Below are 72,089 nucleotides of genomic sequence, written 5' to 3' on the forward strand. Positions count from 1 at the left end.
TTGGTGGGTTGGCTTCGAGTGAACGGCCGAGAGGCTCTTACGTAACCCCCTTCATCCGTAATGCATGAGGCTCATCAAAATTCAATGGCAGCCACTGGGGTATTTCTGGTGCCTCGCCTCAAAGTTCTCCAGGGGCCTGTCTACTTCCATTTCAGCATTTCAAGTCCATTTGGAAGAGATCTAGTCGCTCACCCTCTGATGCTTGCTGCTGAGTGAGTTCCGGTTCTTAGAGGTCTTCAATTGCAATCTTTTTTTTTTTTAAATGTGTGCAGGCCTCCACTGCAGTGCAGCCCCAAGTCCAAGCTTTCCCAAACTCGTGGCTGAGTGTGCATTTTCTGATCAGACTGCTATAGTATAGGTGAGACAAACAGCTTCCCCTATGGTTAAGAGTGCTCAACATTTCCCATTATTTAACCTTGTTTTCAGTTGCTTGACAATATTGCCAAACTTAAAACCCATTTAGGCTGACGTTTCCCACGCCGGCTGTCTGCCTCAGCATGAATTCTTCTGAGAAGTTTCAGCTAAAACAGTTCAGCTGTTTCCCAAGAACAAAGTTAGAGGAAAATATGTTTTGCCCAAGTTAAAAAAACAAAAAACCTCTTACCAGTTTACTGAGAACCTCTAACATCTCCATGCTTTAAAACAGGGACGTGGAATTTGGCAGGGGGGCACCCTGGGATCCGCCTTTATTGTCCCCATGAAAATTTACACAAGTGTGGCCACACGATCAGCCTCTGAAAACAAAACAACAACAAAAAAACCCCTCTCAGTTCGCACATGCTCAGTAGAGAATTGTTGGCGTTTGGCTGCTAAATTCACTGAAGATGCCAGCTGCACTGAGCATGCTTCAGCATCTCTCAGCTCCTAGGTGTGACTAGGCGGCACCTGAGCATGCTCCAGCCCAGGGATACAGGAGATCAGTGGGAATTTCCCTGCACTTGCTGCTCCCAGACCTAGGGGACAACTGTGGGACCAGGCACAGGGAGACTGACTGGTGCTCTCAGTGCTCTGCAGTGGGTGCAAAGGCAGAAGGGCAGGGAAGGAGCCAGAGATGGGGGTGGGAGGGAGGCGAGGATGAAATGGGGATCCTGGCAGGAGCAGGAGCACAAGTGTTCAGATGTTAGGAGATACCAGAAATTAAGCTGGCTCTGAGAAACACTCCCAGGTTGCATATAGAATCATAGAATATTAGGATTGGAAGAGACCTCAGGAGGTCATCTAGTCCAATCCCCTGCTCAAAGCAGGACCAGCACCAACTAAATCATCCCAGCCAGGGCTTTGTCAAGCCGGGCCTTAAAAACCTCTAAGGATGGAGATTCTACCACCTGCTTAGGTAACCCATTCCAGTGCTTCACCACCCTCCTAGTGAAATAGTTTTTCCTAATATCCAACCTAGTCCTCCTTCACTGTAACTTGAGACCATTGCTCCTTGTTCTGTCATCTGCCACCACTGAGAACAGCCGAGCTCCATCCTCTTTGGAACCCCCCTTCAGGTAATTGAAGGCTGCAATCAAATCCCACCTCACTCTTCTCTTCTGCAGACTAAATAACCCCAGTTCCCTCAGCCTCTCCTGATAAATCATGTGCCCCAGCCTCCTAATCATTTTCGTTGCCCTCCGCTGGACTCTCTCCTCTTTGTCCACATCCCTTCTATAATGGGGGGACCAAAACTGGACCCAATACTCCAGGTGTGGCCTCACCGGTGCCGAATAGAGGGGAACAATCACTTCCCTCCATCTGCTGGCAATGCTCCAACTAATACAGCCCAATATGCCATTGGCCTTCTTGGCTAAATCTACACTGCAATTAGACACAGCGCTCAGCTGTGGGGCTGTTTCACTGCGGTGTAGACTTCTGGGCTTGGGCTGGATGTCAGACTGTAGGACCCTATGAGGCGAGAGTCCTAGAGCTCGGGCCACAGCCAGGGAAGGGAAGTCTACGCTGCAATGAAACAGCCTCGCAGCCCGGGGCAGCTAGCAGGGGGCAGCTGCAGGTTTTTATTTGCAGTGTAGACATATCCTAAGTGTGTAGCAGGTTCATACCATGGCTTGCTGCGAACCGTTTGGATAGACCAAACTGTGTCGTCAGACGTTCAGCTGTGTGCATGTGTTCTCTCTGTTTGCTGCACTGGCTCTGACCAGATAGATTGAAGCCTGCTGTACGGGCTAACTGCCCAGCGAGCACAAGCCTTGGTTTAATAGCGAAAGTGCCCGGCCAGGTTTACTGCCGACGAAGCACAGTCCTAGCTCCCCGGATCAATGTCTACAGTTACACTAGTACATGTATGTCCGTGACAATGGATGCAGCTCAGTCAGTGGCGGGAGTTTCCACTGCCCCCTAAGGCCAGACGGAGGGTTAAGGCGAGGTAGCCCAACATTTATAGACTGAGACAAACAATCTGGGATAAACAATTTATGTCTCACCTTACGCGTTTCGGGACATGTTTGTTACCTCCCCTTGGACTTTCCTCCTGATGTTTCAGACAAAACATCCCTATTCACCACCTCTCTTTGTCCTTTCACTCCTGATGTTTCAGACAAAATATCACCGTTCATCACTTTTGTCAAACCATTTTATCATGTGCTAGGCTGGGGGGTTCTTATGCTGTGTTGACATATTCAGTGTCTTTTAGCAATGCGTTCGTGTACCGGACATTGGCTTGCAGGGGAGCATCTGCTCTTGACAGGGCCTGTCTGTGCGCAGAGCGTAACTTTGGCTGACTTTGGTTCAGGCCTCAGGCCTCGCACCAGGCCCATGCTTCAGGCTCTTTCTTTCTACTACAACCCAGAGTGTCCCTGTGTGGACAAGCCCTCGGAGAGCGCTGTAATGTTTTCATTTTTAATTCCACAATTTTTCATCATACATAATTTTTAAGACCGTACATCATCCCAGGGAGGCCCTTCAGCACTGTGTTTTGGTGAGGGATGTCAGAGGCTGTCCCATTGCTGAGTCTTCTGCTTTTCATCATCTCATTATTATTATAGCAGTGCCCCAGGGGTGCGTCTACACTGCAAATCCAGGTGTGATTGTGTACCCATGCTAACCTCAACCTAGCTAGTGCGGGTAACAATAGCAGTGCAGATGTGGTAGCACAGACTTCAGCATGGGTACAAGCCGGTCAGGGACCCTGGGCACGTGCTCTGGTTGCTAGCCCATGCTGCAGCCCGTACTGCTACATCTTAATTGCTATTGTAACCCATGACAGCTAGATTAAAACTAGTAATGGGTATGCCAACCGGTGCTACAATCGTACCTTCAGTTGCAGTGTAGATGGACCGAAGGTGCAAGGTGCTGTCCACTTACACGCAGTCCCCATCTTGAAAAGCTCACGATCTATTCTGATGTGTGGTGTTGCCCGATTGCTCTAAGTGGTGACTGATTCTATTACTGATTTCCAATTAACGACTGGGCTCTATGGGCGACGGTGGTCAGGCCAGATACCGTCGCTTGTGTTAAAAGAGCGTAAGTGCGATACAGTAAAACTCACTTGCCCCTCTTTGCAAATGTTCAACCCTCACAGGACCCCCGTGAGGTCCAGTCTATAAGTACTGTAGCACTTGGTTTACAGATGGGGAAACGGGGGCACAGAGCAGTTACAGGGATCAGACGTCAAGAATTATAGCATTCAAAAACCAGTCAGAGAACACTTCAATCTCTCTGGTCACTCGATTACAGACCTAAAAGTCACAATATTACAACAAAAAAACTTCAAAAACAGACTCCAACGAGAGACTGCTGAATTGGAATTAATTTGCAAACTGGACACCATTACATTAGGCTTGAATAAAAACTGGGAGTGGATGGGTCATTACACAAAGTAAAACCATTTCCCCTTGTTTATTTCCCCCCCCCCCCGACGTTCTTGTCAACTGCTGGAAATGGCCCACCTTGATTATCACTACAAAAGGTTTTTTTTCTCTCTTGCTGGTAATAGCTCACCTTACCTGATCATTCTCCTTACAGTGTGTATGGTAACACCCATTGTTTCATGTTCTCTGTGTATACAAAATCCCCCTCCTGTATTTTCCACTGCATGCATCTGATGAAGTGAGCTGTAGCTCACGAAAGCTTATGCTCAAATAAATTTGTTGGTCTCTAAGGTGCCACAGGTCCTCCTTTTCTTTTTGTGGACACAGACTAACACAGCTGCTACTCTGAAATCAGACAGCAGTAGAGCCAAAAATAGAACCCGGGAATCCTGTCTCTATTTTTAAGGTTGCCCATCACCAGGGTTTCTGAGTTGTTCTTAAGACATGGAGAGCTCTTGTTTGGTTGTTATTTTTATTTCGACATTGTGTGGGACAGCAACAAAAATCTACCGTAAAAACTGCCGCCTACAACAATGTTCTGCCCCCTGCAGTCCAGAGCTAGTATTGCCAACTCCAGCTGTTGAAAAATCACGGGTCAGGGCCCCCCCCCCAGATCATGAGAAATTTAATTTAATTTTTTCTTGCCTGGTTCTGATTTTTGAACTTTGAGGATACACTGGGTGGTCACATTTTCAACCCTTTCTTCACAATCAGGAGGGCTAGAAACGTTAACATTCTCTCAAAATAACTTGCCTCCAGGAGCAGGGGCTTTAAAAAACCTGCCAGTTATCACAAGAAAAATCATAAGCGTTGGCAACAGTGACCCCACCTTCCCTCCAAAATGGCAGATGACCTTTGGTCTCTGCAGCTACACATCCTTACATAGCAGCCACCGCTCTTGCATAGCATCTGAATACCTAGGCACTAAACCATCTGGGATCACAACTTCCCTTTTTCTTGCCCAGCTGTTTGCTTTCTATAAGTGAGCTGAATAAGTGAGGCATTTACACAGAGCTCCCCAAATGTGTCTGCTAAACAAACTGGATTCATGCCTCGAATATATGCAATGTGGATTTTTAGAGCACTTAGGAGTCAATCTTTAAACAGAAAGCTGGTCTAAACCTAAGTTCTAGTAGACCTATTGGTCCACCATCATAAAGAGCTTCGGGAGGCGCTGCAGATGCAGGGGGAGATCAGAACCCACCTACCTGTGAGAACTTGCACGAGTTCCCTCGGACACGAGGGAAGACTGACTATCACATCAGAGATGCACGTGTTCGCTGAAACGTTCCTTGCTGCAAACACAAGTGGCGAGAACTGGACGTGGGTTGTCGTGGGAACAGCATTGCTACGTATCCCCCGTCAGCCTGCAAATGGAGCAGGGAAATAACATTAGCATTCTGAAGCATGTCGATTATGTTTACATGATGAGCAAGAGCAGGTCACGGTCAGCTTCTAGGCGGAGCAACTGGGAAGTCAGAAGCGCCAGCTGTAGCTGGCATCTTGTCCTTGCTATTGCTCGCATCCTGTATTCGGGGAAACATTCTCTATAGAAGCTGTGCCTTGCTTCGCTTTCTGCTCACGCTGTCTCCATCTTCTTTCCTCTGCCATAAAACCAAGGTCCTGGCTGTCTGATATCCATAAAGATCCCTAGGCACTTTTCTCAGGAGATGGAGTATTGAAACGCAGTTTCTTGGACAACTCCCTAGAGAGGTATAGCAACTGCTATCCTGGATTGGAGTAGGAGTCTGTGAAGCCCGGCATCCCACCTCCAGTGCCAGCTGAGTCACAGGACGGTGTCAGACACCTCAAAATGGGCAGTTCTGACTTGGATAAAGGTGTTCTACCTGCCTACATTTCCTGTGCCATTTCATTTGGCAACAGCAGCCTAACCCACAGCCGCATCCTACCCCAGAGGTGGCCACTTTTCTCTGGCACAAGAAATGATTCCAATGTCGAATCTGCAAAAAAGCCAGATTTTGTCCTGCTTTATACCCTCATTGCACATAAATCAGGACGCAAATTTGACCCAGTCTGGGAGTTTGGCTCACGTGCTTTGGGATGGCACTGGTTACATTATTATAATTTGACATAGGTGTGCACGACACCTTCCAGAGAGTGTACAATCTAATCCCTGCCCTGAGGAGTTCACCAGCCAATGTAAATAGAAAAAAAACCCCTATGGTGAAAGATTATTATTAAAGTTGCATGGGGGAGCACTTTTCACAGGTAGTCACTAACGACATATTCCTGGCTACCAGCCTTGAGACCTTGAGGTCTGATTTGTAGAAGGGCTGAGCATTCATAGCTGCACCCAAAGTCAATGGGAGCTGCGCTTTGAACGTCTAAAGTGCTATGGACTGCTAAGGACTGTGAAAAATCAGGTGTGAGGCTTCACACATTGGGCACCCAAAATGAGGGGGATACTTTTCACCTTAATCTCGCTGGGCCTCATTTCGCTACCCGTAAAATGGGGCAACACCAGCTAATGCCGCCAGCCCTGCCTGGAACACAGAGGGTGTCCGTGTGGCCCAGTGACTAGTCAGACAACCTGGGTTCTATTCCCAGCTCTGCTACTGCTGTGACACCTTGGGCAAATCACGGACACTCTATGTCCCCTCTCCATCCTTTATCTATTTAGATCGTAAGATCTTCAGGACATAGGTGCTCTGCAAACACCTTAGAGACAATCTAACACAGTGGAGTTCCCAAGGTGAGTTGGGGCTTCTACATGCTATTGTAATATAGATGACAGCACATCGCAAACATGCTACTGTGATGATTGTGCATGCGTTCTTAGAGACATATATTATTATTTAGGTAGAGATGGCATAGTGGAGGGAGGTAGCATTACCTAGGGGATAGAGCACTGCACTGACACTCAGGGAACCGAGGCTATATTCTCAGCTTGGGCACGAGCCTGCTGGGTGACTTTGGGGCAAATCACTTCCCGCAATCTGTGCCTCAGTTTTCCGATCTGTAAAATGGAGATAATGATGCTTCCCTCCTTTGTAAAGTACTGACAAAAAGCACTATATATGACCTAGATGTTACATAGATCTCTGTCAAGTCTATTGACCTTGTGGGACTACTTAGTATAATCCCAAAGAGAAAACGGTGACATTTCATAAAACAATTAGTGATGGAGGTGATAGCTGTAAACCCATCTTGTCATCAGTAAGAAATGCCATCTCAGCCTTTTCCAGAATTTGCTGGGGAGACTCATGTTTTCATCGTTAGTTACCACATGACAATGTTGTGCAAACATCCTCTCTAATCTGCTGTATTTACATTCAGCAACAGCGTAGCAGGCTACAGCCTGTCACTTGTGGTTTGTGATTAGAAGCAAACTCTGTAATTATGCTGCCTTTTATTTCTGTGGTTAAAAACGATGCTGATTAAAAAGTTAGCGTTAATATTGATGTGCGGGCCTGACAATATCCAAGCTTCAGGGAACAGCTCTCCCTGTTACTCTGGAGATGTGGAAATTAACCCACCAGAGTAAGTCTTGTCCTGCTCTCTCCAAATCGTTTTATGTGCTGTTTTCTATACAGTTCATATCACAGCCATAGGTAAAGGGTTTATTGGAAAGGTGTTTGCTGCAGGAGACAGAGCTGAGCAGGTATGGGACAGTACTGGGAATTGGACACACATTTTGCATTTCAGTTTTGAGTATCATGTAGGATCATATAATTTATCCCAACTCAGAGCAATGATTCATTTAATCTCTTACAGTGGTTAGGATCAGAAAATTTGTGGGGAAAAATGTGTGTGCACCTGCATCCACCCCACTTTCCTCTCACTTTCCAAAGGTTTTATGAAATTCGCCTCCTCCCTCAATGTGGAGGGAGATATGCACAACTTCTTGCCCCCTGCCCCCAAGTTAGAAATTACATAAACTGGGTTATATTATAAACAAGCAATACATTTATTAACTACAAAAGGTGAATCTTAAGTGAATATAAGAGATAACAGATAGGACAAAGCAGATTACTGACCAAATAAAACAAAGTATGCAAGCTAAACTCAATATACTTAAGAAATGGGTTACAAAATGTAATTTCTTGCCCTAAATATTATTTTAGGCAGGTTGCAAAGTTTCTGTGGTTCAGAGTTCCAGTTATATTTCTTTTCAGACTGGACCCTGTCTCAGTCTGGACACCCCTCTGCCTTCCCTTCCGGTGGCTTTAGAAGTCTTTTTTCTTGGGCAGACAGGCCATGGAGAGGAGGAGTCTGTTTGCCTTCCTCCCCAGCCTTAAATAGGATTTACATAAGGTGGGAATCCTTTCTTTCCCAAACTTGACCCCCCCCACCCTTCCCTTCCAGTGGAAAGTTACAAGAAGCCCCAGGTAATTAGGTGACAAGACCACCTGACTCTGTAGTATCACAGAGTCCATGAGTCAGTGGCAGTTTGGAGCATTCACAGTCCATTGTCCTTGCTGATGGGCCATCAGCCCTGTCGGGCTTTTCCATTGTTGTACCTGAAGTGTTAGCAGTGGGAGTCACCCAAAGTAGCATAGTTGAAATACAGATACATAGTCAATATCCCTAACTTCAGATACAGAAATGATACAGGCATGTGAATTGGATAATCACATTCAGTAAATTATAACCTTTCCAATGATATCTTACAAGACCCATCTTGCATAAAGTACAACTCAGTGATGTCATAATCATATCATAAGCATATTTTCATAAAGAATATGGAGTGAAATGTCACAATCACAATGATCCCTCCTGGCTTTAAAATACATGAATTCCTTAATTCTACTTTGTAGTGTATAGAAATCAGGTAGAATCCTTTAAGGAGTTTGTGAGCCTTCCACTGATGCTCACTGTGTTCTGTTTCTAGAAGCCTTCAGCAACCAATCAGAGAAGCAGTATCTATGTGACTAGGCCATTTATGATTGTGTACAGTTAGTAAATACAGATGTTTGGGACCCAACTTTGTACGTGTTGTTTCTTCATATCATTTTGTTATGTAAAGACACAATATAGACACTACCTGGTCCCATTTGGGGCTCATGAACTAGTGCCCTGAAGCATCCTATTGTTGTTTACGTGAGCTTCCCTCCAGCTTCACGCTAAGAATGGAGTCCCTCCAGCTCATACTGGTGAAGGTCTAAAGAAATCCAGGGAGTCTCTCCCGATTTTCAGCAAGGTAACAGAGCAGAATTTGGCTCATTTCCACTGCAGAGAGAGGATAAAGCAGAGTATCTTTAACATCTGTACATAAAGGAAAGAGAAAATGTACTGCCTAGATTAGAAAGTTCCCTCGCATTCCAGAGACTTGGGCCACAGTATTTGTTTGCATTGATGGCCAAGTAGTTGCTTTCTATTGTGGTTTGGAAATTCTTTTTGTCACTCACATTTCCAAAGCACATTGCAGCAGTATCTAGCCGTTCTGATACAATCTCTGTCCAGTGTATTTCAGTTGTGATTCAAGTGGTCTCAATGGTCAAAAGAAAAAAAAAAATCTTGTTGCTCTCTTTCCCTGGCTCTGAGCAGACACCCGAGCCAAAGTTCAGACTTGATATAACTGATTTCAGTTGAAAGGAACCTACATTTATGTTTTCTGAATTTATGCTCCACCCCACAGGGGACATAATTCTTCTCTCAGCCACACTGACGTACCGCTGAAGTTAGTGAAGTGAATGGAATCACTCAGATTTACCCTGAGATGACTGAGTGCAGAATCTGACCCTCTCTCTAAGACAGAAAATCTCATATTGCCTCTATATAAATCCCTGGTACTCCCACATCTTGAATGATGCGTGCAGATGTGGTCACCCCATCTCAAAAAAGATATATTGGAATTGGAAAAGGTTTCAGAAAAAGGCAACAAAAATGATTGGGGTATGGAATAGCTTCCCTATAAGGAGAGAACAACAACACAGGGATTTTTCAGCTTGGAAAAGAGACAACTAAGGGGGGATATGATAGAGGTCTATAAAATCATGACTGGTGTGGAGAAAGTAAATAAGGAAGTGTTATTTACTCCTTCTCGTAACACAAGAACTTAGGGTCACTCAATGAAATTAAAAGGCAACGGGTATTAAAAACAAACAAATGGAAGTATTTCTTCATACAACGCACAGTGAACCTGTGGAACTCTTTGCCAGAGGATGTTGTGAAGGCCAAGACTATAACACGGTTCAAAAAAGAACAAGATAAATTCATGGAGGATAGGTCCATCGATGGCTATTAGCCAGGATGGGCAGGGATGGTGTCCCTAGCCTCTGACTCCCTGACACTGGGAATGGGCGACAGGGGACGGATCACTTGGTGATAACCTGTTCTGTTCGTTCCCTCTGGGGCACCTGGCATTGGTCACTGTCAGAAGACAGGATACTGGACTAGGTGGACATTTGGTCTGACCCAGTATGGCCATTCTTATGATCAATAAGATATAGGGCGGTCTCCCACAGAGAGAAAGCCTCTTTCCCTCTTGTATCCAGCGGAAAGGTGAATGAACACACAGAAGGTGATTGGAGAACACTGGCGCAGTGAGTCCTCGCTAGAAATATATAGGGTACCTTCTTATTGTATTAGCATAGTCACTCCCATCACTGCAGCATGACACCTATCTACCCAGGACACTTGAGGAGCTCTTGCTAACAGTCCCTAGATCTGAGTATTCACAGAGGTTATAGCCAGAAAGGATCATTAGATCACCTAATGTGGCCTCCAGCATATCACAGGCCATTAAATTTCACCAAGTTACCTCTGTATTGAGCCTAATACTTGTGTTTGGTTGAAGTATAACACCCAAAAAAGGCAGACAGTCTTGAACCAAAGATATCAAGCGTTGGAGAATCTGTGGCCTGGGGGAAGGTCTTTCTCAACGAAGCACCCTCAGGTTTGGAATTTGCATTCCTGCTGCACCAAGGGAGTTGTAGCCAACCTTACCATTGGTGTAAACAGGTGCACCTCCATTCGTGTTAGCACATTGGCACCTGCTTACCCTAGCACTGAATTTGGCTGGAATACAGTCAGTCAACCAGTGGGGCATGGTATAAGGCCCCTTTTCTCTCAGACTTTTCCCTGAAGAAGTAGGAATTAGTCATTGCTCAATGACACCCGTGCATTGGTTTTAAATATAGAACATCATGGCCTACGGACCATGAGATGGGCATGTTTTGTATATTAAAAATTCAGCAGTTAAGGCTTTAAGGCCTGTGGTGATGTGCAGAATGGCATTTTGACCCCTTACCTCAACTTTCCCTGAGTTTTTTGCTGAATGTCAAGCTGGTTTCCTCAGACCTACAGACTCATGGCAGGGAAGCATCATAAGGTTCAGTAGCTTAGTTAAATGCTCAGAAGTTTGGATGCTTGTCTGAACTATCTAAGTTCCTTGGATCTGCCCTATTAAGATGGAAGCCTTGCAAGAACAGGTTTTCTCCTGGGATTTCTGTTACTTTCTGCTTCCCCATCAGTCCCAATCCACTGAGAACTCATGTCATCCTGGCACATCAGCTTCCAGCTGCTATTATTTCTTAAGTGCAAGGCAAAGTAGAAGATAGGACAGCTGTCCCGATGCATTTTCAATGTAACTAGACAGATGACACCAATCAGACATGATGGGAAAGCAGAGGGTGGGTCTAAGCTTCAGCATTTATTACAGTGCATGGGAGAAGGCACTTTATGGAAGTGGTTGGCACTGACAGTCTACAAGGAAGAGGCAAGGTCTCAGAAGGGGTCTGAAGTAGGAAGGTAGGGCAGCCACGCCAGGATGGGGAGGGCATTTCAGGAATAAGGGAGAGCATGAAAGGAAGTGGGGAGTTGAGAGTAGGACAAGGGGATGGAAGTGTAACTGGAACAGAGAAAGGGGTGGCAGCATTATGCTTATAAGAAGCACACGGGATCTTTTTCAGGGGAAAAAGCAATATGCTACGTTTACTGAAGATACGACAATTAGCATATGCATTCAATCATATCACATCCACACACACAGTCCCGCCAGTCGATGTTAGAGTTACCAGTCCAGAGTCCGGATCAATCTAGTGGCCAGCTAGGTTGATCATGGGTAGGTAGGAGTCGGGTTCTGTGGGTCGCGACACGATGCTCCAGGGAAGTCTTGGCAGGACAACCCAAAGTTTCATGGCAAGGCACCCTGTTTATATAGTGATTTTTTTTTTATTGGGACCAGTGAGTTTTGCACCGTCATGCTGTAATTAATCGTTGTTTGATGAGTGTTTGTTTTTTTAAATTCTTTTAAAATTTATTTTGGTTTTTTTAATTAAGTTTTTTAGGGAGTTACCCCATGCTCGTTTTGGTTAAAGCTATTTTGTCCCCATTGATAGGTACCGATCTCATTTTTAGACTTGTTAATCTGCCCTCCTCTGACATTTGAACATTGAAGGTGTTGCAACCTTCTGGCACCCTTGTGTCGGTCTTCAGTTCCTTCCTAGGACATTTGGTCCGGTAATGGCCTTTAGACTTCTCTTCTAACACACACATTTCTCATTTACACACAACACAGAACTGATTTACACAGAGCATTTGAACAGGAACATTAAATCGCAATGCAAGAGAAAACAATCATGGCATTCTTTTACTTATTTTAAAATACTAAACCTACAACAAAGTGGTGACCCTAAAAGGCCTGTTACTGCCTTGAAATCAGCTCAGATACAGAATTATACCAAATACAAACATAAAATCCTACTACTACAGCAGGACATGAGATCAGAGATGTAGGTGAACTTGTCCAAGACAACAGGAAGCCCGTGGAGGAAACTGAAATGAAAGCAGGTATATTGATGGCCTCAGAGGCGATAATTTGGACACAGGGTAGCCAAATGGGAACTGACCCCGGCAGACACAGACAAGGCTACAGGCAGGAGATAGTGAGGTGCCTCCCAAATCAGGGGACCCTCAGGAAGCATCATAGGGGACAATTACCTAACTAGGTCAGAGCAATTTGAGTTTGGGGCAATGACCTGGAGGTTTTTGTTTTATCTGAACCAATATGCCAAAGCCTAGTACAAAACAATTTAGTAAAGTAGACTGGCAAAGCTAATGAACAGCACTGTTCTAAGAGATCAAAGTGCATGCTGCACAGTAACCAGTGACTAGCTAACAAGATTCCCACAGAGGGGTGTGTATTCCATTCGTATGGGTAGCAGCTGAATTCATCCTGACCAACGCTATGACACAGTGACGTACGGCAAAGGAACTCACCATCTGTTCCATTAGAATACCAATGGCATTTTTAATACTTAGCCATGTAGTATGAACTGCTGTCCAAATCATCATTTTGTTATCATGCCACTGGGTTTAACCCGGTAGCTAGCTGATAAACTAGCTAACAAGCCCTGTCTGGCAGGGACTTAAGGAACAATACAGGGAGGCACTCGGAAGATGTTCATTGACATTAGGAGAATGTAATCACTGGGATATCAAGCTCCTGAGGGGAATGAGGATCATGTATTTAAAATTATAAAGGCTCCGTGCTTAAGCTGTTATACCACACAACTGATCAGTAAAGTGTACAAACTACAGCATGCAGCATATCCAACCACGGTCAGCTCACAGACTGGGGTGTTACAATATTTGGTCTCATTCTACCCACACCCTCCTTTTTTCTTGGTTAGATTCAGTCTAAAATTGCATGAAACAGGCCCCATCTGGTCTCTTGTGCATGTGAGCCACTCGGTTTTCAATGGAATTGGTTTTCAAGAGTAGTTAAACAGCCAAGCAAAGGCCCTTTTCATCCCAGACAGAACCACCATTGTCTTTATTTTGGCATGTGCAAGGGAAGGCGTATCCATGATTCTAACCCCCAATTCCAAATATGAGCCCTCCACACGTGGGGATAGTCCAGATTTGAGCCAAACTTTGTCTGGGGCCTATTGCATGGTATAGCAAAGGGTTAAGAGTAAAACAAGTTTGATTTTTAAAAATTTTAGATCTTGTCCAATCCCAATTCACTTGCCATCTGATGGTTGAAGATCCCCGTTCACTCCCTGCTGATGACTGTGGTGTTTCCATGGAGTGGTCTTGGGTGGTTATTGAGAGAGGGATCAAGGTTGGAAAAAAATCTGGATCCCCCAGATATGGGTTGTCTGGATCCAGATTCAGGAGTGATGGGATCAGGTCTTGAACTCACATCTACTAAAAATCCCAGCAGAGAGGAAAATACAGCTACTGACTATTAATTTGTTGAGTTCCGGAAGACAGCAGCTGTGGTAATTGCAGTGTCTAAGAAGTGTGAAATTGGATTGTTTTATTTAAACTTGAAATGTCATGTCCTGGTTCGGGGGAGGATGGACGCAGGGGTCTGTGACCAGAAAAGACTTATGAGAACCTAGCTGAACTAGTGAGTCCTTAAAAGGATTACCACTTTCTTTCAGAGAAATGTAAGGGGAAGAGATTCACTTTCCTTTAAATTCTTCTTGGCCGGCAGGAAGTTTGCATGGTGCATACACACCCACCTCCCCCACCCTCTTCAGATTAGAAGGCAAACACAATAACGGATTAAGCTTAAAGATACAGGATTGTTTTTCCACTAGTGATTGTTTTTCCACTAGTCTTTTCAGCTGATGGGGATTAAGATTCTGAACTGGCCCCAGTCACACATGAAACAACTCACCTGGTTTCAATTTATGGTAGTCTCATCGCTTGTCATGGCAAAAGTGGCTGATCATTAAGAGGACAAGGAGCAGGATTGGGAGAAGGTAAACTCTTTGTTCTTCGTTTGTAGAGCACCAAGCATAGTAGGTCCCTGGGCCATGACTGGCACTCCCTGGTGCTTCTTAATAAATATCATCAGAATGAGAAGATGAAAAATCAGGGATTGTAACAGGGGCACTCACCTCTGGCAGAGTCACAGTCAAAAATGGATCCTTTCTTGGGTACTAAAGAGTTCAGACTGTCTGCTTCCCCTCACCATGGCCTTTAGCCCTATCTCTGGGTCTTATAAATCCAGCTCTTCACTTGAGTTTCTCTGATTGGCTGTTTCCACAAGGCCCCTTTATGTAGGCCTGGAAGACCCATCTCTGCTGCTCCTTTCTGGGGTAGGGTGTGGTAGTACTGTGGGGCCTCCAGCAGAGGGCCACGAAGGGCCAGGTTCACCCCATCACAGGGATACTGAGGCACAGTGAAACATCGAGGTGCAAAGCAAATTTTTCAGTCTGGCACTACAACTTGAGGTTTGCACAAAGGTTTTCAGTTAAAAAGGAGAAGGAAGTTGTGTGGTAGAACCAAGCTGCAGTGATATGTGACATTCAGCCAACATCCTGGATGCCTCTCAATTATGTTTCAGACCAGGGCTCAGCACAGAAAAGGTTCTCGTGGCACTAAAACCGACTATCTTGTGGCCATGGATGCAGATAAGATCTCCATGCTCACACTGCTGGGCCTCTCTGCAGCCTTTGGCACAGTGGACCACACCGTCTTAACCAATCCACCTACGTGACACAGCAGTAGATGGCCTAGTAGTGCAGTGGGTCCAGTCACTTCTCTCCAGTAGAACTTGGAGTGGTGCTGGGTAACATCTCCTCTGAGAGCCCTCCCGGATCCTGCAGGGATCCATTCTGGTACGAAACTGTGGAAAAACCTGAGTGTCTCTGGATTAAGTTTAGAAGTGTGAGCAACAAGAGTGATGTCGTGGTGGGAGTCTGCTATAGACCACCGGACCAGGGGGATGAGGTGGATGAGGCTTTCTTCCGGCAACTCACGGAAGCTACTAGATCGCATGCCCTGATTCTCATGGGTGACTTTAATTTTCCTGATATCTGCTGGGAGAGCAATACAGCGGTGCATAGACAATCCAGGAAGTTTTTGGAAAGCGTAGGGGACAATTTCCTGGCGCAAGTGCTCGGGGAGCCAACTAGGGGGGGGCGCTTTTCTTGACCTGCTGCTCACAAACCGGGTAGAATTAGTGGGGGAAGCAAAAGTGGATGGGAATCTGGGAGGCAGTGACCATGAGTTGGTTGAGTTCAGGATCCTGACGCAGGGAAGAAAGGTAAGCAGCAGGATACGGACCCTGGACTTCAGGAAAGCAGACTTCGACTCCCTCAGGGAACAGATGGCCAGGATCCCCTGGGGGACTAACATGAAGGGGAAGGGAGTCCAGGAGAGCTGGCTGTATTTCAAGGAATCCCTGTTGAGGTTACAGGGACAAACCATCCCGATGAGTCGAAAGAATAGTAAATATGGCAGGCGACCAGCTTGGCTTAATGGTGAAATCCTAGCAGATCTTAAACATAAAAAAGAAGCTTACAAGAAGTGGAAGGTTGGACATATGACCAGGGAAGAGTATAAAAATATTGCTCGGGCATGTAGGAAAGATATCAGGAGGGCCAAATCGCACCTGGAGCTGCAGCTAGCAAGAGATGTCAAGAGTAACAAGAAGGGTTTCTTCAGGTATGTTGGCAACAAGAAGAAAGCCAAGGAAAGTGTGGGCCCCTTACTGAATGAGGGAGGCAACCTAGTGACAGAAGATGTGGAAAAAGCTAATGTACTCAATGCTTTTTTTGCCTCTGTTTTCACTAACAAGGTCAGCTCCCAGACTGCTGCGCTGGGCATCACAAAATGGGGAAGAGATGGCCAGCCCTCTGTGGAGATAAAGGTGGTTAGGGACTATTTAGAAAAGCTGGATGTGCACAAGTCCATGGGGCCAGACGAGTTGCATCCGAGAGTGCTGAAGGAATTGGCGGCTGTGATTGCAGAGCCCTTGGCCATTATCTTTGAAAACTCGTGGCGAACGGGGGAAGTCCCGGATGACTGGAAAAAGGCTAATGTAGTGCCAATCTTTAAAAAAGGGAAGAAGGAGGATCCTGGGAACTACAGGCTAGTCAGCCTCACCTCAGTCCCTGGAAAAATCATGGAGCAGGTCCTCAAAGAATCAATCCTGAAGCACTTACATGAGAGGAAAGTGATCAGGAACAGTCAGCATGGATTCACCAAGGGAAGGTCATGCCTGACTAATCTAATCGCCTTTTATGATGAGATTACTGGTTCTGTGGATGAAGGGAAAGCAGTGGATGTATTGTTTCTTGACTTTAGCAAAGCTTTTGACACGGTCTCCCACAGTATTCTTGTCAGCAAGTTAAGGAAGTATGGGCTGGATGAATGCACTATAAGGTGGGTAGAAAGCTGGCTAGATTGTCGGGCTCAACGGGTAGTGATCAATGGCTCCATGTCTAGTTGGCAGCTGGTGTCAAGTGGAGTGCCCCAGGGGTCGGTCCTGGGGCCGGTTTTGTTCAATATCTTCATAAATGATCTGGAGGATGGTGTGGATTGCACTCTCAGCAAATTTGCGGATGATACTAAACTAGGAGGAGTGGTAGATACGCTGGAGGGGAGGGATAGGATACAGAAGGACCTAGACAAATTGGAGGTTTGGGCCAAAAGAAATCTGATGAGGTTCAATAAGGATAAGTGCAGGGTCCTACACTTAGGATGGAAGAATCCAATGCACCGCTACAGACTAGGGACCGAATGGCTAGGCAGCAGTTCTGCGGAAAAGGACCTAGGGGTGACAGTGGACGAGAAGCTGGATATGAGTCAGCAGTGTGCCCTTGTTGCCAAGAAGGCCAATGGCATTTTGGGATGTATAAGTAGGGGCATAGCGAGCAGATCAAGGGACGTGATCGTTCCCCTCTATTCGACACTGGTGAGGCCTCATCTGGAGTACTGTGTCCAGTTTTGGGCCCCACACTACAAGAAGGATGTGGATAAATTGGAGAGAGTCCAGCGAAGGGCAACAAAAATGATTAGGGGTCTAGAGCACATGACTTATGAGGAGAGGCTGAGGGAGCTGGGATTGTTTAGTCTGCAGAAGAGAAGAACGAGGGGGGATTTGATAGCTGCTTTCAACTACCTGAAAGGGGGTTCCAAAGAGGATGGCTCTAGACTGTTCTCAATGGTAGCAGATGACAGAACGAGGAGTAATGGTCTCAAGTTGCAATGGGGGAGGTTTAGATTGGATATTAGGAAAAACTTTTTCACTAAGAGGGTGGTGAAACACTGGAATGCGTTACCTAGGGAGGTGGTAGAATCTCCTTCCTTAGAGGTTTTTAAGGTCAGGCTTGACAAAGCCCTGGCTGGGATGATTTAACTGGGAATTGGTCCTGCTTCGAGCAGGGGGTTGGACTAGATGACCTTCTGGGGTCCCTTCCAACCCTGATATTCTATGATTCTATGATACTATCCCTGTTTCTCTACACTATCTACAGGAGACCCTTGGGAGAGTAAGTGAGAGGCCATGGGCTCTGCTGCTGACAGGATGGTGATGATATTCAGCTGTGTAATTCTCTCTCAGCTGATGCAGCCACTGCCTCTGCTAAAATGTCAATGCATCTACAGGAAGTGAGCTCTTGGATGAAGAGCGGCTGACTCAAACTGAATCCAGGCAAGTCCAAAGTGATGCTGAAAGGAGATACACTTCAAAGAATTTGCCAAGATGTCTCCCACCTCCCATCATAGGCATAGATTCCATTCATCAACATGGGTCAAAGGCTCCAGGACTGGTTTGACTTCTCGCTTAGCTTGGAGAACCAGGTAGCCTTTTGTCCCCCCAAAAAGACCTTCTTTCATCTCCCGCTCACTAGGAATCCTCCTCCCAACAAAGATCCGGCCCAGTAATCCAGGCGTTTGTCACCTTCCGTTTGGAACACTGTAATTCACAGCATCTCAAGCCGAAAGTGAAGACGATGCACAGGCTCCAGCTGGTACAGAACGCAGCTACCCACCCTCCTCCATGGCTCAGGCAGCCATGAGTACATCAAGCCTGGCCTCAAGTCCTTCCACTGGCTCCCAGTCAGCTACAGGCCTTGGTCCTAACTTTCAAAGCAGCTAGTGGATCACGCCCCAGCTACACCACAGGTGCAGTTTCAATCTATGAATCACTCTGACAGCAGCGCTGCTCTGGGTGAGTATAGATCTCAAAGCCTAGGGTGAAGTATTCTCCGGCAATGTTCTGGCAGTTGTGTAGAAGGGACTTGTTGTAGGGGAGGTGCCTGCTGATCCCTCCCTGTTTCTCCTCATCCACACCTTCCCAGCCACATACCCCCTCCCGACCCCCAACTTCCCAGGTCCGGTCAGTCCTTGAAGTGGTAAGTGCCAAAATACATCAGCAGTGGCTACTCAAGAGGCATTCTTCAGAAGCAGGAATCTCTGAGGAGTGGCCCCTTCTCACCAGTTTTTGGAGCATTCAAAGATGCGTTGAAACTTGTGGGGGCTCATCTGATGTACTGGACAATTGGAAGCTCCCTGGCTCCTCCTCTTGCCCCATGTGGCTGGAATACCAGGCAACACCAAAGAGGTCACCAGAGAGACACAAAATTGGAAGAACCAGCTCCTCACCTGGTAGAAACTGGCCTAGCTCCATTGACTTTGCAGCTTTATTATTATTTTCAGTCCTCAGAGGAGGACTTTGTGCTGTGGCAAGCAAAATCCAGCTGACAGGTTGTGATGCTGTGGGGTTCAACTCAGACCAGTAAGGGGTTGTGTCATCCCCTGCCCTGCAGCTCTGCAACCCTTACGCGCTATATGGTCAAGGCTATGAGCACAGCATCAACAGCCAGCTGACAAGCATCCAAGTCACACCCTGACTTCCCCCGCCCACTTACTTTTTGCTGAGTGACCCCAACACCCTCCCAGTCCCACTTTTCCCCAGAATTGTCTGCCAGTTTGACAATCTACTGGGGTTTCCAAAATTATGAGGTACGGTGTTATCCCTCCCAGCCCCAGGAAATGAGAGTTTTGCTACTGCTAAACGGTGTGACAACTCCCTGACACACCAGCTTGTCTGCCCTGCCAACAAACTCTTCAGGGCTCTGCCAGTCCAAACCTTGCCTTGCAGGTAACAAACAGCACGCTGCAACTCCCAAATTCCCCAGAGAAGACTCCCTGAAGTACGCAGCCCTCTTCTGCAACACTCATAGAAGCTATTATATTCGTTGCTTCTTTAAAGGGACAATAAATTACAGCTAATTAATTTAACTGGGGTATGGCAAACACTCATTTCAGTCACCACACTAAATCACAGAAGATTAGCGCTGGAAGAGACCTCATCGGAAAACATAATCCCAACTATACCTACAAAATGATGGGCTCTAAATTAGCTGTTACCACTCAAGAAAGGTTTTGGAGTCATCATGGATAGTTCTGTGAAAACATCCACTCAATGTGCAGCAGCAAAGAAGCTAGCAGAATGTTAGGAGCCGGTAGGACAGGGATAGATAATACGACAGAAAATACCATAAAGCCACTATATAACCCCATGGTACGCCCACACCTTGAACACTGCAGGCAGTTCTGGTCACCCCATCTCAAAAAAGATCTTTTAGAATAGGAAAAAGTACAGAGAAGGGCAACAAAAATGATTGAGGGTAGGGTACAGCTTCCATTTGAGGAGAGATCTAATAGACTGGGACTGTTCCATTTAGAAGAGAGACGACTAAGGGGGAGAAAGATATGACAGAGAATCAAATAATGAATGGTTTGGAGAAAGTGAAAGTGTTATCCCTTCACATAATGCAAGAACCAGGGGTCAACCAACAACGTTAATAGGCAACAAGGTTTGAAATATACATAAGGAAGTACTTCTTCACACAACACACAGTGCACAGTGGAATTAGTGACCAGGGAAGTTGTGAAGGCCAAAACTATAACTGGATTAAAAAAAGAATTAGAGAAGTTCATGAAGGATAGGTTCATCAATGGCTATTAGCCAAGATGGTCAGGGACAACCCCATGCTCTGGGTGTCCCTAAACTTCCAACTGGTGGAAGCAGGGAATGGATGGCAAGGAATGGATCACTTGCTGATTGCCCTGTTCTGTTCATTCCCTCTGAAGCATCTGGCACCAGCCACTGTCCAAAGACAGGATATTGGGCTAGATGGACCATTGTTCTAGAATCACAGAAGATTAGGGTTGGAAGAGACCTCAGGAGGTCATCTAGTCCAATCCCTTGCTCAAAGCAGCACCAACCCCAACTAAATCATCCCAGCCAGGACTTTGTCAAGCCGGGCCTTAAAAACCTCTAAGGATGGAGATTCCACCACCTCCCTAGGTAAGGCATTCCAGTGCTTCACCACCCTCCTAACAAAATAGTGTTTCCTAATATCCAACTTAGACCTCCCTGACTGCAATTTGAGACCATTGCTTCTTGTTCTGTCATCTGCCACCACTGAGAACAGCCTAGCTCCATCCTCTTTGGAACCCCCCTTCAGGTAGTTGAAGGCTGCTATCAAATCCCTCCTCACTCTTCTCTTCTGCAGACTAAATAAGCCCAGTTCCCTCAGCATCTCCTCATAATTCATGTGCCCCAGCCCCCTAATCATTTTCATTGCCTTCCACTGGACTCTCTCCAATTTGTCCACATCCTTTCTGTAGTGGGGGCCCAGTATAGCCATTCTTATTATGTTCTTCAGCATCAAAAGCACAAGCTTCTACTCCTTGAGTTAAAGGAGGAAATCAATTAGTCAGTACTCAGTTATAGGCATTTATCTTTGCTCTGGCTAGCCAGGCACTAAAGAGAGACATGATCACATGTGCTCAATCAGGGTAAACTTTCCAGAACAGATATGATCTGGACAAGCTTTTCATGGATTTTAAAGGCCCAAATGTGTGATCATCTAGTCTGATCACCTACATAATACCAGCCATAGAACCTTACTCAGTACTTTCTACATCAAGCCCATAACTTCTGGGTGAGCTAAAGCAAATCTTTTAGAAAAATAGCAGTCTTGATTTAAAGACTTCAAATGACACAGACCCCATCATTTGAAGTCTTTAAATCAAGACTGCTATTTTTTTATAACATATATTATCCCTGGTAAGTTGTTCCAACGATTAATTACTCTCACTGTTAAAAATGTCTGCCTTTATTTATAACCTGAATGTGTCTAGCTTCAGTTTCCAGCCACTGGATCTTGTTATGCCTCTGTTTGCTAGACTGAAGAGCGCTCTCCTATTGGAAACCTTCTCTCCATAGAGGTATTTTCCCTAGGCATCTCTGTCAAATGGACAATTGCAAATATTGCCCAGAGAATGAACACAAGGATGTAGCAGGGATCATACTATTATGCCAATGGTGCTAGGGTCTATCAGCAAGCATGGCCTTGGTCTCCAGCCTTGCTAACATGAGTGGGCACGGCATCAACCTTTATTCAAGATACATGTAAGAAGCAGTTAAGCTCCTTTTGGAGTAAAATAACTCTGTCAAACCTGCCGCTAAGAGTCACAGAGGAGTTTGTAGTCAAGTTCCAGGCCAGGGTCAATATGAAGGACCAGAGTCCAAGACAGGTTTCAGGGTCTGGGTCAGAAGGCATGGTCCAAATCAAGCTGAGGTCAATACCAGGAGCTCAAGAACAGGAACAGTCATGGCCATTACACCAAAAAAAATTCCACTCTCTTACCTGGACACTTCCTAGAATGCCCCTTGGTTTTATATAGGGCAGAGAGCCAATCAGGAGCAATGAGGCTGCTGCCTGTCAGACGCCTTGAGGCGGGACTTCCTGTGGGTTATGTCCTCACCAGGTTGTAGAGAGTGGAGTGCAAACTAGCTGTAGCAGCATGGAGATGTCTGCTGCCTACCATGTCTGCAGGCCACAGTTTGAGACCTGCTGGGCCTTACAGATGCCAGAGACCTGCATCTAACTCCTCTCCCATCCTAGGTATGATTTCAGCTTGTCCCTAGCCCAGGCAGTATGTTCCTTCTTTCCCAGATCTGACACTGCAATCTGAAGTAGTACAATAGAAAATCAAGCAACCATTGTCTGCTGTCTCCTTCATGGGCAGGTTAGCTATCAGATCATTATCCTCTCTTGCTTTTTTCTGTCCTCAAAGTGACAGAAATGTTTCTTTTGTGGAGCTGCTGCTATCTGATAAGCAATATAAATAACTGCCCTGGGCACCTCCTTATTCTCACTTGTCTCTCTTCCCTCTGTTCTATGAGAGATGGCAGTTTTTCAAAGAGACATTATTAAGGGCACAAAAGGAAACTATCCCACTGCGTAGAAAAGATAGGAAGTATGGCAAGAGACCACCCTGGCTTATCCAGGAGGTCTTCAATGATCTGAAACAAAAAACAAACAAAGAGTCCTCCAAAAAGGTGGAAACTCTGTGAAATTACAAAGGATGAATATAAACAAATAACACAAGTATGTAGGGACAAAATCAGAAAGGCCAAGGCACAAAACGAGATTAAATGAGCTAGAGACATAAAGGGTAACAAGAAACATTCTACAAATACATTAGAAGCAAGAGGAAGACCAAGAACAGGGTAGACCCGTTATTCAGCATGGGAGGAAAAACAATAACAGAAAATGTGGAAATGGCACAAGTGCTAAATGACCTTTTTGTTTCAGTTTTCACCAAAAAGGTTAGTAGCGATTGGACGTCTAACATAGTGAATGCCAGTGAAAATGAGGTAGGATCAGAGGCTAAAATGCAGAAAGAACAAGTTAAAAATTACTTAGACTAGTTAGATGTCTTCAAGTCACCAGGGCCTAATGAAGTACATCCTAGAATACTCAAGGATCTGACTGAGGAGATATTGGAGCCATTAGTGATTATCTTCTAAAAGTAATGGAAAATAGAAGAGATTCCAGAAACTGGAAAAGGGAAAATATAGTGCACATCTATAAAAAGGGAAATAAGGACAACCTGGGGAATTACAGACCAGTTAGTTTAACTTCAGTGCCTGGAAAGATAATGGAGCAAATAATTACGGTAAGCAATCAATGTTTTTAGGGGGAGGGGGGGAAGCAAACATCATTCTGGAATGTATTAGGAGGAGTGTTGTAAATAAGACATGAGAAGTAATTCTTCCACTCTACTCCCCGCTGATTAGGCCTCAAATGGAGTACTGGGTCCAGTTCTGGGTGCCACATTTCAGGAAAGATGTGGACAAATTGGAAAAGTCCAGAGAAGAACAACAAAAAGGATGAAAGGTCTAGAAAACATGATCTATGAGGGAAGATTGAAAAAATTGGGTTTGTTTAGTCTTGAGAAGAGAAGACAGAGGGGACATGATAACAGTTTTCAAGTACATAAAAGGTTGTTACAAGGAGGAGGGAGAAACATTCTCCATAACCTCTGAGGATAGGACAAAAAGCAATGGGCTTAAATTGCAGCCAGGGTAGCTTAGGTTGGACATTAGGAAAAACTTCCTAACTATCAGGGTGGCTAAGCACTGGAATAAATTGGCTAGGGAGGTTGTGGAATCTGGAGTTTTTAAGAGTAGATTAGACAAACGCCTATCAGGGATGGTCTAGATAATACTTAGTCCTGCTTTGAGTGTAGGAGACTGGACTAGATGACCTCTCGAGGTCCCTTCCAGTCCTACAATTCTATGATTCTTCTGCCAACATAGCTGTGTCTACACCTGGGGTTAAACTGACATAGCTACAGCACTCAGGAGGGTGGATTTTTCACCCCTCTCAATGCCATAGTTATGCTGACCCAAATTTAAGCGTAGACCAGGCCTGAGTCTCATCTGTATGCAGATCTCCCCATTTCTGCATTAAAAGGGGCAGTGGCCAGCCCTTACTATGGTACATGCACCCCATACTGTTTTTTGTAAGTGTGTCCAGCCAGGCTAAAATACAGCCCATTTTCCAGACAGGCCAAAATGATTCTAGGTTCCCAGGCACCCTGGGATAGTCCTGTGGTTAAATCCCCCACACCTGGCATCCTCCCTGTGTCTGCTCAGAACACTTCATTCAATGCAGCTGGGAAGGTTGCCATTAAGTGACAAGCCCATCTGAGTGCTGGGAAGGGCAGGGAGACAACCTAAAGATTAACACAATGGAGCCTTCTCCTCCAGAAAATGCTCAAGCCTAGATATTGCTGCAGACCCTGATGTTGCTGCTTAAATTGAAAGGGATGAGGGGAGGGTAATGCTGGTTCAAGAGGAGACGTGACTAAGACAGAAGGAATTGTCTGATGGGGAATTCCAGCAGCCCTAGAGCTGCCCTTCAGCATGCTGGTCTGGACATGGCGGGCACACAGGCCTAGCCATATGTCCTAAATATAAGAGGGGAGAGGAACAACTCCTCTTTGACTGGGGCTTTCAGTGTAGCTTTTGATTGCCTACAGGGGGGAAGTGCTCGGCTGAACAGCTGTGGTGAGAGACGTCCTCGATTCATGGGAGCAGCTTTAGTGTCTTCTGCACTTCTGACTTCTTCTTGAGAGCGTCAGCTGATGTGCTTCTCCCCCAGCTCTCAACGGGTACCCATTACCTCTCTGCTGAGATGCCCAGTGACAATGTTTTGTATGATGTGGGCACTTGCTCAGTGGGAACTAGGCTAAGAATCCCCGAACTCATTGCACAAAAGCCTACACGCATTGTGCAAGTGGTAATAGTCCGCATTCAATAACCTTTTCTTTAATACAGGCTTTCAGGGTTTTTCTTTGGCAATGGGAATAATGATTGGAAACTAGACTAGGGACCAGACTAGCCCACTCCGATAGCAATATTTACATACAGGATGTCCCATGTGCCTGTAAATCATTTTTGCTCGGAAAGGGACCCAACACTTGTTCCGCGGCTGGCACACACTGGGGTTTTATCCTATGCCTGTTGGAGGTGCTGCTTTCCAGCTGGGATTAGGTAAGTGGGATGAGGTAAGTGGGAAAGCGGGATTCCGGGAGGAAGCACAGGCAGGAATGTCTGTGAGGGGAGGGCTCCTGCCTCATACTGGGAATGAGGGGCGATCAACAGGTTATCTCAAGTGCTTATATACAAATGCACAAAGCCTTGGAAACAAGCAGGGAGAACTGGAGGTCCTGGTGATGTCAAGGAACTATGACGTGATTGGAGTAACAGAGACTTGGTGGGATAACTCACATGACTGGAGTACAGTCATGGATGGTTATAAACTGTTTAGGAAGGACAGGCAGGGCAGAAAAGGTGGGGGAGTAGCACTGTATGTAAGGGAGCAGTATGACTGCTCAGAGCTCCGGTACGAAACTGTGGAAAAACCTGAGTGTCTCTGGATTAAGTTTAGAAGTGTGTGCAACAAGAGTGATGTAGTGGTGGGAGTCTGCTATAGACCACCGGACCAGGGGGATGAGGTGGATGAGGCTTTCTTCCGGCAACTCACGGAAGCTACTAGATCGCATGCCCTGATTCTCATGGGTGACTTTAATTTTCCTGATATCTGCTGGGAGAGCAATACAGCGGTGCATAGACAATCCAGGAAGTTTTTGGAAAGCGTAGGGGACAATTTCCTGGTGCAAGTGCTAGGGGAGCCAACTAGGGGGGGCGCTTTTCTTGACCTGCTGCTCACAAACCAGGTAGAATTAGTGGGGGAAGCAAAAGTGGATGGGAATCTGGGAGGCAGTGACCATGAGTTGGTTGAGTTCAGGATCCTGACGCAGGGAAGAAAGGTAAGCAGCAGGATACGGACCCTGGACTTCAGGAAAGCAGACTTCGACTCCCTCAGGGAACAGATGGCCAGGATCCCCTGGGGGACTAACATGAAGGGGAAGGGAGTCCAGGAGAGCTGGCTGTATTTCAAGGAATCCCTGTTGAGGTTACAGGGACAAACCATCCCGATGAGTCGAAAGAATAGTAAATATGGCAGGCGACCAGCTTGGCTTAATGGTGAAATCCTAGCGGATCTTAAACATAAAAAAGAAGCTTACAAGACGTGGAAGGTTGGACATATGACCAGGGAAGAGTATAAAAATATTGCTCGGGCATGTAGGAAAGATATCAGGAGGGCCAAATCACACCTGGAGCTGCAGCTAGCAAGAGATGTCAAGAGTAACAAGAAGGGTTTCTTCAGGTATGTTGGCAACAAGAAGAAAGCCAAGGAAAGTGTGGGCCCCTTACTGAATGAGGGAGGCAACCTAGTGACAGAGGATGTGGAAAAAGCTAATGTACTCAATGCTTTTTTTGCCTCTGTTTTCACTAACAAGGTCAGCTCCCAGACTGCTGCGCTGGGCATCACAAAATGGGGAAGAGATGGCCAGCCCTCTGTAGAGATAGAGGTGGTTAGGGACTATTTAGAAAAGCTGGACGTGCACAAGTCCATGGGGCCGGACGAATTGCATCCGAGAGTGCTGAAGGAATTGGCGGCTGTGATTGCAGAGCCCTTGGCCATTATCTTTGAAAACTCGTGGCGAACGGGGGAAGTCCCGGATGACTGGAAAAAGGCTAATGTAGTGCCCATCTTTAAAAAAGGGAAGAAGGAGGATCCTGGGAACTACAGGCCAGTCAGCCTCACCTCAGTCCCTGGAAAAATCATGGAGCAGGTCCTCAAAGAATCAATCCTGAAGCACTTAGAGGAGAGGAAAGTGATCAGGAACAGTCAGCATGGATTCACCAAGGGAAGGTCATGCCTGACTAATCTAATCGCCTTTTATGATGAGATTACTGGTTCTGTGGATGAAGGGAAAGCAGTGGATGTATTGTTTCTTGACTTTAGCAAAGCTTTTGACACGGTCTCCCACAGCATTCTTGTCAGCAAGTTAAGGAAGTATGGGCTGGATGAATGCACTATAAGGTGGGTAGAAAGCTGGCTAGATTGTCGGGCTCAACGGGTAGTGATCAATGGCTCCATGTCTAGTTGGCAGCCGGTGTCAAGTGGAGTGCCCCAGGGGTCGGTCCTGGGGCCGGTTTTGTTCAATATCTTCATAAATGATCTGGAGGATGGTGTGGATTGCACTCTCAGCAAATTTGCGGATGATACTAAACTGGGAGGAGTGGTAGATACGCTGGAGGGGAGGGATAGGATACAGAAGGACCTAGACAAATTGGAGGATTGGGCCAAAAGAAATCTGATGAGGTTCAATAAGGATAAGTGCAGGGTCCTGCACTTAGGACGGAAGAACCCAATGCACCGCTACAGACTAGGGACCGAATGGCTAGGCAGCAGTTCTGCGGAAAAGGACCTAGGGGTGACAGTGGACGAGAAGCTGGATATGAGTCAGCAGTGTGCCCTTGTTGCCAAGAAGGCCAATGGCATTTTGGGATGTATAAGTAGGGGCATAGCGAGCAGATCGAGGGACGTGATCGTTCCCCTCTATTCGACACTGGTGAGGCCTCATCTGGAGTACTGTGTCCAGTTTTGGGCCCCACACTACAAGAAGGATGTGGATAAATTGGAAAGAGTCCAGCGAAGGGCAACAAAAATGATTAGGGGTCTAGAGCACATGACTTATGAGGAGAGGCTGAGGGAGCTGGGATTGTTTAGTCTGCAGAAGAGAAGAATGAGGGGAGATTTGATAGCTGCTTTCAACTACCTGAAAGGGGGTTCCAAAGAGGATGGCTCTAGACTGTTCTCAATGGTAGCAGATGACAGAACGAGGAGTAATGGTCTCAAGTTGCAATGGGGGAGGTTTAGATTGGATATTAGGAAAAACTTTTTCACTAAGAGGGTGGTGAAACACTGGAATGCGTTACCTAGGGAGGTGGTAGAATCTCCTTCCTTACAGGTTTTTAAGGTCAGGCTTGACAAAGCCCTGGCTGGGATGATTTAACTGGGACTTGGTCCTGCTTTGAGCAGGGGGTTGGACTAGATGACCTTCTGGGGTCCCTTCCAACCCTGATATTCTATGATTCTATGATTCTATGATTTAAAATCTAAGCCAAGATTTTCAAAAGTGACCTAGTGATTTTGGGTGCCCTACTTGGGACACCATAAAATCTCCCAACGTGCAACAAAATCACATGCTGCAAACAGACCTAATTATTAAGGTAGATAAATCAGATCCACATATATAACTGGGGAGTCAGCATTAGAACTGGGGTCCTTCAGCACCAAACACACAGGTTTTTATCGCTTGAGCTAAACGAATTCTTCTGAAGCAAGTAGGTTTTAGGGCTGTCCCCATAATGAATCTCTACTTTGCTACTTGCAAAGTTGTGTAGAAAAAAATAAATTTCACTAGATGCCACTATATTGCTCGCTACTTCTGACGGGGAAGAAACCAGTCTGAACTCTCACTACTCTTCTCCTAAGAAAGCTTTTACTGGGAAAGTTCCCAAACTGATCTCTCTTATCTCACAGTTCTGTACTGCTGCCCATCACCACAGGACCTGATACCCTCTTTTCCAGGCCAAAGGGTTACAGCTAGGGATCTGAACTTCTAGTCAGCCTCTTGAAATTCACCCATTGCTAGCTCCTGATCTGGCTAAGCCATGAAAATGTTATTGCTCTCTTCCTTTGGGGTGGAGGCAGATTAGCCAGCCCAGATCTTTACCCACTACTGTTAGGGGGCTTATTCCTTCACCCGCTTACTTCTCGCATGAACAGAGAGCAACAATACCTGAAGTCCAAAGGTGCAAACAATTCAATGTTTATTGGGGTGAACTTCCAGCAAGCATGATTCCAGTTTCCTTCCTTAGTGTCCCCCTTCCCAGCTGTAACACCACAGAGCCTTACCTGTGACCCTGTTCCCATTCCCCCCCTTAACAAAACAGGATTCCATTCCCCCCCTCCCCCATACTTCCTGATTGTCTGCAGACTATATAGTAAAACTTGAGTTCTGCCTAGCTATACCTTAACCAGTCATTTTCCTGAAATTTAACTAACCAATCCTAACCTATTGTAACATGATTATGTAACCAATTATATCCCACCACCTTAATTAGTTTACACCCAGCAAAATTAATTATACAGCAGACAGAAACAATCACAGAACCAGACAGAGACCATGCAAATAAAGAATAGCAAAGTGGGAACTATAATGACAAAACAATACAGAAGTGAGGATTTCACAACTACATCTATAAAGACATAAGGGTTTCCCAGCTGTGTCTATTGATAAGTGACTTCTTACCGAACAGAAAACTATCAAACTAAACTTCCTTTTACATCCTCTAGGCTCTTCCCTTTCTCTCGAGGGGATAGATCAGATCACCTTTCTAACAGCCCCAGATTGCCTTATTTCAATGTGACTAGTTTGGAATGTGAGGATGTGACCGGTCACTTCCCAGCTTACGGCTACCTCTGCTGCTTAGCCAGAGATCTTAGCCTAAGCACAGGGCCTCAGACTGTCACAGTAAGAGAAGGCCCTTACACCGGCAGACAGTGATTTTGATTCTCTCTTTCTTTTATACCTCTGTAACTAGTTAAGTGATAAGAATACACCTAAATTCTTAGAGTATAGGCCTTCACAGACAGGCTGGAATATCTATATCCTAACAACTACCAACAGGCATCGGAACAGCCTTATGTTTCCAGTTAGGCACTTTCAGGATAAATTGTCTATTCCTCTGTGATACTCACACAGGAGATAATGTTAAGGAAATGTGATGAGATTTATTCATACAGGCAATAAGTATTGACATTATCATTCTAACTTACTCCTTAGACCATCTCCAGATGTAACCGAGCGCAATTACTTGAGCATAATTTCCCCTCACTTGCACTCTAGGGGGGAGTTCTCAAATTCTTTAGCTGACAGCGTGATCAGCTGACGACAACTTAAGCTTCTTGGTGTGACAAAAACAGTCTCATGTTTGGTGTGCTGGTGCGGCGGGGCTGTAGAATGCAAATATTCCCTGGCTGCAGAGCCGATAGTCCCCGATGCTCAGAGAAATGTGCTTCTGGAACAGGCTTTCACAGTAACAATACATACATTTACTACCCAGGTCATGTCACATCCCAAAGTGTAATGCAAATGAGTAACAATGATAATAAATCACAATTACACCCAAAGAAGGTATCGAAGCACTTTGCAGACATGAATGGGGTATTTTTCATAAACACATATATACTGCTGCATATTGACAGGTTACTTTACAGCCACCGATCAGATATATACCCAAGAACTTAAATTGGGTACAAGCTACTAAGCACCATCAGCTTCCACTGATCTCAGCGTAAGACTCAGAGCCCAATCCTGTGAGCTGCTAACAACCCCTGGCCTCACCCTGGTGAGATGAATAAGCAGCATTGATCCCATTTTATAGAGAGGGGAAACTGAGGAAACCAAAAGGTGGAGTGATTTGCCCAGCATCACACGGAGTCACTTAGGATACATCTACACAGCAGCTGCGAGGCGAAGCCAGACACGTGCCAGGGCTGCTCGAGCTAACCCGAGAAATGGCAGCGGGATGCAGTGGCGTGAGTGCCGATGCAGGCTAGCTGCCCAAGTAGGTACCCAGAGACTTGGGTGGGATTGTACTGGCACAGCTAGCCCACGCTATTGCCTGGGCCACCATGGCCACGCTGCTATTTTTAGCATGCTAGCTGGATCAAGCAAGCACGCATCTCTCTACCCGTGCTGGGAATCTCACCTCCCAGGTGCTCTGTAGATAGTCTCTTACAAGATGAGTTCCTGGCTGCCCATCCCATGCTCAGGCTTCTGGACTACAGTGTCTCTGAAACATCCACTAAGTGCCCTTCTTTTTCACATCCAGCCATCTTGCCTGCTTCCCCTTACGTTTTACACTGCCTGCTGCCTCTGGAAAGCCAACCCTGGTTACTGAATCCTTCAAGGAGCCCTCCAACCTGTTTCTGTATTAGCATGCAAACGTTTCCTAGGTTTCCCATCCCCAGGCTGAAGTTTGGGGGAATCACACACTGCTTGCTTGGGTTCCCCTACGACAGGGGTTCTCAAACTGGGGGTCAGAACCCCTCAGGGGGTCATGAGGTTATTCCTTGGGGGGTCATGAGCTGTCAACCTCCATCCCAAACCCCGCTTTGCCTCCAGCATTTATAATGGTGTTAAATATACAAAAAAGTGTTCTTAATTTATAAGGGGGGTCGCTCTCAGGGGCTTGCTATGTGAAAGGGGTCACCAGTAAAAAAGTTTGAGAGCCACTGCCTTAAGGGATATTAGCTTGGCAAGAAAGGCCCAGGAGGAGGCCAACAGTTGGATACACACTGTGTAAAACATTCAGGTCAAAAGATCTGGCGACAGATCTCTTCCCTTGGTTTTACTATTCTATCCTGTTTAGAACAGGGCACCTACCCAAGCCCACTGCTTTGGTTCCTCAACATCTAATGAAGATTAGGAGCTAGCACCACTGACAGCACTGACCTCTGCAAAGGGGACTCTGTATTCTTCACTTCCTGTCCCCAGCTGTCTGGCAGTGCTGCGGTGGCCAACTCAGCAACTAGCAAAGCTACTGGAAAAATTTCACTAGCCCTCAGGGAAGGCTGATATGTGGCACCATTTGAGGCCCAGGAGAATCCAAGAATTTTCTCAGGCTTTTCAACTTGACAGCCTGGGGACTGGTTTTCAGAGCATCTGCAGAGGCTGCTGAAGTCAGCAGGAGATGCTGGCATTCAGCACTTGAGATGCCTTAAATGGGACAGATTTTCACAAGCTGAGCACGCAAAAACGAGGCCACCAAAATCAGAGCCCGCTTTTGAAGATTGGGACCATTCTCCCTTGATATTACTTTTGGTCTCTCACATTATCATATTCACATGACTGATGGTGCACAAAGATACTTTATCTCCCGTGGGGCAAATGAACACACGTTTCTTATTTTCACCGTGGTGCAGCAAACACCAGGGTGTGGTCCCCTGAGTGTCTTTTCAGCCACAGTGATTGACTCTGCCACAACTCCCCGTGGTCTTAATCACCCCTGTACTTTATTATATCCCACAGCCTGGAGTGTTATTTACATACTACTTACAGTCAGCAGCCAGCCAGCCACTGCTTCTTCCCCCTCCCCCCCACCCCCACCCCCTGGTACTTCTGGGAAAAGCAGCCAGTATACTCTCCTCCCTAGCACCTCCTTCCTGTCTGCTTATATAGTCCCAGCTGCTGGGGTTCCTTCCATCCAATTAGCTCCTCAGCTGCATCTCTATGTAGTTAATTGGCATCCGCTGCCTGTCTTGCAAACAGGTCTCCGTTGATGGATACTGAGGGGATTTGGATGACGGGGTGCTAAACCAGCTTCTGCCCCAGCACACCCTCGTATAGATGGATTTATAAGACACCCCAGGAAAAAATAAACGCCAGACGCAAAGGGACCTAGAGAGATTTCAGGAGGGCTGCCTTGTTTTGGCTGATACTGGCAAAGTTCCAAGGAAAAAATCTTCTCTTTGGTCAGAGCGATCACAAAAGGCAAATCCATCTTGGCTTGTGATTTCTTTGGGGGTACCCTGCTCAGTTTCGGTGCATTTGCAAGACACAGATACTACTGAAAAGAAGAAAATATGATTGATGTGTGCACCACTGATTAGCATGTACAAATTGCTGTGACCTTTCTCCAAACAATCATTTGTACAAAGAGGTTTTTTTCCTCTTTCATACCTAAAAAAAACCCGAAACAATTACTAAGCAGATGATTGACTTTCTATAGGTCACTGAGTTAATCCCACTGTTCTAGCCAAACCCAAGACCCTGTGCATTCAGTAGCCATGGAATCCACCCCTTGCCTCTGAATTCTCCTCCAGGATCCAAGCTTTACTTAAAAAAAAAAATCTTTACTTATGGCTGTGAATAATGTTTGAAAATCTAACCCTCATGTTACTAATGCAGTGTTGTCTTCCTGAGTCTGTAAAGAGCCTGAAACAATAGCTTTTGCAAAAGAGAACTGTATTATTTATCTGAATGGGTTGATAACTCTGGAACCTAAGGATGGTAGCTCAAATGTCAACACCATTGACTATTTCACCGCTGATCATTTTAACAGAAACATTTAGCCATGGTGCTTTAGTCCACAATCCCCATTTGTCTCCAATCCCTTCCTAGGAGCTGAAATCCATCTCTAATCCAGCTATTAAATCCTGTAGCTTTCACCTCCTGACAACTTCTAAGAAGCATTTATGCACCAATACAAAATTGAAACTGTGAGGATAAGGTAAAATAAATTGAATTCAACAGCAAACAAGATCCAGGGCCTTCTATGCTTTGTGCATTATTCATTTTCCCCTTAAAACCCCTTTTTTTCGCCTTCCTCTGTAGCATGGGGCACGGATCACTTGCTGGAGGATTCTCTGCTCCTTGAGGTCTTTAAACTACAATTTGAGGACTTCAATAGCACAGATATAGGTGTGAGGTTTTTTTTGTGGGAGTGGTGGGTGAAATTCTGTGGCCTGCGTTGTGCAGGAGGTCAGACTAGATGATCATAATGGTCCCTTCTGACCTAAATATCTATGAATCTATGAATCTATGAATCTATGAAAACCCAGGCTCACACGGGGTGACTCTCAGTCCTGCTCTTGCAGCTCGACCATACAGAGGTTTGTGATTGGCCTTCTGCCTGAATTTAAGAGAGGTGATGGTTTTAGCTCAGGTAGTGGAGGCTCATGCTTTTAAATCTACGGCTCTGGGATTCAATTCTTTGTGCCACCAACCCAGATGGGGGTGTCAAACTATATATAACTATAACTATAACTATATTTAACTATATATAGGTTTGTCAGAATTCAATTCTTATTTCAGTGGAGAAGATCACTGTTTATTTTTAAACTTTTTTATTTTTATCAATTTATATTTTCACAGGAAATTCTGGGGGGCAGACAATGGAGTAGGTCAGACAATTATTTTAATGACAGTAGGCAATGAGATTCGAAAAGTGAAGGCTTTATAATCGTTAAAACAGAAACTGTCAACATCACCTGTCAAAATACACAAAGTAAATCTCTTCAAATCAAACGAATACTCAATTTTTTCTTCCTTTCCCTACTGTAAATTTGGATTATTATTGACGGAAACATTTTTCAGTCAGTTTGCATGACATTTACTGCTAAAAAGCTCATCCTTTCAAACCTAGTTATATCCACGTCCTCAATGAAAACCTCAATTTTTAACAGACAGAAGCTGCTGCTTCAGAATCTTGCTGCAGAATTCAGGTGCAATCTGCCACAGAGTAGGCAGACATCCTCCTCCTGTGAGCATCAACGAATTTTTGCCCTTGCCCTCTAACTCCAATACTGTTCAGCCCCCTGCTGCCCCATTCGGTACACACCAAGCGTCCCCCTGTGATGAGTTGGGTGGGTTTGGTGCTCAGCTGTCAATCTTCTGAATAAAATATTTTGTTGTTGCAAAGTATCTTTTCCTCCTGTCGTCCTCCACCCAAAACCCAGATTTTTTTTACCATTAAAAACTCTGCTTTCTCAACTTTTTTTTTTTTTGGGGGGGGGGGGGGGGAGGGAGGGATTCCACATTTTTTTTAGATTGGAAACTATTCCCCAAATTTTTCTATGACTCAGTTTTTTGGTAGATGAAAAATCTTGGTGTAATCCCATAGCATAGACACTTCCTATGTAGATAGGTGGCTGTTGCGGTGTGTTGGGGTTTTTGTTGTTTGTTTGTTTGTTTGTTTTTTGGCTCTGGTCGATATAGTTAACCCACCTCTCTGAGAAACAGTAGCTAGGTGATGAAAGAATTCTCCCTTTGACCTAGCCATGTCTAGGGGTTATGTTGACCTGATCATGGCGCTCGGAGGGGAAGAGGGGATTTTGCACAGCCATGAGTGACGTAGCTAGGTTGATCTAGTTTTTAAGTGTAGAACAGGTCTTAGTCTCTCTATGCCTCAGTTCTCCATCTGTAAAATGGGTATACTAATACAGGTTTCCTCCCATCTTTTTCATCTCTCCTGTCTGTGTCAATTGTTAACTCTCCCAGGCAGCGACGGTCTGTTACTATGGGCATGTACAGTGCCTAGCACAATAGGTGCTACGGCAATATAAATAATAGGGGTCATGCCATAGAGAAAAGGGCCTACAATGTGCAAATTAGAAGCCCCCACCACTGAAAGCCAGGAGCTGACGGTGAGCAGCTCATTGGGACACTACAGTTTCCACAGGGACTAACAGGCACCAGGGCCACTCAGGTCCAGAGGCCCGTGTGAAAGCCATGTGGTGACACAGCCTGCTCCAGGCTAGCTGGCTCTGCTTAGCCTCAGCCTTTCCCCGTTGGGCTCCAATGTTTCCTAGTCCCCTGTGATGACCTATTTATAACAGACCCAGCTACTCAGCCTACAAGAGTGGCCCGTCTGCAGAGGCAAGGGAGTGGAGGGGCCTCCAGAGGGCAGGACAGGCATTGTCTAGTTACAGGTGGCTGCTGACAATAAGAGCCCCAGACAATGTGGGGCCAGAGGTAGCTGCCCAACTGCCTTTCGCTTGGGATAGATCTGGAGCCAGGTGCATTTTGCTACAGATCTGCTAGGAAGCACTGAAACAGGCCGGGGCTGAAATCCTGGCCCTACTGAAGCCAATGGAAGTTTTGCCAGTGATATCCAGAATGTCACCCCAGGCATTTCACACTCATTGGTTTCGACCCCACAACCGCAGCACTTTGTAAAACATCCCACCCACGTTTCATCGGCTTCCAGAGCGGTAGCAGCAGCCTCTTAACTCAGTTTACAAATGCCAAACTGGTTTCCGGCTACAGCCTTAATGAATGCCTCTCACACCGGGATAAATACATAATTCTCTTTTAAGTCTGAGGCCCTTTTCTCTCGACAGACTCTGCCTCGCTGCGTGAAGGGGGCATGGAGCGTTTGTCTCAGAGGGGAAGCGGGCGAGGGCATGTCCCTCCATGCGGCATTAACACATTTAAACCCCAGAGCTATCCACGGCCTGGAAACTTCACGGCTGGAGTTGATTTCATAGCTTCTTAAGTGGTACGCCTCGCAGATATTTTCCCCTCCTCGTCTATTTTCTTGAGGCTAAAACAAATAACGAGTACGAGCAATCTGTTCTTTTGCCCCACATTCTGAGTAATAATAATCTTCCATTGATCTGAGGATTATAGAGTGCTGTTCATCCAATGATCTCAAAGCACTTCTCTAAATAAATAATACAGCTTCCCAAGTGCTAAGAAATTCAAAAGCCATTAGCCATCTTTGGGATACACGAATAACTACTCTGTTCTGTAATTAACCGTCAGATTGCTGCTTAATTGAGTTTGTTCCAGCTTCCGCCCCGTCAATTATACTCAGAGTGGAGGGAGCTGCAGCCAGCCTGAGGCTAGGTCAGCTGGCCCCCGAGAGGAGACCCCCATTTGCTACTGGAAGAGTGGTCAGTGAACCAGCTGGCATTGGTCACCAGGGAAGCTTTGGCTCCTGGACTGAAAAAAACAGAGGGATTTCCCCCTTGAGGAGCCATTACGTTCTGCTGACATGGGTGGTTGTGTCAGTGAAGGGAGCACTGGCAGTTGTTACCGTGCTATGCCTGGCTCCAGCCAACGTCACTCTTCTCCTCTCCCCGCATCTACACCAAAGTCACTTAAAGAAATCCTGAGTAAGGGTTACCCCTGACGAGCAACGAACAATGTGCTGTGCTCATTCCATTCGTCCATCGGCTCTAGCACGAACGCCGAGGGAGCTACACTGACAACTGCTTCTCTTGTCTAACGTTGGCTTTTGCGTCAGAACCACAGCCCCCAGGACTCCACTTTCTCTCTTGCCAGACCTTTAGAGATTTTAGAGGAGAGAATCTGAAGCCAACTGTGCTCGGGGTGGAGAGCCGCATCTGAGTTTTCATTGGTCATCCTCAGCGAGCTGTGGGGTAAAACCTCACAATTGTAACTTCGGGGACATTTGGCCCCTACTTCCAAAACTGAAAAGAGGAAAATCAGAATTGAGCAGAGTGGACTGGTTGGGTGAGTAAATGGTTCTCCAGTGGCACTGTACAAATGGTATAGCTACCCAGAGGCAACATCCGGAGAAAATCACCACCCACTGTAACCGGCTAGCCATTTTGAACACAATAAACGATCCATTCAGTTAAGAAATAAATGAATATTTTATATATTATATATATATATAATGTCTGGTCTGGGTCCTGCTCTCAGCTACATCTATGGAACATTTGTCATTGCCTCAAATGAGAGTAGGATCGGGCCCTTTTTGATTAGCTGGTTATAAAAAGCAGAATTTCGTATTTGCTCAGTGAATAAACCTATTTTGTCAGTGGGAAAATCCAGAAACTTATTGAAAAGGTGACCTTTAAAAATATACACAAATTGCTTTCCTCTATTATGCCTCCTACTAGTTCAATCAGAATACACCTTTATTAGCCCTGTTATCTGGTGATGAGTCCCACTTAGCAGTATGACAACCACACTTCTGCATCGCCAACTTCATTTCAGTCTCTGATCTGTCTCCCTTTGCTCCACTTAAATGCTTCTCTGTTCTCCAGATGTACAATTAACAGGTAACAGAAAAAGCACAAATTTATACTATTGGATTTCCACTGGGCCACCTTCGTCCCTGGTGTAATTCCATTGACTGAAGCGGAGTATGCCAGAGATTAATTTGCCTCTAGTGTTCACTGGTGGTTGCACAGCAAAGGGCTCTATTACAGCAGGGCAGGAACTGGATTTTCCGTTTTGTGGGAAATTTCGCAATTGCAAAAACTTGTACGTTCAGAAAGGGAAAATCTAAAGAACAAATTTCCCATGAAACAAAGTTCTGGGGAAAAACATTTTTTCATGTTTCATTTTGATAAATTGCAATTTTTCATGCCATTTTTTACTTAAATTTTACATTACATACCCTATAATAGAAAATAGAAATAAAACTTGAAACAAAAGGACTCTCTGAAATGGAAAAGTTAAAACATTTGGCTCTGAAAAGGCCTGTTCCCTTTCTCCCTCCAAAAAAAAGTTATCAAAATGGACACGATGTCCTCAAAACATTTTGCTTTTGACAAATCGACATGTTCTGATGGAAAATATTCTGTCCAAGCATTCCTGACCAGCTCTAGTCCCTATGAAACTGCTGTCCTAGAGCCTTCCTGCCCTCCAGGAAAGTAGTTCCTTTTTGTTACAGGAATGCATTTTTCGTCTGTGGAATGCATTCTGCCAGACAGCTGGAAATTCAAGGTATCCAACGTAAGGAGAGGAAGGTTGGTCCAGAGGTCAGGGTGCAGGCTAGGACTCAGAAGACCTCTGGCAATTCACTTAATCTCTCTGTGTCTGTAAAATGGGGATAATAGCACTGCCTTAACTCACAGGGATGTTGTGGGGATAAATACGTTAAAGATCATCACATGCTCAGATACTATGTATAAGAATCAAATATTCTTCCTACTGATGAGCCTCAAACTCAAAAATATCCGGCGGTTCAATCCAGGTGCTTGCATGAGCCTCTGTTGTGGATGAAATGACTGGGTTGCTCCTGCTGCTGCCTGGGTTCGACATACCATGAGAGTAGCGTCTCTCGCTGTGATCTGTTCCTACGGCTTCTGGGTGAACTCAGAAATGCAGAGGGGCAGGAATAAGAAAGAAAAACTTAACAAGATTCTGATTAATGCGAACAAAAGGCAGGAAGCTGCAAGTCCTACCATCAACAACTAGAATGCACGCAAGGTGGAAGTGTCTATTCCACAGTTCTGACCACGGGGAGAGGAACTCAGAACAAGGATGATTTAGGAGTGTCACTGAAGGGAACCCACTAGTAGCTTGGACCGATCAAAACAGCATGCTTCCCATGATCCCAAATGGGTGTGAAACCACCCACTATGATGTGCACACAATTTGTCATTAATGTCAATACCAGACACTTGTCTGAAACCCCAGGAGCATCCGCTCCCCACTGCCCTCCATTGGCAGGCATCGGATCTGCTTGTGTGTTTAGGATTATGCCCCCTCTACTGGCTGGTCACCAGAAACCATACAAAAATCTGATTACTTCTGACAGCTACTGGAGACTTTCCTTTGGTTCAAGTGGTAGAGATCAGCAAACTTTTAGCAGAAGGTAATTCTGCCCCCTGGCCTGCACACTTGCAGATAAGTTGAGCACAGCAACAGCATGTATAGTTGGCCAGTGATTTGTTACATCATAGCTAGGCTTGGAAAGTTTAGATTTTTCTCGGTAAGTGTCAATTTCACCATACACATGCAAATTGACGGGAAAATATTTCCTTTGGAAATCATCAGAATTTACAGATAGGGAAAGTATGACAAATGCTGCTTGAGAAAACATATTAGAGTTTGTTTTAAAGATATTAGCTTTGTTTGTTTTGACATGTGACATCAACAATTTGTGGTTTATCAGTTATAAATCTTTAACCTTTTGAATCTCAATGTCTGCTATCATTAAATTATAGTCTGCCCCACCCCCCCAATTTCGCACGATGGTGGAAATGTAACTGATGAAAATGAAAAAAAATGCTTAAAAACAAACATTGATATCTGTCAAAATTATAAAAAAATAAAAATCGAATTTTGCCAAGCCAAACAATAACTACCGTAGCATTGAGCAGTGCTAGGCTTGCTTTGTACCAAGCCCAAAAGGACTGGCCTCATTTAAAAGCCCGCCTCAACGAGCTGCAAGCAGATACTAATCCTTCTGCAATATTTAATCCTTCTCCATGGATCTTGTGGTAAATCTGCCCAGTTGATCACAAATAATAATGTGTTGCCGGGGGCACGGCCTTGACTAAATGCTTTTAATTGTTAACGAATTGAACCCTTCGGTTTAGTACAGCCTATTCCCTCTATGTTAATTAGCAACACACGGTCTCTCATTGTGTCAGAGAGATTAAAAAAGCCTGGCTACGGCGCTTGGAAAATGGCATTCGAGCTGGGTCATTTCTGTGCATTCTGTAAACTGGGATCCCAAATGATGGTGTTTCATCTGACTGACTACAATGATAGGAACGTGTGTGACATGGTGATAACCTGAGGTTATAAGCTCCTTAAGCCATTATTCTTTACAAATTGGAGATTATTGCTATAATGTGATTCCCGCTATGATTCTATGATGGCCAGGAATAATATGTTTGTAGCTGTCTGAATGATTAAGTTTTTGCATATAGTATTTGTCCCCTCTTTCCACCCCAACGTTTCTGGGCTTTGTACTTGAATTTATTTTGTGTGCCGCTATCCTAGGCACTCCAGCTGAAATTTAATCAAGCAAAAACAGTTTATTGCATAAACTATAAATAGTTATCGCGTTGAGCAATAGATTGCTACGATGCAGATTTGCTCTAGATCAGGAGCAGCCCCTAAATGTAGAAGGCAAGGATCACTTCCACAGGCTTGCAGCTGGCTCCAAAATCTCAAAGACGTTCTCAGCAGCATAGAAATCCAGGAAGGAATCAGGATAGTTTGATGGAATTTGGCTGCCTTTCAAAGAGTATGACGTAGAGAACAGCTTGGACGTCAGTCTACAATACGTAAAACAAAAACAAAAACAAAACCACCCCTCCTGACTGTGACTTTTTACTGACATCTCTGAGAACTCTGTCATCTGCGTTAATCGGGGACAGCCTGGCACTGCGGCATTACCAATGCTTACGATTTTGTGACGAGTCTCATGATCGTTCGTGTTTTTCTTAAAGCCCCACTTCTGGATTCTGCTGATAACATAAGACTATCAGCCTTGATTTAAAAAAGTATGTTTCTAGCCCTCATGGTTGCATAGAAAAAGCTTGAAAATGTGACAAGTGGGCACTAAAGGCTCAGAAAGCAGAAGACAAATAAATCTGAGTGGAAATGGGGCACAGGTTTTCAACGGGGAGGGTAATTAACCACGAGAACAACTTACCAAGGGTTGTTGTGGAGTCTCCATCACCCACACTTTTTAAATCAAGACTGGATGTTTTTCTAAGAGATCTGCTCGTGTTCAAACTATGGTCAGTGTTATACAGGAAGTTATGCCTGGATAATCACAGTGGTCCTTTCTGACCCTATAATCGATGACCTGGCCTTTAAGGGTCCCAGGTCAAATGGGTCAGCGGATAGGTTGGTGAGTGGGCATACACTGGCAACGAAGAGCATGTTTCATACACACGATTTGCTCCAGCCAAACATTTTCATGCACTGTCGCCGAGCCCCTGGACAACGCTTTCATATACAGAGCAAGCCCTTCAGATTTAGAATTACATGGCTCACAAAAGCACACAGCATCAAATGTCAAGGTGGGGGCCTTGAGAGAGAACTGCTGACTTGCACATCAAAAGCAACAGCAGGTGCATCCAAAATTCTCTGCAGCAAAGTTCCCAAATTCCCCGACATGCAAGAGTCCCTGGTGGGGGGATGGGAGCCTATGTAGGAAAAAGTATCATAACTGGTATTGTGTAATTCTCTCAGGGCCTGTTTTTTGTTAACACGTTTTCCCCGTGGCACACAGTCTCCAGAAAATTGTTGTCCTATTTAGTACAAGGTCTTCACCAGCAAAAAAACAGCAATGCTCTTGGGATACCACGTGAGGAGTGGTTGCCAGAAGCTATTGGGCCTGCAGGTTATTCACAGTGCCTGGGGCACACACACTTTGGTAAGGGAGGGTTTCAGCAACTGTAGAAGAGCTCCCCCCATCCCATCACCAGTATTGCCAACCCCAAATGGTCAAACATCATGAGCCAGGCTCCCCAAAAATCATGAGATTATGTAAAAATAATAGATTTGGGGTTTTTATTTGCCTTCTGCTTTTTGAGCCTTTAGGGGTCACATGTTGAAGCTTTCTCCACAGCCACAAGGGCTAGAAACTTACTTTTTCTTTAAAAATGAAGGCTGAAAGCATCCCATCTCCACTTGACTCCAGGAGCTGGGGATTTAAGGAAAACAATAATTATCATGAGACTCATCACAAAAGCATGAGAGTCGGCAACACTGGGAACTAGCAACAGAGCTATTCCTTGGGAAATCTGAAAAAAAATAACCTCGTTCTGAATCCGAATGAAAACCCAATGTTTTTAAATTTCCTGCAGAATTAAGGGTCTGAAAAATTCCTATTTGGAATCATTGAAATATTGTGATAATGTTGAACCATTATCACAGTATATAAAATATTAAATAGGACATATACGCTAAATTAGTAGACATGCAAATGTAATTGACTATTAACATTAATATTTTAATATAATATAAAAGTTGAAATGAAATGAATTGTATTGATAAAGTCAAAAGAACCTGTTTTTTCTTATAGAAACAATCATCTAAACATTTCATTTTGACTTCTTCCCATCAAAAATGTGGTCATTGAAACATTCCTGCAAAACGTTTAGATTTCTATGAAACTCTATTTTCTGACAAAAAACTGTTCCATCGTGCACGACGTCAAAATTGTTGGTATCCAGCTCTAGCTACTAAGCATGAAAAGCCGAACATCATGCAGAACGGTATGCAAGATACTGTACACAGGGGAATAGATACAGCAGGATCACGATACAGGGCATGTGCTGCGTAATTAGAAGCAAGTGTATCTAGTGTTGAACCCAGTCCTGTGAGGTGCTGAGCAGCTTCAAGTGCCAACCCAGCACAGGATGAAGCCCCTTGACTGTAGAGATAGCAGCTGTCTGTGTTATGTGTCCCCAGGTATTATGTATAGGGCACCTGGGCTACACGTCTGTCTGCCACTTTCTGTAGTGGGAACTGATCAGGAGTGTAATAAGGTATCAAATAGCCTCTCGTCTTTCTACAGATATCAGCCTATCAGAGCAAAGATCACAAGATTAATCAAGGCCCATCACTACCTATGTAACCCGAGTTTTATGTCTTGCAGCTAACGCAAACAAGCAGACTACCTTTTGATTCTGTGACAGGCCTGCAGCTCATGCAGGGGCGGTGATGTGCTGTTTAAAGATGAATTATTATTAAATGGGCATGTTACAAAGCTGCATGTCATTTACCTTTTGGTATTTTTTTTATTGTTTCTTTATGAAAATTAATAACAAAAAATGGGCATGTTGCTTAGATGGAGAGGAAAACAAACGCTTTCCCCCTTGATCTGGAAGTATCACTTGCACCGTTCTTTTCCTATGAGGGTTGATAATGGGAGTTCTGGAAATATCAGTGGGAAGATCACCGTAACAACGTAAGAATGGCCATACTGGATCAGCCCAACGATCATCTAGCCCAGTATCCGGTCTTCTGGCAGTGGCCAATGGTAGGTGCTTTAGAAGGAGTAAACAGAAAAGGCAATAACTGAGTGATCCATCCCCTGTCGTTCATTACCAGCTTCTGGCAAACAGAGGCTAGGGACACAGAGCATGAGGTGCATTCCTGCCCATCTTGGCTAATAGCCACAGTTGGACTTATCCTCCGTGAACTTATCTAGTTCTTTTTTGAATTCTGTTGCTGTTTTGCCCTTCACAACATCCCCTGGCAATGAGTTCCACAAGTTGACTGTGCGTTGTCTGAAGAAGTACTTCCTTTTGTTTGTTTTAAACCTGCTGCCTATTAATTTCATTGGGTTCCTGTGTTATGGGAAGGGATAAAATAACACTTCCTTAATCACTTTCTCCTCCCCAGTCAAGATTTTATAGGCGATGCGTGGGGCACACGGGAGTCACATGCCCCTCCAGATTTCTGCCAGGGTGGGAAACAGGCTGAGCGTGGCTGAAGGGACATGCCTGAAAAAGGCGCCAGTAGATCAGGGAAGCGAGACTGGGTTGGCAGCACAGCTCTGCGCCAGACGGGGCCCAGGGAAACCTGCTGAGTCGCATGCCTACCTTGCCAACTGGCAGCCGCAGCTACCTGCTCGAGTATGGGTCTCGACTAGCCTGCCTGGAGCTCGGGGAGTCAGTAGGGAAAATGGGAGGGAGGCAGCAGGAGCCGGGGTTTGGGTGGGGAGCCCAGGGAAACAGCGCGGGCCAGGAGCGATGGGGGGTGGGTCAGGAGTCTGGGGAGGCAGTGGAGGGGGCCAGGGACATTGGTTGGGGGAAGCAGTGGGGGCCAGGGAGCCAAATACTTGAATCCCCATTCTTTGTTAAATAAACTTTTACTTGTTTTCACTATCAACATATCTAAGTGCTGTGTGTTAAGCAGCGTGGTGATCTGAGACAGAACTAGTAAGCCGGGATGTTACAGCTTCTTTAGAAGCAACAAATCTGTGAATAGGACAAGTGTCCCATGGACCAGGGGCTGGATACTCCAGGGAGATGCTTGGTGAGCTTGTGGGCAGAACTGCACCTATTGCTAACCTGTGAGGGAGGCCTGCGTTGGCCTGGTGGGGAAACGTTTGTGTTGTCCAGGGTGTCAGGGAGTTGAAATTGGGCAGGCACAGACAAGGCTCCTCACACTAAGGGTAGGTGGTAGCAAGGTGCCTCCAAGCCTTGGATACCCCCGGGAGCATCACAATGGCTAAATGTAAATGTACACATCTAGGCACAAAGAATACAGGCCACACTTACAGGATGGAGGACACTATCCTGGGAAGTGGTGACTGAAAAAGATTGGGGGGTTGTGATGGATAATCAGCTGAACATTTGCTCCCGGTGCAACACTGTAGCCAAAAGGGCTAATGTAATCCTGTGTGTATAAATTTGGGGAATTTCGAGTAGGAGTAAGGTGGTTATATTACCTCTGTATTTGGCACTGGTGTGACCACTGCTGGAATCCTGTGCCCAGTTCCGATGTCCACAATTCAAGAAGGACGTTGCTAGATTGGAGACGGTTCAGAGAAGAGCCACAAGACATGATTAAGGGATTAGAAAACATGCCTTTATAGTGATAGACTCAAGGAGCTCAGTCTATTTAGCGTAACAAAGACAAGGTTCAAGGGTGACTTGATTATAGTCTATAAGTACCTACATGAGAAAAATATTTGATAATGGTCTCTTCAGTCTAGCAGAGAAAGTCTAATATGATCCAATGACTGGAAGTTGAAGCTAGACAAGTTCAGATTGGAAATAGGATGTAATTTTTTAACAGCGAGGGTAATTAACCATTAGGACAACTTCCCAAGGGTTGAGGTGGGTTTTTCATTACTGACCATTTTAAAATCAAGATTGGATATTTTTTCTAAAAGATCTGCTGTAGGAATTATTTGGGGAAGTTCTCCGGCTTGTGTTATGCAGGAGGTCAGACTAGATGATCACAACGGTCTCTTCTAGGCTTGGAATCTAGGAACTTTTGTAGTCACTATGAACTGAAGACAACACCTGGATGGAGGATTCCCAGTGCAGTGTTTGTGTAGAATATACCCGAGCCCAGTGGATCATCCCTGCTCAGTGCTCAGAAGAGAGATGCAAGCTAAGGGTGAAATTCACTTCTTCCATCCAAAACCCCAGGCCAAACTTTTCAAACTTGGGGAACTACAGGTAGGAACTTAAAACACAAGTCACCTGATTTTTCAGAAGTGCTCCCATTAAAATAAGTGGAGGTAAATGTAGACAGAAATAAGTGGAATTGGAAACTGGCCTTTCCAATTTTTAAAAAATATTTGCTAGATGTTGCTTATACTGCAGCCTCAGCTAAGGAGAGCTCATAAGTGGGTTTGTGAATGCTAAGGATATGAGGGATAGATTAAAAAAACCCTTCAAGATAAGATGAAAACCAGAATCAAATCAGAATCAAAAGAAAAAAAATCCCCAAATGGAGAGATATCATTGCCAAATCTAGGTCAAACAAACGGATTTCAGGAAATGGTCTCACAGAAGCCAGTCTCCAAGCCAAGCTCTAAAGCAAAAGGGATCTGATCCTGCAACCCTGACTCCTGAAAGTGGTCCTTACTCATGAAAGTAGCCTCCGTGATTGCAGTGGAAACATGCACATGAACAAGGGTTGCAGTTATTACTGGGTGAATAGTACATTTATCAATTCATTGGCAATGTTGAAAAGTCAAGTAAATGTATGTGCTTGTTTCATGGCAGACTGAAAACTAAAATTTTCCACATTTTTTGGCAGACCAGAAAGTTAAAAAAAAAAGAAAATTGGCTTTGGGTCAAATGAAACATTTTGTTTCAACAAATTGAAACGTTTTTAAACATTGGATTTCAAATTGTAAACATTTATTTCTTAACAGACTAAAACAAAAAGCAATTTTGAACAGAAAGATAGTTTCCAACTAAAATATCAATGTTTCTTTTTGAAAATGTCAAGACAAAAGGTTTATGACTTTGATTTCTTAGGATTTTCTTTCTTCAAAAATTTGGGAGAACCAACATGAATTTACAAAACCTCCCAGTGTTACCATATTTGCATTTTGTCAACCCACCCTAGTTGCAGGATCAAGTCCAAACTGTTTTAGCACGCTGACGTGGAAACAAGCCTTCTCAGAGGCTATGTGGAGAACAGCTAGTCTCTACCCCTCTCTGTCTACCAGGGAACTTTTTTGTAAAGTCACACTGTTTGCTCCTCGCTGAGTCCCATCTCACTAGCCCAACCCTGTTCAGTCAGGAGCCCTGGCCTGTGAAACTCTAGCCCTTTGTTCAAGTGCAGATAGATCTAATTCCACTGATTCCTGCTGGTTCTAGGGTAAAGTCTCTGCCCCAAGTCTGAGTCAAGCCTGCGGCTCTGTCTTTACTGCAGAATTAAATCAGCCTCTTACTCAGATGTTGCCCCTAACCCAACTCCCATCCACACACCAAGCTTGCTCACCCAAGTCTAACGGTACTTTAAACATGGGCTAACTGACCGGCTGGGCTATGGGCTAAAGCCTGAGTGTGGCTAAGACTTGGGCCGGTAGCCTACCCACTTTGCTGTGAGGATGCAAGCTAAATCACTTGTGTGGTGATAACCCTCCAACGCCTTCCCACAGTCCCGCCCATCTGCCCCAGAAGGGCAGACAAGGTCTCCCACAATTCACTGGAAAAGAATGATAGAGCGGCTCAGCTTCCCGCAGCAAAGAATCATGGGATGTGCCCCCAGAAGTCCTAGTGCATCACATGGTGAATGGTGCAGCACCACGTGGAGGCAGTTGAGTGGACACGCTCCAGTATGGCTGTGCAACACGGCCGCTCTCACATGAGCTGGGCCAAGCCAAGTCCTTAGACCTGGGTTCCAGTCGCCCAAGTTAGCTCTGCAGTGAGGACTTTTCTTAGCAGGAGGTTCAAAAGCCGGTTCACATGCTGAGACATAGGTTGCAAAGCACTGCAGTATTTGTAAATTGCTACTGAAGGTAGAAGAAATTTCACAACAGTGAAAGGGAGGGAAAATGTAAGCTAAGGGCACGAGAGAAAATCTCTCTGAATATCCATATACGGTGGTGGTGTGGCCCAGTGGACAGTGCACTGGGTTCTATTCTCAGCTCTTCTACTGACTGTCTGTGTGACCTTGGGCAAGTCACTTCCTCTTTGTTTCCCTCTCCCACCACTTGTCTACTTATCATGCAAGTTCTTCACATCAGCGAATGTGTCGTACAACGAACCTGCACAGTGCCTAGCACAAAGGGGCCCTGATCTGGCTTAGGGCATCCAGGTTCTACTGTAAAATGTTAAATACTAATTAGTGGGAAAGGATGTTGAATTTTAAAATCACCTCTGAAAACCTCATGCATATGAATATGCGTGATGCTCATTTTCTCTGCTACCAAAAGAGGTAGGGCTGAGTCAGCCTTGCTGGGAATTTGAAACTGGTTTCAACCAAGGAGGCTAGATGTTTCAGAACTGAAGCGTAGGCCGCAGACGCTCCTGTGAACTATCTAACGCTTCTGATATGATAGTGTTGGAAATCCCAAGAGAGCAGGTGTTCTGATGGTATGTCAGTGCTCTTGCTTTCAGAGCAGACAAGAATTCAGTGGTGCATGAAATGCCAGGAGGGGAGTCTGGTTTTCAGGATCCTTTAAAGATTTGGGTTGGTTTAGATTCAAGTTTTAGGTGAAAATGAAGCCTGGGTCTTATTATATCTGAACGGATTTATCCCACTGTTGCACTAAAAGGCAGAGAGAAACAACTTGCAAACATGATCCAGTCTTTCCTATGTTAATTTATGTATTCTCCATAGGCTGGTTATGTTGGATCATATTAAAGAAGTTCTGTATTAAAATCACAAATGAGTTTGATTCCCCATAGTTTAAATTCCAGGGTATTACTAATGAAGAGGTGTCTTGGTTTTTGGTACTGTTTCTCTCCCTCTGTGTGTGAAACTTGCAAGCTGCTAATTGTGTTAGTACATTCTAAGAGAGAGTCTGTTCTCAAAGCAATTCTTTGTAACAACTACTCACACAGAGGGAGACTCAAAGCAATACTTTGTAACAACAGAAACAGCACCCAGAGAATCCCCGCCCTTTTGTTGTATTCATCTCGCTTTGTTAACAATTGTGATTAAAATAGTGATAGAGGATGTATGTGGCTCAATGCTTGGTGTGGATAATAACTGAATGATCAGGGAGGTGCCAGCCTAAGAATCCAGTGTCCATCGGCTGAAGAAGACATCAAGTGGAAATAACCAGAGGACCCCAGGAGGGCAGACTGGAATCCACCCAACAGCCTCAAGGATGGGAGAACCAAAGAACAAGATAACATCTGGCAGCACGGAGCCGTCAGGAATGTGCCATCTGCTGATTGATTCAGCAACAGCATGATGAAGCAATTCCCATAGACTGGCATAGGAAGAAATTCCTATAAAAATGGACTCTAGAAAGTGAGAACTTTGGGTTCTGATTCTGCAAAGCAACTTCCAGGAGCATCAGATGAGCATCTGACAAGGCCCTGCTCCCTCCTCATGTCCAGGCCACCTGGCCAGTGGCTTGGCATGAGCAACTCTAAGGTTGGTAACTATGATAACAACCTTGCAGAACACGTGTGTGTGTGTGTGTGTGTGTGTGTGAATAAATATGAAATTGAATGGAATGTTATAGCTATAACTAACTGCTTACTATTATTCTTTCTGTATTCACAATAAATGTGGCATTTTGCCTTTTCCCCTTTAATAAGATCCTGCTGGTTTTTATTTTATTGGTATAACAGTTAGCAAAGCAGTGCTTGCAGGGACTGTCATGCTCCTTACAATGAATTTGCTGCAGTGGCTGCTTTTGAAAATAACTTCCTACAGCCAGAGTTAGAACAGACCACGTCCAGCCAGTTCATCTTGCCTGCCAAATTCTACACAGCTGAAGTTTTGCTTTGCTCTCGTTATTTTGAGCGATCATAAAAAATACAGAAATTAGAGATGGAGGAGACCTACTGGGTCATTTAGCCGATACCTCTGCCAATGCTGGATTGCAGTTTCAATTGTTTGGTCCAGTCTAGTTTTAGGGTCCAACCCTACAATCTTTGCATAAGTTTTAAGGCCCTTTCTTGCAGAGGCCTAAATTTCTAATTACTTCAGTGAGAGTTTTTGCCCAAGGCAGGATCTTCAGGGGCTCTATTCAACCAGCAGAGGATCATAGTAAATCCTAGTAAATATGCTTGGGGAGGAGGGGAAGAATCAGCCTCAGGAATGGGCCCTTTAAATGTCTATACTCGGGGTGCCCATACCGGTGGGATTGGGGGTTTTGCATGTTGTTTCTGAGGTGTGGAAGAATGGTTTGATTTTGTGAACTTTACACAAGTATGCTGAGCTCACTGTACAACTGCTACACTTTGTTTATTCATGAACTTCCCACAAAGCCTGTACGTCAACTCCTACTGTTGGGGCATCATCTGACTGTACACATCATCCTTAGATGTTTAATGTCGTCTCAGGAGAATGGGGTGGTCTGGGACACCCACCCAGCAAGGAAAGCCCTGCCACGGAACTGGAGTGGAGGTAAGGATCCTGGAGAGAGATCTCCCTAAGGATTGGCCTTTGCCTCCAGCTTTTCTCCTTATATCTGTGAGCTGAACGGCTGATCCCAGGAGGGGTGTGATGGGAATTTCACTTTCCTTTACAGCAAGATTTGCATGACTGCAATGAAGGGCAACTTACAGAGTCCTAGGCTTCCCTCCTACATCTTTCTTCATAGGAGAATGGATGGTCCACTGGTTAGGCTGACAGCTTGGGACTCAGGAAAACCAGGTTCAATTCCCTGCTCTGGTACAGGCTTCCTGTGTGACCTTAGGCAACTCAGTCTCTCTAGCTCTCACTTCCCCATCTGTAAAATGAGGATAATGGGACTGCCCTACCTAACAGGGATGCAGTGAGGCTAAACAGTAAAGATTGTCTGTCTCTGTGGCAAAGGAGGGTACCTAGGACTAGGGACATGATTCTCCTGCTTGAAATAGCAGTGGGTGTAGCGGGGGTGTGGCTGAGCCATGCCCAATACAAAGGGTTGGCACTCGACTCAGGCATGCTTGGCTTGAGGAGAGCTAGCATGAGTGTGTGACTCTACACGAGCAAAGGAATCACAGCCCCAGCTCGCAGTGTAGACGGGAGGAAGAGGTAACTCCAGCAGAACACCTAGTCTGGGTTTTGACTCCACTGTTAAAAGTGGGCTCAAAAACGGGCAAAATCATCCCCCCCACACCCCAAAGCAATGTGGCTTCCCTCACTCCCCTTGGATGGCTGTTCTGCACTCAGGTAGCTCTTACTGTCCATGTGATGCTCCTGATCCACATCCTAAATGTTCCTGGTCTGAATTCCACTCCATTTCACATTACGCCCCCTTTGGCTAGAGCTCTTTAAACAGCGCTTCTCCCTTGCATGTTATTTACACAGTCAAGCTATGTAGACAGCACCTCATACCCTCTTCCTCACTTGTTTTCCCAGACTGAACACATCCATCTCTCCTCATGCCGTACTTCAATCCTTCCATCCCCTTAATGATTGTAATTATTTTCCTCTGAATCCTTCTTTGTATATATATTTTTTTTCCAAAGCAGCAAAAGAGCCATTTTCAGTGTCCTTGGCTTTGAAGTATCGCACAAAGATCTAGGTTATTTCTTCCCTGCCTTTCATTTTTTCCAGACACATTTTTTGGAAGAAGTTTGAAAAAAAATTTATTAGCTAATGACTGCTCCATCTCCATTGATTAACAGACACAGATAAAGTTCCACAGTGCTTTAGTACATATCCGGAAATGGGGGCAGGAGAATTACTACCTGTTCTCAGCTGCAGGAGGAGATCAAAGATCAAATTCATCTCAGGAGTAACTCCCATGGGGCTCAAAGTGCAAACAAGAGAAGAAATAATGCCAACCTACATATTTATTAATGTTATTACTGTAGATCAGTCCCACTAAGCACTGTACAAACACGTAGGAAGAGACCATCCCTTCCAATCTAAATAGAACAAACTGGGAGGAGAAACAGAGTCCCAGAGCGGTGATTAAGTGATTTTACTAAGTTCATCCAGCGGGTCTGAACGGGGAATAGAACTCCTGTCTCCTGATTCCCCATCCCATGCCCTTCCCACACCAACCGATCCTGGACTTTACATGGAGTTCTAGTCAGTGCATTTTAGGAGCAATATACAAAATACAAACAGGCCTGGTCTACTTAAAAGTTAGGTTGACTTAGCTGCGGTGCTAAGGGCTGTAGTTAGGTCGCCCTAACCCTGCTGTAGACACAGCTAGGGCAATGGAAGAATTCTTCTGTCAACCTAGCTACTGTCGCCTGGAGAGGTGGATTACCTACATCAGCGGACAAACCCTTGGGAAGAGTCTACACTACGGCACGACAGTGACAGTGCTGCAGTGTAATGCCCTGGACCAGCGTTCCCGCTCCCTGCTAGTACGCCTCCTCATGCTTTCGCAGCATCTCTGTAGCTCTCTGCTCACTCTGCAATTGGCTCTCTTCTGGTAACTTGGCCCCCTGGCCAGGTCACCATTTAGTGCACCTTTCTGGGGTTACAGAGGCCAACAGGACACTGTCCAAATGCCTTCTCTGGACATTGTTACAGCCACCACTCTGGGCTTGGTGCCACCATACCAGTGGCTGGCAGGGGAACCCGGGCCTTCCCACTACACCAGGTTCTGGCCCTGTAACCCTACAACCTGAAATCCAGCTCTTCTCTGTCCCGTTGCTGTTTCCATGGGCTCCTTCACACCCAGCCTCTCTCTCTCTTTGCCTTCCTGTTTCTGGATTTACCACAGGAGCCTGCTCTGCTCCCCATGGCTACTTCACCCCCTCTTAGCCTTTTGCTAGACTCCTTACTCCAGGGCAGGATTGCAGGGCTTACTCTGCACCGGACTTTCTCCTTGTCCCTGACATCATCTCTCCTCCCAAGGAGTGACTCCAGCCCCCTTCCCCTGCAGCCTTCTTCTGCTGTCAGCCTCCTGGCTTTATAGTGCTGGCCTTGCTCTTCCCCAGCTGGGCTTTACTCTCAGTTAACCCGGGCCCTCCCTCTCTCAGATGACTCCATGTAACCAAATTGGCCTCTCAGCCCTTGTTAATCCTATCTGGGCTGGAGTGGGATGCACACCCCATCACACACTCATAGTGTAGATGTGCCAACTAGGGCCACAGAAATGACCCAAGGATTGGAGGATATGGCATAGGAGCAAGCGAGGTAGCTCAGTCACTGGGCTGTATATGCTGGGACTGGCAGAGAGGCAGCCTCCTCCCAGGCAGGGGTGCAGCTGTACAGCTGCCTTGTGGCCATTATAACAGAATGAGGACTGCCGTGCTCTCCACAATGCTGGAGTCCACTTAGTGCCACCCTATTTGTGTGCCAATAGCTGGCAGATCCCCTGATCCTACCTGTGACGGGTTCGGTCTCAGAGACCCCCTTGGGACGGTCACCTGATGTGCTGAATTTGCCTCTGAGCCATTTTCCCTGCCAGCTTGGGACTCCAGAACCCTGCCTTGTTGAGCCAGACATGCTAGCCTGCTTCAAACACAGACCCAGGTCTGGTTCACGACCCCAAAAGCTGCAAACTTTAACCAAAAACTGCTCAGCAGATCACCTATCTCCAACACCCAAACACCCAGTTCCCAGTGGGATCCAAACCCCAAATAAATCCGTTTTACTCTGTATAAAGTTTATACAAGGTAAACTCATAAATTGTCCGCCCTCTATAACACTGAGAGAGAGATATGCACACCTGTTTGCTCCTCCAGGTATTGATCACTTACTGTAGGTTAATTAATAAACAAAAAGTATAAAAAGTAGAGTTACCAAGCAAAACAAAACAAAACACACAAGTCTAAGCCTAATACATTAAGAAACTGAATACAGGTAAATCTCACCCTCAGAGATGTTCCAATAAGCTTCTTTCACAGACCAGACTCCTTCCTAGTCTGGGCCCAATCCTTTCCCCTGGTACAGCCCTTGTTAGTTTCAGCTCAGATGGTAACTTGGGGATTTCTCATGACTGGCAGCCCCCTTTGTTCTGTTCCACCCCCTTTTATATCTTTTGCACAAGGCGGGAATCCTGTGTCTTTCTCTGGGTTCCCACCCTTCCTTCTGAATGGAAAAGTACCAGGTTTAAGATGGATTCCAGTATCATGTGACATGTTCACATGTCCTGCGAGACTTCATTACCCACTCGCTGGCACACATGTGTACAGGAAGGCTTACAAGTAAACAGAGCCATCTACAACCAATTGTTCTAGTCAATGGGAGCCATCAAGATTCTAAACTACCATTAATGGCCCACACTTTGCATAATTACAATAGGACCTCAGAGTTATGCTACATATTCCTACTTTCAGATACAAGAATGATACATTCATACAAATAGGATGAACACACTCAGTAGATTATAAGCTTTGTAATGATACCTTACAAGAGATCTTTTGCTTAAAGCATATTCCAGTTACATCATATTTACACTCATTAGCATATTTCCATAAAACATATGGAGTGCAACGTCACACTACCTTTACTCAGTCCCCTGTCAGTCTGGGCGCAAAACACACCACTGTTGCATGTGAATTCCAAGGAAGCTCTGTCAGAGCTGGACTCTTCATAATCCTCGAGAAATCCTATGGTTGTGTGGCAGGAAAAGGCCCCCACGCCCAGAGATGAGGCAGGACTTGGGACTGAGAGAAGTAATCAGCAGGGGTGTGTTACCACTATAGACATTTCCCAAGGAAATAAAAGAAGGATTGCATAGAGATCGCAGAGAAAGAAGCAATGGTCCAAAGCTAGAGAGAGAGAATAGGTTAGAGTGGATCTTAGAAGACAGCTTTTAATATTAAGCACCACTGGGGACCACTGGAATAGAATCTCCAAGAGAAGCATTTCAGATCACTGCAGAGATCCGAGAACAGATAGAATAAGCCCTTTGAGAGGATGATCAGTGATCAAACCTGCAGAAAGGCCCCACCTTCCATGATTCTATCTAGAGATCACAGAGTTACCGCCCTCTTCTTTGTGCTTGATGCAATGGCCACAGTTATTAAAGAACATTTCCACAACGTCTTGGCCCCGCAAGTCCAAGCGAAGTCTTGCCTGGTAGCATGTCGGAGAGCAAGTGATGTTTCAGAATTTAGGATTAGAGATGGCAGTTTTCTAAAACTCTGTCCATGCCACTCAGCCTGAGGAAGAGCTTTGAGGAGCTTGAAAGCTTGTCTCTTTCACCAACAGAAATTGTGCCAATGAAAGATGCTACTGCCCAGGATTTTAACAAGTGACAAGATGAGGTTAGGTCCTGTCTACACAAAAACTTTTAGCCATGTGGCAAGCAGCTCAAGGGGCAACTGTGCTGTTAATGGGTTCCCTGATTTGGCAATAGTTGTGCTGTAGCTGTGGTGTTAAAGACGAATTAAACTCCTCCAGCTACATTAGTATCCAGTTTTAAGAAATGCTATCGGCTCCGAACTTTGCAGATAGAAAACCTAACCCCCTCGCTTAGAAAAACAATGGCTCAAAGGCAGAACAATAGATCATAAGAGACAGCTTGTTGGATCCACTGTTACTTTGAGTGTGACCTAAATTCAGGTTTTATAGATTCATAGATACTAAGGTCAGAAGGGACCATTATGATCATCTAGTCTGACCTCCTGCACAATGCAGGCCACAGAATTTCACCCACCCACTCCTGCGAAAAACCTCTCACCTATGTCTGAGCTACTGAAGTCCTCAAATCGTGGTTTGAAGACTTCAAGGAGCAGAGAATCCTCCAGCAAGTGACCCGTGCCCCATGCTACAGAGGAAGGTGAAAAACCTCCAGGGCCTCTTCCAATCTTCCCTTGAGGAAAATTCCTTCCCAACCCCAAATATGGCGATCAGCTAAAACCTGAGCATATGGGCAAGATTCACCAGCCAGATACTACAGAAAATTCTTTCCTGGGTAACTCAGATCCCACCCCATCTAATATCCCATCACAGGCCATTGGGCCTATTTACCATGAATATTTAATTATCAAAACCATGTTATCCCATCATACCATCTCCTCCATAAACTTATCGAGTTTAATCTTAAAGCCAGATAGATCTTTTGCCCCCACTGCTTCCCTTGGAAGGCTATTCCAAAACTTCACTCCTCTGATGGTCAGAAACCTTCGTCTAATTTCAAGTCTAAACTTCCTGATGGCCAGTTTATATCCATTTGTTCTTGTGTCCACATTGGTACTGAGCTTAAATAATTCCTCTCCCATCTAGAGAAATTAGGGATATTGGAAGGGATTAATAAAATGAGATTCAGCTGGTAAACGTACAATTCCATTCGCTGGGGGGGAAACGATCAGACCTGTTGATATTCAAAAGGGGCTGGGGAGTGCGGGACACTTAAGGACAAATCAGATATCAGTGTCAGAATGCCTGCTGACTTCAGTGGGCGCTGGAATCTGGCTCTTAGAAAGCATGTAATGCTGTCTGGTGACTGCAAACACCGAGGTGGATAGGAGTTTGCATTGTAAATACAGGAGCCAAAAAAGCCAACACAGTTTGGGGCTGAACACACAGAGGCATTATGTCACACAGGAGAGATGCCCTCTTAATACATCTCTGGTAAGACCACATGTGATCAGTTCAGGGCACCAAAAATACTTAGTCAACGGGAGGGGATTTAGAGAAGAGCAACAAAAGCAGCTTGAGAAGCTGGAGAGACTGAACGATGAAGGGGCTGGAGAGGGATAGAATACATGTGCACAGGCAGAAAGTTATATGGGCCCATGGTGCCTGTGCTCCACCAATATTCAGGAACATGGGCCTGGCTCCACCAGTGTTTGGGCTTATATTTTCAGAGCCGTCCCCTCCATAGGACAGGGGGACATGGGGTCCAGGGGGACATGGGGTCCAGGGGGACATGGGAGGTTAGTGGGAGGCCTGGCGCCAACAGCCGCGAGCAACCCAGCCCCAGCCTGCCCTGCTCTGCCCTGCCCCGCCTCTTCCCGCCCCTTCCCCCAAGCCCCCGCCCCGCCTCTTCCTGCCCCTTCCCCCAAGCCCCCGCCCTGCCTCTTCCCGCCCCTTCCCCCAAGCCCCCACCCCTTCCCGCCCCTTCCCCCAAGTCCCCGCCCCGCCTCTTCCCGCCCCTGCCCCCAAGTCCCCGCCCCGCCTCTTCCCGCCCCTGCCCCCAAGTCCCCGCCCCGCCCCTGTCCTGCCCCCACTCCAGCCCTGCCCCCAAGTCCCCGCCCCGCCTCTTCGTGCCCCTGCTCCGCCCCCACTCCAGCCCTGCCCCCAAGTCCCCGCCCCGCCTCTTCCTGCCCCTGCTCCGCCCCCACTCCAGCCCTGCCCCCAAGTCCCCGCCCCGCCTCTTCCTGCCCCTGCTCCGCCCCCACTCCAGCCCTGCCCCCAAGTCCCCGCCCCGCTTCTTAAGCTCTTTGGGGCAGGGGCTGTCTTTGTACAGCACCCAGTGCAATGGAGTCCTGGTCCATGACTGGGGCTTCTACGTGCTATGATAATACACATACATACATACAGGATGTGATCACCACGGAGAAATAGGAACTTGGGGTACTCTAGGGGGTCAGTAAATAAGAACTAAAATTGAGAGAGAAACAATTTAGATAATGTTCGTGTCCTTCTACCTTCTTTTCTGGAGCATGGGATTTAAGTCACGCAACTCCCTTTTAAAATGTAGGGGAATTGTTGAGACTGACTTACCCACAGTGGGTGGGACTATTGACTCTTAAGGCATGGTATTTCCCAAAGCAACTTTACAACAAGAACTGATGCCAGCCGCAACACTGGAAAGAGGAACCGCAGCTTCCTCGTGATAGCCAGCTATTCCTTCTCACTCTTGTAATTTACAAGGTCTCAGTCCTCCTCATATCATTCTGACACAAGGTGTACAAAAAGAATTTAACAGTCAGGGAAATTAACTATTGGAACAATTTACCAAGGGTCATGGCGAATTCTCCATCACTGACCATTTTAAAATCCAGACTGGATGTTCTTCTAAAAGATCTGCTCTAGGAATAATTTTGGGGAAGTTCCATAGCCGCTGTATACAGGAAGTCAGTCTAGATGATCACAGTGGGCCTGTCTGGCCTTGGAATCTATGAACATATGATTTTCATCATGTGCCTCCTTCCTCTTTCTTCCCTTCACCCACCTGCTTTTGTATCCCCACAGACTGGTTCCAACCTGAATTCAGTGGCTGCTATTTACTGATAGAGCTGTAACCAATGTTGAGCAGTAATGGATGTTGTATTATGTCACTGACATCTGTCACGAAGTGTTTTGTAGTCTAAATAGCTTTTATGGTTTAGTGCATCACAATATAGTCTGTTAAAGTCAGTGTCTAATGAAACATCTACACGAATACCCACAGCTTTTCATCTTATACTTCGATCGGAAAGTCATTCAGGAGAGGGGCATCACTTCATTTTCTATTTGTAAAGCACCTATCGCAATGGGGATCAGGCATTTAGGTACCACCGTAATATTAATAAATAATAACTTCCAGAAGCACTCAGCATTGGTCTAACTTTGCTTCCACTGATGTCAATGGTAAAAATGCCCATTGATTTCAATGGGCAGAGTGGGACCAGCTTCTGAAATTTTCACCCAAAATATACTGTACTCCAATGCAATAATTATTGAGCAGAAAGTCAATGTGGAAACTTCTCATAAAACTTTGTTTTAGAGTAGCAGCCGTGTTAGCCTGTATCCGCAAAAAGAAAAGGAATACTTGTGGCACCTTAGAGACTAACCAATTTATTTGAGCATAAGCTTTCGTGAGCTACAGTTCACTTCATTGGATGCAGCCGATGTTTATGCTCAAATAAATTGGTTAGTCTCCTTGATTTTCATACACATTGTAAGGAGAGTGGTCACTTTGGATAAGCTATTACCAGCAGGAGAGTGAGTTTGTGTGTGTGGTTTTTGGGAAAAAAAGGGGGGGGTGAGAAAACCTGGATTTATGCTGGAAATGGCCCAACTTGATTATCATACACATTGTAAAGAGAGTGGTCACTTTGGATGGGCTATTACCAGCAGGAGAGTGAGTTTGTGTGTGTGGTTTTTGGGAAAAAAGGGGAGGGGGGTGAGAAAAACTGGATTTGTGCTGGAAATGGCCCAACTTGATTATCATACCGACCTGGGATATTCTATCTACTACCCAAGATCCATAAACCTGGAAATCCTGGGCGCCCCATCATCTCAGGCATTGGCACCCTGACAGCAGGATTGTCTGGCTGTGTAGACTCCCTCCTCAGGCCCTACGCTACCAGCACTCCCAGCTACCTTCGAGACACCACTGACTTCCTGAGGAAACTACAATCCATCGGTGATCTTCCTGATAACACCATCCTGGCCACTATGGATGTAGAAGCCCTCTACACCAACATTCCCCACAAAGATGGACTACAAGCCGTCAAGAACACTATCCCCGATAATGTCACGGCTAACCTGGTGGCTGAACTTTGTGACTTTGTCCTTACCCATAACTATTTTACATTTGGGGACAATGTATACCTTCAGATCAGCGACACTGCTATGGGTACCCGCATGGCCCCACAGTATGCCAACATTTTTATGGCTGATTTAGAACAACGCTTCCTCAGCTCTCGTCCCCTAACGCCCCTACTCTACTTGCGCTATATTGATGACATCTTCATCATCTGGACCCATGGAAAAGAAGCCCTTGAGGAATTTCACCATGATTTCAACAATTTCCATCCCACCATCAACCTCAGCCTGGTCCAGTCCACACAAGAGATCCACTTCCTGGACAATACAGTGCTAATAAACAATGGTCACATAAACAGCACCCTATACCGGAAACCTACTGACCGCTATTCCTACCTATATGCCTCCAGCTTTCACGCAGACCACACCACACGATCCATCGTCTACAGCCAAGCTCTGCGATACAACCGCATTTGCTCCAACCCCTCAGACAGAGACAAACACCTACAAGATCTCTATCAAGCATTCTTACAACTACAATACCCACCTGCGGAAGTGAAGAAACAGATTGACAGAGCCAGAAGAGTACCCAGAAGTCACCTACTACAGGACAGGCCTAACAAAGAAAATAACAGAATGCCACTAGCCGTCACCTTCAGCCCCCAACTAAAACCCCTCCAACGCATTAAGGATCTACAACCTATCCTGAAGGATGACCCAACACTCTCACAAATCTTGGGAGACAGGCCAGTCCTTGCCTACAGACAGCCCCCCAACCTGAAGCAAATACTCACCAACAACCACATACCACACAACAGAACCACTAACCCAGGAACCTATCCTTGCAACAAAGCCCGTTGCCAACTGTGCCCACATATCTATTCAGGGGACACCATCACAGGGCCTAATAACATCAGCCACACTATCAGAGGCTCGTTCACCTGCACATCCACCAATGTGATATATGCCATCATGTGCCAGCAATGCCCCTCTGCCATGTACATTGGTCAAACTGGACAGTCTCTACGTAAAAGAATAAATGGACACAAATCAGATGTCAAGAATTATAACATTCATAAACCAGTCGGAGAACACTTCAATCTCTCTGGTCACGCAATCAGAGACATGAAGGTCGCTATCTTACAACAAAAAAACTTCAAATCCAGACTCCAGCGAGAAACTGCTGAATTGGAATTCATTTGCAAATTGGATACTATTAATTTAGGCTTAAATAGAGACTGGGAGTGGCTAAGTCATTATGCAAGGTAGCCTATTTCCCCTTGTTTTTTCCTACCCCCCCCCCCGACGTTCTGGTTAAACTTGGATTTATGCTGGAAATGGCCCACCTTGATTGTCATGCACAGTGTGGGGAGAGTGGTCAGTTTGGATGAGCTATTGCCAGCAGGAGAGTGAGTTGGGGGGGGGGGGGGGGGGAGAAAACCTGGATTTGTGCTGGAAATGGCCCACCTTGATTATCATGCACATTGTAGGGAGAGTGGTCACTTTGGATGAGCTATTACCAGCAGGAGAGTGAGTTTGTGTGTGTATGGGGGTGGGGGGGGGGGTGAGAAAACCTGGATTTGTGCTGGAAATGGCCCACCTTGATTATCATGCATATTGTAGGGAGAGTGGTCACTTTGGATAAGCTATTACCAGCAGGAGAGTGAGTTTGTGTGTGTGTGTTTTTTTTGGGAAGGGGGGGGGTGAGAAAACCTGTATTTGTGCTGGAAATGGCCCACCTTGGTTATCATGCACATTGTAGGGAGAGTGGTCACTTTGGATAAGCTATTACCAGCAGGAGAGTGAGTTTGTGTGTGTGTGTGTTTTGGGAAGGGGGGGGGTGAGAAAACCTGTATTTGTGCTGGAAATGGCCCACCTTGATTTTCATGCAGGTTGTAAGGAGAGTGGTCACTTTGGATAGGCTATTACCAGCAGGAGAGTGAGTTTGTGTGTGTGGTTTTTGGAGGGGGGTGAGGGGGTAAGAGAACCTGGATTTGTGCAGGAAATGGCCCACCTTGATTATCATACACATTGTAAAGAGAGTGGTCACTTTGGATGGGCTATTACCATCAGGAGAGTGAGTTTGTGTGAGGGGGGGCGGAGGGTGAGAAAACCTGGATTTGTGCTGAAACTTGATGATCACTTTAGATAAGCTATTACCAGCAGGAGAGTGGGGTGGGAGGAGGTATTGTTTCATGGTCTCTGTGTATATAATGTCTTCTGCAGTTTCCACAGTATGCATCCGATGAAGTGAGCTGTAGCTCACGAAAGCTCATGCTCAAATAAATTGGTTAGTCTCTAAGGTGCCACAAGTACTCCTTTTCTTTTTGCGGATACAGACTAACACGGCTGTTACTCTGAAAATTGTAAAGCGAGTGGTCACTTTGGATGGGCTATTACCAGCAGGAGAGTGAGTTTGTGTGTGGGGGCGCGGAGGGTGAGAAAACCTGGTTTTGTGCTGGAAGTGGCCCAACTTGATTATCATACACATTGTAAGGAGAGTGATCACTTTAGATAAGCTATTACCAGCAGGACAGTGGGGTGGGAGGAGGTATTGTTTCATGGTCTCTGTGTATATAATGTCTTCTGCAGTTTCCACAGTATGCATCCGATGAAGTGAGCTGTAGCTCACGAAAGCTCATGCTCAAATAAATCGGTTAGTCTCTAAGGTGCCACAAGTACTCCTTTTCTTTTTAAGGTGCCACAAGTCCTCTTATGCAAAAAGAAAAGAACTTTGACATCAATAGTCCAGAGTCATGCCCTGGTAGAATTCCATTGGCTTCAATCGATTTACACTAAGCGTTAATCTAATTTGATAACGGAATATAGATGACAATCCTCTTCAATCGCCTTTTGAAAATACCCTACCATGGAGGTCCTATTAAAATAAAAGACCCTGATTCTAACACAGATCAGAATGTTTTGTGATACATTCGTACAGGAAGGCTTTGTAGACTACAAAAGATCTTAGAAAAGATTGATCTTCTGAGTTGTCAGAAAGATTGTTGGAAACCTGGAGCAATGAAAGAGTTATTAATTTAGATTATCCTGGTACATTAAAATTACCACATTGTAGTAAGCTCAGAATGACATTATACCCTTGCATGCACCTGCTGAGAGGGCATTATGGAAAAAACAAAGAAAGAAAAAGAGAGAGAGAAAGATAGAAATATATACACGCGAACACACAATTTTCTGCAATCAGTGACAAAAAAGAGAACTCACAATTTTTAGATCTGACTCTCCCCAGGAACAAAGGCTGCCAAAGTGAGTCTAGTTCACTTTTTAGTAGTCATGACAACACCACCTCACATTTTAGGGTAGAAGAAAAGGAAGTACTGAGATGAGAGACAAAGCAATCCATTATGGCTCATGCATATCCGTAACCATCTGGATAGCACCAAAGTAGCATATTCACATTCACTGGCATCCTGCAGGGTGAATGGCAGCATATATTATAACACACACACACAAAACCTGAAAAAGAAAAGATTTCTGAAAGGTACGGGCTCACCTAGTTCAGGAAATTTTACTCTCTGTATCTACGGTGGTAGAGTGGTCTAATGGTTAGAGCAGAGCGCTCCAAGTCAGCACAGGGCTCCAAATGCTTGCCTTACTGTGTAACTTTGGCTAAGTCACCTACCCTGCCCTACAGCTATAACCGTTCCCGTTATTTTCCACCAGAGACTTCAATACCATTTTGTTCCTTAATTTTAAAAGGAAGGTTTCTGGTAAAAGGTGGTGGTCTTCTTATATCCTGGGCGGGGGGGTGAGCGGAGCCTACCCCAATGAAAGGCCCACCCCCCTCGGATAAGGGAGGGGCCACAGAGCCCAGAACTCAACTCATTATGTGGGACACCCTGAGGATTACGGTCTCTTTTTACACCCGCTCCCTCCCCGAACAAGGGCAGCAGGGCTGTGGTAGGGCAAGCTGCCTCCACACTGCCCTGCTAACGTGCCTCACTTCTGACAACGAGGCAGGGCTGAGACGGGACCCATCATCCACGGCCCCCTCCATCCTTGGCCTCCCTGCTGAGCCTGTCAGCCGTGGGGCCAACTGGTGCTGAAGTGCTGGGGGGCTTTTGGTGAGCTGTGGCTGCTTGTCTCTGCTAAGGACTGCGCTGAGAGAGCCCACTCAGTCCACAGAGACCATCACACGGCTGCTAGATGATAACATTCAGTTTCCAGTGAATTGGGAACTGAGCCAGTAACACAGCAGTGAAAGGCTTTACAATCTGTGGGCAAAGCTGGAGACGGACAGAGGAAGGATGGCCCTGTGGTTAAGGCATTGATCTAGAACTTAGTAATTTAATTCCCCTCTCTGCCACAGACTTCCTGTGTGACCCTGGGCACATCACTTCATCTCTGTTCTCCGTCTGAAAATGGGGCCAGCACTCCCTCCACACTTTGTCTGCCTTGTCTATTCATGTAGAAAGAGACAGCCCCTGCCCCAAAGAGCTTACGATCTGTCTGTACTGTCTTGTCTATGCCGATTGTAAGTTCTCTGGGGCAGAGGCTGTCTCTTACAGCTTGACTGTACAGGTCCCCTTTGTGCTAGGCACTGATCTCTGTTGGGGCATCTAAGCTGGGCTGTAATGCAAATAGACAGTAGTAATAATTTTCTACTTCTAGCAAACATTTGCAAACTGTAATGTCCCCCCCGGCGCCACAAATCCATTCCCGATTTCACTGCATGCTTCTTTGCCGAGCACACACCATTGAAACGTACCCTGAGCAATATGCTGCAGCACGCTGAGCGGGAGGCAGAAAATGACTCGCTTCTCAGGGTTCTGTGCACACCGCTCACGAGCGGATGGGATTTTTGACAAACTTCGTCAGCAAACGCTTCCCTTCTCAGCTCGCACAGCCCGCCTCTCTCTGCATGGGCTGTCACACATGGGAGAAGAAGAAGAGAATGTTGCCCAAGCAGTTCCTAGGGCAACGTTCTCACTTCTTCACTGTCAGCTGGGTTCCAGGAGCAGGGAAAATACTTTCCAATTCTAAGGGGAGATCTGAATCATTTGACCCTTCCAACCACATCTTCGCGAAGTACAGAAAATCCTGCTGACATGGGAAGACGTCAATATTAATAAGTTTAGGAGATCTTAAAGGGACACTGCCAAGGTTCGTAGGCCCTAATTTGATAGACCTTTCCTCCCCATACCACCACATTTGTTTACAAAAGCCTACGTAAAACAGGGGAATACTGAAAAGGAGTAGGGAAGTTATAGCACTCTCTGTATTTGACACTGGTGTGACTGCTATTCTGATACCACGTCCAGTTCTGACGTCCACGCTTCAAGCGGGCTGTTGATACATTGGAGACGGTTCAGAGAAGAGCCACGAGAAGGATTAAAGGATTGGAAAACCTGCCTCAAATAGTGATTGAGCTCCTGGAATCTATTTAGCTTCCCAAAGTTAAGGGGGTGGGGCGTGACTTGATTACAGTCTGTAAGTACTTGCACGGGAACAGGAACAGGCTCTTCTGTCTAGCAGAGAACGACAGAACATGAGTCAATGGCTGGAAGCTGAAGCTGGGCAAGTTCACACTGGAAATAAGGTATAAGTTTTTACCAGTGAAGGTAATTAGCCATTGGAACAATTTACCAAGGATTCTGGTGGATTTTTCATCAGTGACTATTTTAAAATCCAGACTGGGTGTTTTGCAAGGAGATCTGCTCTCGGAATTATTTGGGGGCAGTTCTGTGGCCTGTATTATGCAGGAGATCAGGCGAGACAATCCTAATGGTCCCTAGTGGCACCTGCATACACATGTTACTTATCATGCCCTGCCCGCCAGTGGCTCCTCAAGGTTGTCTGGCTGAGATCCCCGGGCAGACGTAGGCTGCCCTCTTAGCGTTGGTCTGTGGCCCCTTCCATCATGATGGGGGAGTGGTGTGGTGGGGCAAAAACTGAGTTGTACGGTGACCCCTGTGCACGAGGTTGCAGTGCCACTCACCCGATTTTTGGCTGCAGAGCATCCCTGTCAGTGATTTGAGGCTGTTGCTTCTCTAGGCACTGGAAAGCAGGATGGCCCTGAGGCTCACCAACAGGGCAGGGTAAGGAATGGGGACCAGGGGTGAGGGAAAATGAGGGCTTCTGGGAGGGACCAGTAGAGGGGCTCCCTGGACTGAGGTTCCTGGGAGGGAGTGGGGAGAGAGGTTCATGGGCCAGAGGGGCCAGGGTGGTGGGAGGTGCATACCTACGTGAAAAATGTCTTGGGGGTGACCTGGTGGTCCCTTCTGGCCTCCCACTCTTTGACAGTCTTACAAAGAAATAGTAATGTCTTATTCGGCAGGGTCACCTAGTGGGTAGAGCACTGGACTGGCAATCAGGTCGGGCACTGGCCTGCCGGGTAGCCTTGGGCAAGTCCCTTCACCGCTCTGTGCCTCAATTTCACCAGCTGTACAATGGAAATAATGGCACATCCCCTCCTTTGTAAAGTACTGTAAGATCTATGGATGAAAAGTGTGGTATGAGACATATTGCATTATTATTATATATATTCAGCATATCCTAAAGAATTCTGAAGTGCTTGAGAATGTATAGACCAGTGTTTACCTAGTCCTTACTCGGGAAAAGTCTCACTGGGAGCTTATTAGAGAGTGGCCTGTGGGTGGAAAGACTGAATAGTAATTTCAGGTTCTGAAGTCGTTCTCATCAGTGGGAGACCTGCGGTGGGCTGAGGGGAGCATATATTGCTAACAAGAGCTGTGCGGGGAGCCAGGATTTCTGTTCTGCAGAAATTGCGTCATTTCAAAATTTGTTTTCATTCCAAACTGGAACACAACATCATAAGAACGGCCATCCTAGGTCAGACCAATGGTCCGTCTCGCTCAGTATCAGGTCTTCTGATAGTGGCCAGTGCCCGATGCTTCAAGGGGAATGAACAGAACAGGGCAATTTCAAGTGATCCATTCCCTGTTGTCCACTCCCAGCTCCTGGCAGTCAGGTGTTTAAGGACAACCACTGAGTGGGCTGCATCCCTGACCATCTTGGCTAATAGCCATTGATGGACCAATCTTCCATGAATTTCTCTAATTCTTTTTGGAACCAGTTATACTTTTGGCCTTCACAACATCCCCTGGCATCAAGTTCCACAGAGTGACGGTACATGGTGTGAAGAAGTACTATGTTTCTTTTAAACCTGTTGCCTCTTAATTTCATTGGGTGATCCCTGGTTCCTGTGTTATGTGAAGGGGTAAACAACACTTCCTTTTATTCACTTTATCCACACTACTTATGATTTTATAGACCTCTATCATATTCCTCCTCCGTCATCTCATTTCGAATTTCAAAATTTTCCACAAAAAAATATATGTTGGGTTAACAGAAACATCTCATAAAACGGAAATATTTTCTTTCAGTTCAGACTTTTTAGAATAGAAATGTCTGTTGAAACAAAAAAAATCTAAAGTTCCATTCTGAAAACCATTTTGTTATTATCAAAACACTTTGTCTTCCCCCCCCAATGTAATTTCACTGATACTGATAGGTTCCCGTGGAAAGTTTTCATTTAGACAAAACAGCATTTCCCCATGGATCAACATCCCATCAGAAAATGTATAATCTGCTCTTCTGCTAACTTTGTTGTACTGGCCCATGGACCATAAACAAACATTCAATTCGGTCCTTTCCACAGAAAGGATCCGACAACCCTGCTGTAGAGTTTAATCGGCTTGGTTGGGATTCCAACTTTTGGCCCTAAAGGTACAACAAATTAATATATGTGAATACAATGGAATAAAATACAGTACAATAGATTTCAAGTTTCACACTTCCATGGGATTCAGCAGAGTTTACAGCAGTAAGAAAAATAGCCCTGTGAAGGATGTGGAAGATTTCTGCACTACTTTTATGAAATATTATGCATTACTCTGTTATCTATTTAATTGTGTGTGCCTCGTTACTTGATCTCAAGGCATAAACTACTTTCCAGAGACACTAGGAGTGGGAAACAGGCAGCCAATGGGTAGTGTGTGTGTCATGTGGCCTTGTCTTGCTTGGTTGAGTGGACTATCCAGACTCATTGACATTTGAATAGGTCTACCTGGGCAATACAATGGATATGCTAAAGAAGGTGGCCGAATCAAGAAATCTGGTTCTGCCCAAGTGGGCTGGTAACTGATCATGAGAGGGAAACAGACACTCTGTGATTTGGAGGAGAAGCCATGTGAGGGGGGCAGATACTGCACACCTTATGGGATTCTGACCAAATCCCAAAGGACATTCAAGGGTGCTAAAGAAACTGAATCAAGGAATGGCATATCGGTCCTCTCCTGTTTTTAAAGTTGATCAAAGCCCTTCTAAAGAGTGGACTTAGTCAGCAATAGGGTCCTGTTTATGCTTTTTTATTTTACACTAAATTGCACCAATGTTTCGTGTATCATGTGCTGGGTAATAACGTAAGAGGACATATGGAGGTTCTGCATCTGCAGCTGTCATTCCAACCATGTGCACACAGACTGACATCCCCGTACCTCCTCCAGACTCTTCCCTCCTGAAACCTGTGCCCCACCTTCCAAGTTCCATGCAGGTTGCTACAATCAGTGCAATCCCCCCAGGAAAGATGTGATACACCGGTGAAAGACACCACGTGCACAGGTAAATTGTACTAGTGAAAGCCCCATTTTGCATTGGACCAGTGTGTCTAGTGTTTGCACTGATGTAACTACTTGATGTATGTTCTCCTAGCCCCAATAAGCCTTAGATATTTTTCCAGGCAGCCTAAGAGAAGGCCCCCAATTGTGCTCTGACAAAGAAAAACCCATACAAGCATGAAAAAATTCGGTGTGAATCCAATCTAGAGATTCCTCTGAATTCTTCCAGATAAGGGGAAGGTTCCCACCCCAAGGCTTCCTGTCCCTCTTCAAAAATCTGGTTCCAAGACAGAAATGTTTCAACATTGCCTCTCCTGGATTCTATGGGAGTGTTGTGAATGTCAAGACAGAATAAAATTAGCAATTGCTCTTTCGAGCTTTTAGTGTCAGTTGTGATCGGCTGAGAACACTGGAGGTCTATAAATAAAACATGAAAACTAAGCGCAGCAGTTCCAAGTGGGATCAAGGTGGTTGTTATATCTGCAGGCATGTTGGCAATTGCTTCAATAAAGGGACCCTAACACGCCCAGAAGCTGTTTGGAAGAGGACATTTGCATCAGGGGAATTCATATAAGAGGCATATAAGATCCCCTTGGCTTGGATGTTGCTGCTTGAACGCAATTAATAATGTCTATTGCATATATAGCACTTCACAATCTTTAGTGTAGGTACCCTTACAACACCCGGTGAGGTAGAGAAGTGTTGTTATCCTCATTTCACAGACTGGGATCTGAGGCAGAGAGGTTAGGTGACTTGCCCAAGGTCACACAGGAAGTCCATGGCAGGGCAGGGAGTCGAGCACAGGTATCCCCCATCCTATGCCAGAACACTAATCACTGGACTTTCCTTCCCCTTTCGCAAGCTGACAACTTCCCATCTCTGCCTCAGATTCTTACTTCTTCCCTCCTCCCATGTCGGCCTCTCACTATTTTGATTATTAACACAGGCTATTGAATCATGATATGGAAAGGTAGGCTCCGGTTGTATAGGTCCAGAAGGGTGTCTAGGATGTACTTGACTAGGCCCTGCACCTCCATGATATAGGTGAGAATTATTACTACCCTGGTTTTGCAGATGGGGAAACTGAGGTATAAAGAGGGGATGTGCCCTGCCCTAAATCACACAGTGAGTCATTGGGAGAGTCCAGAACAGAACCCAGGAATTGTGACCCCTAGTCATGTGTTTTACCCATTAGACCACATGGCATCCCCTTTAACCTGTAAGCATGGAATTTTCTCTCTCCCATCCTTGACACTTCTGTTTCTCAGAGAGAAACAAAAAAGATCTTGTTTAAACATTCCTGGCATTTCTCCTTGGCATCTGAAATTAGCAACATTATGAGCAGAAATAAGAGAACAGGCACAGCAAGGAGATAAAGGCACTTGTAAAATAAGCCAAGTGGGACATTCTCAGTTAACGGTCTATCAAGTTCCCATTGCCCCTTCATTGCAGCATTAGCAAAAGACGAATGCCACTTCATCGCTTGGAAGATATGTATTCTAAACATCAGGATGCAAGAGACTGGGGCGCCAGGAGCCACCTCTGGGCCGAGAGCAGAGAAGAAGAGAGATAAAGCCAAGCTGTGTTTGATCTTGTCTATTTCTCTTTCAGTAAATGAGCAATTAAACAGAAATAAGAAGCCACTTTGAAATCTTCCGTTTCCTGTGGGTTGTGTGAAAGCAAAAAAGATCAGACCCCACAAGCTCTTAGCACAAATATATATTTATTAAACTGTGAAGGTGCTTTTGCAAAACTAGTAATACAAAGAATAGGTGAAGTGAATGGGGATGGTCAAAATTTTCCCATCAAAACTGTTTTTGATTGAAAATTGGGTTTTCTACTCAACACATTTTTTGCGGGAAAGTGTCTGCTTTCCTCAGAAATGTTCCATTTTTCATAAAAATGGCCAATGCCTGAAAACCTAAATATTTTGTTCAATTTGGATATGCTGCTTCAGTGCCTCCTGGGAGTTACAGTTTGGTTGCCTTGTGTCTCCAATCTGCTCCATGGGCTGGGTTCCCCAGACAGACTACACCTCCCATGATGCACAATGGTCAGTGACTCCCAGGATGCACCACTTCCCATCTCCAAGACAGGAGATCATGGTACATCATAGGAGATATTAATTATTATCTGTATTACACTTTGCACCTAGGAGTTGTTAAGCATGGACCAAGCCACAATTTGATAGGTGCTGTACAAACTGAACGTTGCTGTCCCAAGGAGTTTGCAATCTAAGAATAAGACAAGAGACAGATAGATGGGGGAGCGCAAGGAAACAATGTGACAATATTGGTCAGCAAAACAGCCAGTGCTCTCAGCACTTAACCGTTGTCAAGTTTTTTGCACCCATCACAGCAAGAGAGAGTTTTGTGGAGGGATCTGAAGGACGATAATGAACTAGTTTTATGGACATTTACAGGGAGCTCCTCCCAAGCGTGAGGGGCAGCATGGGAGAAAGCACAAAGGTGCTTGTTTGAAAATGTAACACGTAGGTGGTGGAGGCTGGGACTGTGGGCTGACCGGAGGTCGGAGCCGACCTCTCAGTACTGAATGAGAGCTGATAGGTGGGGAGGGAATAGGCCATAAAGGGCCTCAAAAGTGAAGACAAGAAGCTTATGTTTAATGAGATCGAGAAGGGGTAGCCAGAGGAAGGATTCAAAAGGAAGGGTGACATGGTCAAAGCCATGGAAAATGATCTTTGCAGCAGCGTTTTGGATGGTTACGAGTGGGGCAAGATGGCGTTTGTCAAGGCCAGACAGAAAGATGGTTTTGGTAATGAGGGGATGAGAGCATGGGCAGGCGTTTTAGCTGTGGGGATGAGCGTGGACAAGAGGGAGATGGGATGGAGTCCCTGGGGCACGTGAAGGATTTAGATGAGGAGACCAGATGAGAAATGTCTGCATCTGTGACTGAGGAGGAGAGTCGTAGGGAGGGAAGGGAAGGTCACCCTGTATTTTGTCAGTTTTATCTTGGAAGAAATCAGTGAGATCCTGTGCGGAGATAAAAGAGGAGGCAGGAGCAGGGGAAGATTTGAGGAGAAAGTCATAGGTGGCGGACAGGCAGCTGAGAACGAAGCCCACCTGATGACGGGATTTCTGCCAGAGACATGTGGCAGTGCGAGGAGAGAGGAAGATTTGCTGAACCGGGGAGGATTGGCAGGGTGGACCTTGCGATGAGGAAGAGGGGCAATGCAAAGAGTCACAGGTGGAGGAGAGTGAAACATGGAGAGAATCAACCGCCATCTTGATGGAAGACAGGGAAGAGAAAAGATGGGTGAGAGCAGATGAGAAGTCACCAGTGCTGGTGGACAGGAAGTCATGGAAAGGCTGAGCAATGAGGCATGGGGCGCTGATGGGCAATGCTAAAGAGACCAGGTGATGGCTGGAGAGGGGGAACTCTGCAACAGAGAGACCAGAAAGGCAGCAGTGTTTAGTGCAGACTATTTCGCATGAACAACCCATTTGACGAGTGGGGCAGTTGAACCAGGGCGGCATGTCGAAAGAAGAGGAGAGGGCAAGGGAACATGAGTGAAGGGGTTGGCCGGGTCATGAACGTGGAAAGTGAAGTCACCAAGGATGTCGGGGGGAGACAGTGAGAAGACAGAGGCGTAGAGTCAGATGCACTGATGGCCAGAAGAGTTGTAGACGCTCAGGATTCTGCCAATACGCCACTTGTGCCTTAATGTGGATTTAGACGCTTTGCTTTAGGTACCTGAGTTTGAACATTTTGAGCTAAGATGTCAACAGCAACATGATCTAGGCCACTCTTTTCCATCTGTAATGATTGCAGTTACAGGTCAGGATATTCCATAGCTTGCTGTCCTCTGTGATCCAAGGTTGTCCCTGGTGGTTCTAAATGGAACCAGGTACATGGAAGACAAACCCCATTTGCTAAAGTGAACCTTAATGGGATGCTTTCCAGGTAAGGACACTGTCTGAGAAGGGTGAACTGCTCCTGGTTACCAGGTGGCATCTCCGGGCTAAGAGGCACGCAGGGATTTTATCCCACTGCGCTGCTTTCCTAGATAGCAGGAGGAAGCTTTAGAAAGAGAAATAGTACCTCTGTTAACAGGTGTAACGTCAGTCTGCAAACAAATGGACTCCTAGAAAGCTAGGTCAGTCTGATGTCTGTGTTTTCGACCAATAAAGTGAGCGTACAGATCTCCCCACTAGGCCCCATTCTCTCTCATATTGAGCTTCTTCAGTGCTAGCACGTGTATAAACACCACCTGATACAACTCTATTTACAGCCCTGTTGTGAGACCTCAGAGCACTGCCAGCTGATGGAGCACACAGAATGCTGTGCAATGTCACTTAATTACAGCCTACCGTTTTACACTCTCCAAAGGTTCGGGCTGATCGAAGGATCAATCCCCTCTCCTCATCCATTACCTCGAAAAGATCACTAACTAACGGTAATTGCTAATCTAGTTACAGGCATCTAGTAGCTTGCTTCCTTGACATAGGTACCCCACTCTGATCAGCCCTATGCTGGCTGTGAGGGGCTTTTGAGGTTGCAAAATTAGTGTGCT

Source organism: Chelonia mydas, chromosome 4 (genome assembly GCF_015237465.2).
Source record: "Chelonia mydas isolate rCheMyd1 chromosome 4, rCheMyd1.pri.v2, whole genome shotgun sequence".
NCBI classification, from domain to species: domain Eukaryota; kingdom Metazoa; phylum Chordata; order Testudines; family Cheloniidae; genus Chelonia; species Chelonia mydas.